This window comes from Salvelinus fontinalis, chromosome 19 (assembly GCF_029448725.1).
Source record: "Salvelinus fontinalis isolate EN_2023a chromosome 19, ASM2944872v1, whole genome shotgun sequence".
NCBI lineage: Eukaryota > Metazoa > Chordata > Actinopteri > Salmoniformes > Salmonidae > Salvelinus > Salvelinus fontinalis.
The window spans coordinates 5507745-5579833 of record NC_074683.1 but is presented as its reverse complement, the minus strand read 5'-3'; the positions used below and the strand labels follow the sequence as shown (position 1 = coordinate 5579833).

The 72089-nt window shown below is 43.5% G+C and overlaps 2 protein-coding genes across 3 annotated transcripts; both read right to left on the bottom strand.

Annotated features, from left to right (window-relative positions):
- Nucleotides 1–16126: 16126 nt before the first annotated feature.
- Nucleotides 16127–41878, bottom strand: efnb2a (ephrin-B2a). Its single transcript, XM_055870500.1, has 5 exons — nucleotides 41000–41878; nucleotides 31393–31676; nucleotides 22900–22992; nucleotides 21892–21993; nucleotides 16127–20354 (listed from the first exon to the last, which is right to left on the bottom strand). The coding sequence occupies exons 1-5, from the start codon at nucleotides 41110–41112 to the stop codon at nucleotides 19948–19950; spliced, it is 999 nt and encodes a 332-aa protein (XP_055726475.1). The 5' UTR covers nucleotides 41113–41878; the 3' UTR covers nucleotides 16127–19947.
- Nucleotides 41879–45738: 3860 nt separating this feature from the next.
- arglu1a (arginine and glutamate rich 1a) lies at nucleotides 45739–52907 on the bottom strand. 2 transcript variants are annotated; one of them, XM_055870498.1, is made up of 4 exons: nucleotides 52338–52907; nucleotides 50282–50546; nucleotides 47844–47927; nucleotides 45739–47272 (listed from the first exon to the last, which is right to left on the bottom strand). In XM_055870498.1, exons 1-4 carry the CDS (start codon nucleotides 52667–52669, stop codon nucleotides 47108–47110), a joined length of 846 nt encoding a protein of 281 aa, XP_055726473.1. In that variant the 5' UTR covers nucleotides 52670–52907; the 3' UTR covers nucleotides 45739–47107. The 2 variants fall into 2 exon arrangements, with proteins under 2 accessions (XP_055726473.1, XP_055726474.1); XM_055870499.1 differs by having other exon boundaries at nucleotides 50282–50507.
- Nucleotides 52908–72089: the final 19182 nt, after the last annotated feature.

The following is a 72089-nucleotide window of genomic DNA, read 5'->3' as shown; positions in this document are numbered from 1 at the left end:
GAGCCAGATATATTGGGTAAGTGTCTGTGAAAATGTCACTATGAAAGATGATGTTACTTATTAGACCACACTCACAGTCATGATGTGAAGAACTGCTGCTGAGTGGAGTAAATCTAGGTATAGTTAAAGACATCTAAACACAAACCGAAACCTAAGCTAAATGGTAGCATTTTCCATCTTATTGACCATTCAGATAGAAATGTATTGTTTAGATTAGAACAAATATGATTCCTTGACATGGAGAGCAATTGTGCCAGTTCTGTATTTCACATTTATATCTGCAATGTTCTGAACATGTCAGCCTTCTGATCACACCCCAGATTTAAACACAACAATATTCTAGACCAGGGGTGTCAACTCATTCTATGGAGGGCCGCAGACACTCTGCCCTTCGTGGAATGAGTTTGCAGAGCTTGCTCTTTTAGAAGGGTGTGGTAGCTTGGTGAGACGACAACAATAGAGCCATGTGGGCGGGCCAAATGGGAGAGCTCCTTGAGCTGATTGACAGGTGGGAACCCCCAATGAGTGGCTGGTATGTCATTAAACCTAATCAGTCAGTCAGTCTGTCTGCATGTTTGTCTGCCACCTTGCACGCATGACATACTCATCATCCGCCCACACACACACGACACACGCACGCATGCACAAACAACCACGCACACACACAAACATGAACACACCAATCACTTCACTACATTATGTGGGCTTCCCGGCATATCGCCGGAGCATGAGTGTGTGTTTGTTAGGCATGACGATATGAGTGAGTGGCAGGTGTGCTCCGGTGGTGAGTAGAATGGAGAGAGAGACAGAGAGAGCACAGGATCAGCGCAGTAACTCAACCAGGCAAGCCCATATACTGACACTGTTAAACACAGACACCAAGCCACACAGACCCATATCAATGGGTCCCAGTGCCACTGTGTACAGACACTGATCTCACAGCCTCCCTTAACGTGTCCCCATAATGTTGTCTTACCATTCCGCCAGAGTCAACGAGGAGGTTGAAATTGACATGGACAGGGAGGGGACCTAACATTGGGTTGAACTGGAAACGGGTCCCATGATTTATGTAAAGCTATAAGAACAAGGATGGATGGTACGATATATATTCACCCCCCAAAAAAATCTTTGGATCTACTTAATCACATTTTGGAAGTAGTTCCACGTAATGGAAACAGATTATTTTTACATTAAATTATTAATACAGCTCTATTTTATTTAACTGTGTTGTTGAAACACTATTGAATTGAGAAATATTAATTACAAATGATTACGTCGGATTGAAAAAATTAATTCAGGTAATCATGTTTTAACTCAATTAGAACAAGTACCCCCAAATTAACCAAATGTGTCAGTTCTAGCTCTTTGAGTTGAATTCCTCCTAACTACTAAATGAGAAAAGCACTTCTTTACATTCAAAAGTTTGATTTCCAATTAACAATGGTATAGTGACAATTTCAGTTAGGAGCTTTGTGCAGCCATCTGCTTATTCCTCATCCATGCACATCTCTGTTAGTTCTTAAACCAGCGTTGTTGAAGGCCTACTTGACACAGACCAGTTAAACTACAACAACATTCTCAGTGTCAGTTACATAAACATTTTACTTTTTACATGTGGTTGTTTATCTATCTTAGTTGAATGCACTGACTGAAGTTGCTCTCGATAAAAGTGTCAACTAAATGACCAAAGTTGAAATGTAAATGTACAAATGTACGGTTGCAAAACATGCTGGGTATTATTCTAATGAGCTCTGCTCCCTTCCAAAAAATACAAACTGTTTGACCAAACAAAATTCAGACAGTTCCTTTCTTAATCTGGTGTACATTAGGGTTGAATTGTGGCAGTCAGGTTAACGAGATTTAATGCTCAAAACCACTCCCCTTTTCCGGGATAAATAACTGCGAGAAACCAGTCAATCATAATAAATGATTTATGAACAGCATGGCGTGAATTGGAAATGTTAAATTATATGCAATGTCTAAATCTGGCTTCTCTACGGCCTTCTCTCTGCTCTTTGCATGACCAATCATCAACGCTCAGGGTGTGGACATACAGCCCATCTCATTATGGAGCACAGTTCACAATGCATTTAGACCTATCATCTCATTATGGTAACTTTTTTTTGTGACAGGTAGACCTGCATTTGCTGCAGCATAGCCTATGCATGTTTAATTTACACATCTCCATCTGGCTTCTGCGGGTCACCTTATTTTTTTATTGTAAATTGTCATGGAATATTCCAATCAAGTGAGAGAGACTTTGTCATTTCTTCAAACAATCATCTTTATTTAACATTGATTAATTATTGCAATAATGAAACTGTTGACCCCACACTCTTGAGTGTTGGACCGAGAGCTTCCCTGATAATGGAAAAACAGAGATCTTCTATAGGAGACCTGAAAATGCTTAGTCGTTGCTGGTCCCACCCCTCCCATGCAGATCGGGGGTCATCATAAGCCATCTTGGGTTCATCTCATGATTATCTGCACCTCGTGCCATTTTGAACCCACCCCGGCTTAGTCTCCCAGATGCCAGGATGATGAGGAGAAATTAGGGTTTGTTTTATTCCTCCAGGCTCTCTCTATCTTGGGTCACACATCTTATCAATGGAATGCCAGTTGTAGGTCTAATCACCAAGTCATAAATCACTTGTCAGCTCAAGCTATCTCTAGTAAAACCAGTGTCCTTTGCCATACGTCCAGACTAACTGCAGGAGGCTCGAGTGGAAACTATAAAAACACAGCGTTAGTAGAACAGAAATGTCTTACTGTTGTTCAGTACAGTATATAATTGTTAAATATCAAACAAATCATGGAAATATGTCATTTTTCTCTCCAAAAATACATATATATATATATATATTGTAACGAACGTCGTCGGGAGAAGGAGAAGACGACCAAGGTGCAGCGTGGTAAGTATTCATAATACGTTATTTTAATAAATATGAACACTCTAACAAAACAACAACACGACAAACGAACAGTTCTGTAAGGAGACGAAAAACACTACACAGAAAATAACCACCCACAAACACAGGTGGAAACAGGCTACCTAAGTATGATTCTCAATCAGAGACAACGATAGACAGCTGCCTCTGATTGAGAACCACACACGGCCAAACACAAAGAAATAGACAACATAGAACACCAGCCATAGAATGCCCACCCAAACTCACACCCTGACCAACCAAAATAGAGACATAAAAAGGATCTCTACGGTCAGGGCGTGACATATATACGTATATACGTATATACATTGCATTTGGAAAGTATTAACACCCGTTGACTTTTTCCACATTTTGTTACATTATAGCATTATTCTAAAATTGATTACATTTATATGTTTTTCTCATCAATCTACACAGAACACCCCACAATGACAAAGCTAAAACAGGTTTTTAGACGTTTTTGCGAATGTATTAAAAACTTAAAAACTGAAAAGATAGACTAGAATAGCTTGCTGGAGGAACTGATGAGATGGTCCTAACCAATTGTGCTATTGGGTGTGTGTTTTTGTGTTGTTTGTAACTTATTTTGTACAAAATGTTTCTGCCACCGTCTGGTATGACTGAAAAGAGCATCTGTATATCAGGACAGCGATTACTCACCTCGTACTGGACGAAGATTTTCTCTTTAACGAGTTCGACGCAAAGGATTTACTTCAGACACCTGACAAGGCCCAAATCCCTGTCATTCGCATGAAGAAGAGACAGAGATATCGGAGACGTAGGCAGGGGTGCCATGTAAGGATCCGACGGCGAGTGAGTACTGTAACATGTTATGTTTCACCAAGTCGTGGCTGAACGCCAACATGAATAATATACAGTTGAATGGGTTTTCGGTCCATCGGCAAGATAGAACAGCTGTCTCCAGTAAGACAAGGGTTGGAGGTCTGTGTCCATTTGTAAATAACAGCTGGTGCACAAAATCTAATATTAAGAAAGACTCAAGGTTTTGCTCGCCTGAGGTAGTGTATCTCATGATAAGCTGTAGACCACACTATTTACCAAGAGAGTTTTCATCCATATTTTTCGTAGCTGTCTTTTTACCACCACAAACCGATGCTGTCACTAAGACGGCACTCAACGAGCTGTATAAGGCAATAAGCAAACAAGAAGAGGATAAAAAGCTCTAGACCACCTTTACTCCACACACAGAGATGCGTACAAAGGGTCGTCCGCGAAATGGGACATATCTGGGCTTAGTTGTGTTCCGCGAATAAATACACCTTTTCCCCATTCATTGAGGAGACTCTCTCCATGCAGACACACTGTATTTTTGGTTGTGGCATTTTGTGGCTTGTTTGTTTTGGCACCTCTCAACAATCCTCATTATCACCATCTATGCAAGCAACAACTCACTTACACTACTGATTACTGACAACGCACACCATTGTTAATTGTCTATAGTTTACTTTAGTTAATACATATATTTTTGTTATTCCGTTATCTCCACAATGTCTCCCTCTTTGTTATGGGCTATGAGCCATTTCGTGACACAAGCAAAAACTAAAGCAGGATGTACCAGTGGTCAGACTGTTTTGCTTGCACCGACTGGAATATGTTCCGGGATTATTCCGATGGCATTGAGGAGTACACCACATCAGTCACTGGCTTCAACAATAAGTGCATCGATGACGTCATCCCCACAGTGACCATACGTACATACCCCAACCAGAAGCCATGGATTACAGGCAACATCCTCACTGAGCTAAAGGGTAGAGCTGCCACTTTCAAGGAGCGGGACTCTAACCTGGACGCTTATAAGAAATCCCGCTATGCCCTCTGACGAACCATCAAACAAGCAAAGGGTCAATACAGGACCAAGATTTAATCATACCACACGGCTCAGACGCTCGTCAGATGTGCCAGGGCTTGCAAACTATTATGGACTACAAAGGGAAGCACAGCCACGAGCTGCCTAGTGACACGAGCGTACCAGAAGAGCTAAATAACTTCTATGCTCGCTTCGAGGCAAGCAACACTGAAGCACGCATGAGAGCATCAGCTGTTCCGGACGACCGTGTGACCACACTCTACGTAGCCAATGTGAGTAAGATCATTAAACAGGTGAACATTCACAAGGCCGCAGTGCCAGACGGATTACCAGGATGTATACTCCGAGCATGCGCTGACCAACTGGAACGTGTCTTCACTGGCCCCTCAGGGGAGCGTGCTCTATCCCATCCTTTACTCCCTGTTCAACCATGACCGCATGGCCAAGCACGACTCCAACACCATCATTAAGTTTGCAGACAACACAACAGTGTTGCCTGATCACCAACAACGAGGAGACAGCCTATGGGGAGGATGCCAGAGACCTGGCAGTGTGGTGCCAGGATTACAACCTCTCTCTCAACATAATAAAGACAAAGCAGATGATTGTGGACTACAGGAAAAGGAGGACCGAGCATGCCACCATTCTCATCGACGGGGCTGTAGTGGAGCAAGTTGAGAGCTTCAAGTTCCTTGGTGTCCACATCGCCAACAAACTATACTGGTCCAAACATACCAAGACAGTCGTGGAGATGGCACACCAACACATATTCTCCCACAGGAGACTGAAAAGATTTGTTATGTGTCCTCAGATCCTCAAAAAGTTATATAGCTGCACCATCAAGAGCATCTTGACTGGTTGCATCACCACCTGGTATGGCAACTGCTCGGCCTGCGATCGCAAGGCACTACAGAGAGTAGTGCGTACAGCCCAGTACATCACTGGGGCCAAGCTTCCTGCCATCCAGGACCTCTATACCAGACGGTGTCAGAGGAAGGCCCTAAAAATTGCCGGACTCCAGCCACCTTAGTCATAGACTGTTCTCTCTGCTACCGCACGGCAAGCCGTACTGGAGCGCCAAGTCCAGGTCCAAAAAGATTCTTAAGGGCTTGAAAGTAAGCATTTCACTGTAAGGTCTACTCCTGTTGTATTCGGCACATGTGACAAATACAATTTGATTTGATTTAGACTTTTTTTTATACCAATAAACTTTTCAAAGAGGGATGCAAGCTCTTGTTTGCTGAATGTTAAATACAGAAGCCAATAGAATTCACAGGTAGTTTGAAAAAAGAGTGAACGCATGGCGGTAGACTATAGTAGTTATTTCTTCAGACCCATAACCATTCAATCTTCGTGAAAAGTAGTGAAACTTGTCTGCATCTAATTATAGTCTTATATTAAGCAAGCATATCATTAGAATGATGAAGATAAGGACAACAAAACATATTTCATTTAACTGTTGAAAGAAAGGAAGGAATGAAGCAACAATAAAAAGAGAAAGAGGAGGTAGGCTTTAACATTATGGGAAATATTTTAAAATGTACTGTATATATGAGTCAGCCTACTAATTATATAAATAGGCCTATTATTTTTTTAATACTAAAATCAAATTCGCTAGCTTATGCTTGTAACTTTATAGGCCGCATGTGATGCACCAAAATGTGTCAGGCTCTGATCTTTTTCACCTGTCCTTGTGCTTGTCTCTACCCCCTTCAGGTGTCGCCCATCTTCCCCATTATCCCCTGGGTACTTGTGTTTTCTGTCTGTCTGTGTGAGTTTTGTTCGTTCAAACCTACCAGTGGTTTCCCTTGCTCCTGTCTTTGCTATTGTCCCTGTTTTCTAGTTTCCTGGTTTTGACCTTTCCTGCCTGCCCTGAGCCTGCCCGCCTGTCATCCTGTACCTTTGCATTTACTCTAGATTACCAACCTCAGCCTGACCTGACCCTGAGCCCGCCCGCTGTTCTGGTGCCTTACACCCTCTCTGGAATATTGATCCCTGCCTGCCTTGACCTGTCGTTTCCCTGCCCCTGTTTAAAGAATAAACGTTTGTTACTTCAACACTGTCTGCACCTATGTCATAACTTAAAACGTGATAGAATTGCATGTTCTCTCCCAACTATATCATGGTTTGAACGAGGTGCGTAATTCCAGTCCACGTACATTTTAATTTTAGTCATTTAGCAGACGCTCTTATCCAGAGCGACTTACAGTAGAGTGCATACATTTTATTACATTTTACATACTGAGACAAGGATATCCCTACCGGCCAAACCCTCCCTCCCTAACGACCCTATGCCAATTGTGCGTCGCCCCACGGACCTCCCGGTTGCGGCCGGCTGCGACAGAGCCTGGGCGCGAACCCAGCCCAGCCTGGGCGCGAACCCAGAGACTCTGGTGGCACAGCTAGCACTGCGATGCAGTGCCCTAGACCACTGCGCCACCCGGGAGACCGGTAATACAGTATAATACAATACAGCACAGTCCACACTCAAAAATATTAGCCTACTGGAGCTTGTTTCATATATTTACCCAAGAGAGCATATAGCTGGCTACATCTATGTGCTTTTATGTTTTTATGACATGTGTAATGTGGAGTAGCACAATCATTCGGGCTTGCTTGGGCTCATAAAATGTCTTTAATGTAAGGCTCACTAAACATATTTAATGTATGGCTCATCAGCCTCAGGTAGCATCAGGCTTGAATTTTTTATCAAAGCTCTGATCAAATCCAGACAGGCCTATTTATATGCTTTTGAATTACACTTCCGATTTTGGCGCGAAATACTGGTTTACACACGAGAAAAGTGTTTTTTTCTGTGTGTTTTTCACCACAAATCAGAGAAGATTTAGCCTGCGCCATTGCAGGACAAATATAATGTAATTCATGCACTAGGAAAGAAAACGAGATTTTGACTGTACTAACCATCCCCCATCTCTCTTTGTCACCTCGCACTTGTCCTCTCTTTTCTCTCTCGTGCTCCATCATTCCAACATCTTCACTTCCTGCCCTCACCCCTTTCTCTGTCATCATCTTCATCCTCATTATTTTCTCTCCCACACCCTTTACCCCTCTCTCCCTTTTCTTAGCCTCTTCGCTTCATTCTTGCCCGGCCCCACTAGCCTCTTCTTCCTCAAACAGATCGCTCTTCCTCCCGTTCTTTCTGTTTCTCTCTCATACACAGGACGCGCATATACATTCCTCTCACACATCTCTCTCTCTCTCTCATTTACTCTCTCTCTCACTCACACACACTTATCATCATCACCAGCCCTTCACTCTGATCAACACAGACCACCAATATGGAGAATTGTGGGTAAAAAGGCTAAAGAGGGGTGTCTATTGTTTTGGCGCCTGTTTCCCCTCCCATTGTCACAATGGTCCAACCTGTCATTAAAGCGTCCTCATCGCGGCGGCAGAAGAGCTAATTCACCCATTAATATTTATATATGCAAAACCCCTCGCCAGCCATTAAAACAATGCCCAATGAAACTGAATCACCTTGGTCATTTGTTGCTGTTCCCAAAACCCCAAGACGGATGTGAATCTCGACCTCGATTTAGTCACGCACCGCTTGGCGTTAGGAAATAACATTAACATCCCCAACTTATAACGTTGATGAAATAGACCCTCGTCTTTACAATGGAGAAGAGGTGAGAAGGTGAAGAAGGATGTGTGTGTGTGTGTGCAGGTGGAAGGTCTCTACTTCCATTGGTATGAGTATGTGTATTTGCACACGTGTGTGCGTGTGTGCGTGCCCATGTATGTACCTCAGTGTGTGGCTCTGCATCTGAACCTGCATGAGTAATGAAGCAAATCCTAATGAGGAAGAATGAAGGTGTTGTGGGGGCCGTCTACCATAGGTAGAAGGGAAAACAAGGATGGAGGAAGGATTCACTGATCTTGAGAAAGCCTGTTGGCTCCTTGGGGGTCTATTAAGGCGGACTGGCTGGGCTCTAATGATGTCAGACTGATGTCCATGACAAAGGTAGAGAAGGAGTATAATAATAAGGTATCGCCATGGTGATGAGGTGAGTGACAGCTCCACTCCCAGCGCTGACAGCATGAGATGACCGGGCCTATAAGTTAACAAGTGTTTGATAAGGTATAATTGACACCTGCCTGGGACTGAAGCATCCTCGGCACTTAAGGCACTTAATGTTGTCAGTTAGGGCCAATTTGGAGGAGGACAAGGGTGTTGAGGTTATCCTAGACTAGATCTTTAAAGCTGCAATATGTGACTTTTCAGGCAAGCTGACCAAATTCACATAGAAATGTGCATTATAGATCTGTCATTCTCATTGACAGCAAGTTTAAGAAGTGGCAGATCTGTTCTATGTGCACTATTTCTATGCTTCCCGTTCTTAAGCTTTTACTTTCGGTTTTGTACACCTGCTTCAAACAGCTGAAAATATAATATTTTTGGTTATTGAAAATATATTTCACAGCGGTTTAGATGGTACAATGATTACCTACACTATGCATTGCTTGTTTTGTCACATAAAATTTAATTGGGAAAACTATTTCAAACGAAAACTATTTTAGCAACCAGGAAATGGCAGAGCAATATCTGCATATTGCACCTTTAACCAAAGGTCTAGAAGTGTAAAAGCACCTGCTTTAGTTTACTTCCCTCTCAAGCACAGAGGGGGTATCATATACACACACACACACACACACACACACACACACACACACACACACACACACACACACACACACACACACACACACACACACACACACACACACACACACACACACACACACACACACACACACACACACACAAATACACACACATAAAGGTGAAGCAGAGGTGTCATAGATGTGTAATGAAAGGGAATCTGTTCCGTAACTCTCTCCTCACTCAGAAGAGATGAGAGCTCTGTTAGTGGTTAGTATTAGCAGCTAATGTTAGCGTTAGCGACACAGAGAGACTTCCACTGATTAAAGCCACCGTGTCGCTAGCAGAAGGCTTTGCCGCTCGCTAATGGGAGCCAGAACAGGGGACACTTCACGTTGACTGTACAATAATGTTAGTATCAGAAGGATATTCACTTGATCCTAGCCAATTACTGGAGACTCTCGGTGTGCAAGCCTGAAAAGGAATTCCATGATGTCAAACAGTTGTGAGACTGACTGAAGTCATATGATTAACAGCTGAGAGATACGAGAGGAGAAAATGTGACTTTAACATGAAACGTGTTTCCATATAACAGAGAAAATAGGAAGCAAAATAACAAAGTTTAAAAATGACAGAAAGGAAAAAGAAAGGGCAAATGAGAGAAAGAAATGAGTGGGAGGAATGTGGGATGAGAGTAGTGAGGAACAAGAACACCAGGAAAGTATTTTCTCCTATTACTTCTTTCTGTAACATCCACTAAACACATCTACTAAACACATCCACTAAACACATCTACCAAACACATCCACTAAACACATCTACTAAACACATCTACTAAACACATTCACTAAACACATCTACTAAGCACATCCATTAAACACATCTACTAAACACATCTACTAAACACATCTACTAAACACATTCACTAAACACATCTACTAAGCACATCCATTAAACACATCTACTAAACACATCTACTAAACACATCTACTAAACACATCCACTAAACACATCCACTAAACACATCCACTAAACACATCCACTAAACACATCTACTAAACACATCTACTAAACACATCCACTAAACACATCTACTAAACACATCCACTAAACATATCTACTAAACACATGAACTAAACACATCCACTAAACACATCCCCTAAACACATCCACTAAACACATCCACCAAACACATCTACTAAACACATCCACTAAACACATCTACTAAACACATGAACTAAACACATCTACTAAACACATCTACTAAACACATCCACTAAACACATGAACTAAACACATCCACTAAACACATCCCCTAAACACATCCACTACACACATCCCCTAAACACATCCCCTAAACACATCCACCAAACACATCTACTAAACACATCCACTAAACACATCTACTAAACACATCTACTAAACACATCCACTAAACACATGAACTAAACACATCCACTAAACACATCCCCTAAACACATCCACTACACACATCCCCTAAACACATCCACTAAACACATCCACCAAACACATCTACTAAACACATCCACTAAACACATCTACTAAACACATCTACTAAACACATCCACTAAACAAATCCACTAAACATATCTACTAAACACATCTACTAAACACATCCACTAAACACATCCCCTAAACACATCCACTAAACACATCCACCAAACACATCTACTAAACACATCCCCTAAACACATCTACTAAACACACCCACTAAACAAATCCACTAAACATATCTACTAAACACATCTACTAAACACATCCACTAAACACATCCACTAAACACATCCCCTAAACACATCCATTAAACACATCTACTAGACACATTTACTAAACACATCCACTAAACATATCTACTAAACACATCCACTAAACACATCCTCTAAACACATCCACTAAACACATCCACTACACACATCCCCTAAACACATCTACTAAACACATCCACTACACACATCCCCTAAACACATCTACTAAACACATCTACTAAACACATGAACTAAACACATCTACTAAACACATCTACTAAACACATCCACTAAACACATCTACTAAACACATCCCCTAAACACATCCACTAAACACATCTACTAAACACATCCACTAAACACATCTACTAAACACATCCCCTAAACACATCCACTAAACACATCTACTAAACACATCCATTAAACACATCTACTAAACACATCTACTAAACACATCCACTAAACACATCTACTAAACACATCCACTAAACACATCCACTAAACACATCTACTAAACACATCTACTAAACACATCCACTAAACACATCTACTAAACACATCCATTAAACACATCTACTAAACACATCCACTATACACATCCACTAAACACATCTACTAAACACATCCATTAAACACATCTACTAAACACATCCACTAAACACATCTACTAAACACATCCACTAAACACATCTACTAAACACATCCACTAAACACATCTACTAAACACATCTACTAAACACATCTACTAAACACATCTACTAAACACATCTACTAAACACATCCACTAAACACATCTACTAAACACATCCACTAAACACATCCACTAAACACATCCACTAAACACATCCACTAAACACATCCACTAAACACATCTACTAAACACATCCACTAAACACATCCACTAAACACATCCACTAAACACATCTACTAAACACATCCACTAAACACATCCACTAAACACATCCACTAAACACATCCACTAAACACATCTACTAAACACATCTACTAAACACATCCACTAAACATATCTACTAAACACATCCACTAAACACATCTACTAAATACATCTACTAAACACATCCAATAAACACATCTACTAAACACATCCACTAAACACATCCACTAAACACATCTACTAAACACATCCACTAAACACATCCACTAAACACATCTACTAAACACATCCACTAAACACATCTACTAAACACATCCACTAAACACATCTACTAAACACATCTACTAAACACATCCACTAAACACATCCATTAAAAACATCTACTAAACACATCCACTAAACACATCTACTAAACACATCTACTAAACACATCCACTAAACATATCTACTAAACACATCCACTAAACACATCTACTAAACACATCTACTAAACACATCTACTAAACACATCCACTAAACACATCTACTAAACACATCTACTAAACACATCTACTAAACACATCTACTAAACACATCCACTAAACACATCCACTAAACACATCTACTAAACACATCCATTAAACACATCTACTAAACACATCCACTAAACACATCTACTAAACACATCTACTAAACACATCTACGAAACACATCCACTAAACACATCCACTAAACATATCCACTAAACACATCCACTAAACACATCTACTAAACACATCTACTAAACACACCCACTAAACACATCCACTAAACACATCCACTAAATACATCCACTAAACACATCTACTAAACACATCCACTAAACACATCTACTAAACACATCTACTAAACACATCCACTAAACACATCTACTAAACACATCCACTAAACATATCTACTAAACACATCCACTAAACACATCCACTAAATACATCCACTAAACACATCTACTAAACACATCCACTAAACACATCTACTAAACACATCTACTAAACACATCCACTAAACACATCTACTAAACACATCCACTAAACATATCTACTAAACACATCCACTAAACACATCCACTAAACACATCTACTAAACACATCCACTAAACACATCCACTAAACACATCTACTAAACACATCTACTAAACACATCTACTAAGCACATCCACTAAACACATCTACTAAACACATCTACTAAACACATCTACTAAACACATCCACTAAACACATCTACTAAACACATCCACTAAACACATCCACTAAACACATCTACTAAACACATCTACTAAACACATCTACTAAGCACATCCACTAAACACATCTACTAAACACATCTACTAAACACATCTACTAAACACATCCATTAAACACATCTACTAAACATATCTACTAAACACATCTACTAAACACATGAACTAAACACATCCACTAAACACATCTACTAAACACATCCACTAAACACATCCACTAAACACATCTACTAAACACATCCACTAAACACATCCACTAAACACATCTACTAAACACATCTACTAAACACATCCACTAAACACATCCACTAAATACATCCACTAAACACATCCACTAAACACATCCACTAAACACATCTACTAAACACATCTACTAAGCACATCCATTAAACACATCCACTAAACACATCTACTAAACACATCCACTAAAAACTGATCCATCAGTACTTTGACACAACGAAGGGCTGGGCCGTACATGTATACAATCAGCAGACAAACTGGCTGAGGCACATTTAGGTGAAAAGGAGGGAATGGCCAGCGGTGTTCGTAAACAAAGACACAGGGTTAGTTTCAGGGCTGAGAAGGTGTTGTCTACAGCAAAACAACTAGCTCATTGTCATGGCAACAGCACAGGGTCACCACCACCCAGGGCTTAGCGAAAAAGTCCCCACAGTGAATCATACAGAGAGCTGTACTGTGCATAAAACTGAAACGTGTGTGTACAGATCTGGGTATCGGTAGAAATATGACACACCATTTACACCAATCCACACCAATCCAATTCAAGGAGAAGTTAAGGAGAGCACACTTCAGGGAGAGAATCAGAATTGGGCCGCATTGTTTCTATGTTCGTCCTGTGCTACAGTACAGAAATAATGAACACTGACGCGTGAAGTGTCTGAGGTGTCTCCTGGGCTGGGAATACTGTATTAGGAAATGGATGCTACGCTACAGACTGGAATATGTTCCGGGATTCATCCAATGGCATTGATATTTTCAAGCTCTCCCTGACTGAGTCTGTAATACCTACATGTTTCAAGCAGACCACCAATGTCCCTGTGCCCAAGAAAGCAAAGGTAACCTGCCTAAATGACTGCCAACCCGTAGCACTCACGCCGGTAGCCATGAAGTGCTTTGAAAGGCTGGTCATGGCTCACATCAACACCATCGTCCCGGAACTCTTGACCCACTCCAATTTGCATACCGCCCCAACAGATCCACAGATGATGCAATCTCAATCACATTCCACACTCTATGCATAGTCATTTTACCCCTACCTACATGTACAAATTACCTTGACTAACCTGTACCCCCACACATTGACTCGGTACCAGTACCCCTGTATATATCCTCATTATTGTTATTTTATTGTGACATTTTTGTTAATTAAAAAAATAGATATATTCAGTAAATATTTTCCTAACTCTTTCTTGAACTGCATTGTTGGTTAAGGGTTTGGAAGTAAGCATTTCACGGTAAGGTCTACACCTGTATTCGGCGTATGTGACAAATAAAATTTGATTTGATCTTCACATGGTAATAGGGTTAAGTTACAGACACACACAGAGCTTCAACCTCTTCCCCTATGATGAAACAGAAACCTTCCTTGAGTTAAAACCATATTGAAGCATCGCAATGCCTCGTCGCCCCTCCCCTCTGTGGTCCTCAGCTTGAAAGAGAAGAGATGTAAAGGAAAGTTTAAATGAAAAACATCTTAAAGTTTTGCAATCAGAGCGTGCCGCGCAGAGAAGATGAGGACGGACCACCGTGACAGAGGGACGAGGGACGATTGAAGGCTTGATTTGTTTTCTCGCTTTGTTTGTTTTTTTCCCCCAAGTCATCCTCCTCTGTTACAGTTTTTGAATCAACATTTAAGGGCAACCCCACACAAGCATAAGAACATTTGAATGAAATAGTGTAAAGTAAGAGTTTGCCAGATAGCATGGCTATTGCACAGTTATATAGACCTAGACTAGTGAATGGATTGTGATATGTTGCACATAACACAGTAATCCAGGATGTGCTGTTATTAACCTTGACCAGTTGCTGATTTATGGAGATTTTGACCTCGACACAGGAATCTATTTGGTGTTCGTGTCCTAGGCAGTAGCAATGGTGACGTATGTAGCTAGATGGAGGACAGTGGCTGGGTTTGGAATACTCCAGCCCCTAGTTTAAACTTGGCCCAGGCAGGGCAGTGGCTGGTCTGGTCTGCGCTAGGCTGTTGAGCTGTTGGGCCTATTCCAAAGAGCCAGTGTCCCCCGCTGAGAGCCGAGAGGCCCCCTTAATCACAGCCCCGCTATGACATCATCACCCCTAGCTAACACACAATGGACCACCCTGTACAGGGAGCAGAGCAGTGGACCACACCTATGTGTGTGTGTGTGTGTGTGTGTGTGTGTGTGTGTGTGTGTGTGTGTGTGTGTGTGTGTGTGTGTGTGTGTGTGTGTGTGTGTGTGTGTGTGTGTGTGTGTGTGTGTGTGTGTGTGTGTGTGTGTGTGTGTGTGTGTGCATGCGTCTACTGACATGTACAGGGGTACTACTGCATTCTAACATTACAGTATATAGAAATATTGGCCTGGACATAAACATACTCAGACAATGAAAATAAATGTGCACACACAACATAGAGAAACACATCACTTTTTTCCTAGCAACTACACACGAATATGAAACTGTCTCAATGCTTATATTAACATTGACAGGCCATATTGTAACCACAAGTCTTGCATAGTGTGATGTCCTGTAGAGATCCACATGTTCATAAACTCCATCTATTTCAGACATAAATACAGACAGACGGCATGTCCATAGGAAAAACATTTTATTGAAAAACATTTTCAGTTCGTAACAGACTGGTGGAATGTGTGTCATTTTTCCTCACTTTCATTTCTTTCGTTTTTTGAATGTTTAACCATTTCAAAGGTCTGGCCATCTCAAACTGCAAGGGGAGGGGCTACAGATACAGCCACCTGGAAACCTATCAAAACAGACTAAAGAAACCAGGGAGACAAATGAACAACGCAATCATAATACTGTGTTACTTAAAAACTGGACAGAAATCAAATCAAAAACAGAAGAAAAAAAACGAATTCAATAAATATTTATGGTACACACTTATGGCACGAATATGCAGCAGTCGGTTTGGCAACTTTTTCTCAATTTTTTTTAAAACCAAATTTCCATGGAAACAGTGCAAAAGGGGAGGGAGTGGGAGGACACGGGGCTTTCCAACGAGCGCTAGCTAAAATACATAGCAAAAAATTGAAATTTTATACAAAACATCTTACTTTAAGAGTTTATAAAAAAAAATGTTTTATTGGGTTCTTGTCAATATTTACACAAGCTATTTACCAAAAAAAGTAGTATGCTCTGTTTTACTGAAGTGTATTCTGTTTTTTCATTTTTTTTTTCATTTACTTTCCTAAAAAGGTGAATAAGGCTATCGTAACAACCCAGGATCCATATACAATACAAACATTAATGTATTTACAGTTTCTTACCTACAGAAGAACGGTGCAAAATTACTGAGTCAGGTGACCAAGGGCTGACCAATACGAGCAAGGCATTTTACAGTAGCCTGAAGTACTTTTCCTAGCCAGGTTACTAACATTCTCTCAACATTGCCGCGATATTTCATCCATATAGCAAGACAGAAAATCTACCCTAGTAATGTTAGGAGGATATCAGTTGTACGTTAGCTAGGATAAGAACATCAGATTCAAAGAAACTAATAAGATTGTCATATTCTGCCGCAGTCAGACAGCAACTAAACAGCAATTTGTTTGTGGTTCCTAGTGTTTTTCGCTATTTCTTAAATAACTGTCCAGGTGCATTTCATTTTGAAAATGTTTCTTTTTTCACAGTTTACCTTGGAACTACGGCACAGTCCAAAAAAAATGAAAATAAAGGTTTAAAATAATACTACAAATGAAAACCTAACAGCAGGCTCGTGTGACGTACTTTGCTAGTTTTGTTTTTGTTTCGTTTGTTGTTACATCTCTCAGTGATTTAAGAACACTTTCCATAGGTGTAGGTTTCTCTCAATTCTTAAAAAAATAAAGAAAAATTGCATATTGCAGATTTTGTAGCCTCTTAGAGGCACAAACCTTGTATCATACAAGGCTTGGCTTTTTCGGTGAAATTTGATGTTCTTAATGAACTAATGAGATGTTGGTAGTGAGCAGATACATGTTTGGGGCGTGGTTTAAGTCACAATCTAGATCTCGTTTTCTTTAGTCAGTGTTTTCACGTATGTGAATAAACAGGCAAATAGCTGTCTCACTGGACTTGCTCAAGAAGAGGTACACACACACACTCACTCTCACGCACAGAGAAAACACTACCACGTGGTAGTGAGGGGGAAGGGGGCACAGGGTAATCGTGGGAATCTTCCCATGGTCCTTTGGGAGATGCTACAGTGGAGTGTGGGATATACTGCTGGTCTGCCTCGTGCACCCGGTTATGCTATTTTGGGTCCAACAACCTCCTCTCCCCTTCGGGACATGCGTCCAGGCTGCCCTCCCTGTCCCCTTCCCAGGCCCTAGCCCTGAATATCTGGAAAAAAGGCAGCCATTTGGGTGGGAGTTGAGGAAAAGGTGGGACATTATGGGTGAAATAGATATCAAATCATCAAAACCCTAGCTTGCATAATGTGCACTTTTATACCATAATATATTAACGTTAACTTCTCATTACCGCCTTTCTGACAACACCTGTGCTCTGTGTCTATCATAAATAAATTCTGATTTTTTTTCAGATGTTTTTTTGCCTTCCTTTTTTGTTTTCAAATGTCCTCCTTTAAAATGTACACCTATTTTGTTACAAAAAATTATAATAATCGAAATCTCACAATAAGGAAATGCTAAAGATGATGCTTGAAAAACAGTGACAATGCGCTTTGATGTCCCTGTGCTTTTTAAAAGTTGAGTATGAGAGCACCAGTCCACCTGTTTCGGGCCATTTGGGGGCCTCCGGGGCCCTTGCTGCCTCTGGGAGCAGACAATACAGTACCTAGAGCTGTTTTAGCCAGCGGCTGGGTTAAACTCAACTAGACCTGGGAACTCTCTTATCTTTACCTTTCTTCAATGTCTCGGAAACTGCAGCAGCAAGGCAGGTAGGGATATCTGATTGCCTGTACTTCCAGTTTAATTAACACCTCTTAATATTGTAAAGTCCTATCTGCGGAAAATTCAAGCCAGCCCTCGCTACTGTTATCCCTTTACTGAAGGGATACAGTCTCTCTCTCTCACTTTCTCTCACTCTCTCTAACTCACTCACTCACACTACCACTGCCACCGCCACTCTCTCCCTCTCTGTGACTGACTGCCTGGGTGGAAGGATATCAGGGGGGTTAAAAGTGCTGCTCTATTGTTCGCTTAGCTCCCACACCCTTCCCAGAAGCCACCTGGCTAGCCCTGACCCCACAGAGGGGGTATAATGAGCACCCTATACCCTGACGGGGTGGAGCCCGCATAAAACCCCTCATCTTCTTCTCCCTCTTTAAGTCCTGCTCTCTGCTCTCCCAGTCCTGGGTTGCAGGGTGTGTGTGTGTGTGTGTGTGTGTGTGTGTGTGTGTGTGTGTGTGTGTGTGTGTGTGTGTGTGTGTGTGTGTGTGTGTGTGTGTGTGTGTGTGTGTGTGTGTGTGTGTGTGTGTGTGTGCATCACATACACCATCACGACATGAGCTGCGACAATACCACATCACAAAAAAATATATATCTGCAAGTTCAACAATACCAGCAATGAAAACCAGAAATGAACCAACAATATGACACTACGGAAAGGAATCATGTTCTTTTACAAACTTTTTTTTCAAGTAACAACTTTAATGAATCTTGACGCTAGAAAATAAAAGGTGTCTTCGGACAATGAGGGAAAAGTGGGCTGTAACTAGTACGAGGACCTGAACAGTTCACAATGAGTGAGAGTGGGTGAGTGTGTGGGTGGGTGGGTGGTAGGGTGAGTGGGTGGGTGATGTCCATGTGTTCGTCAGGAAAGTCCCAGAGTGGATATTTCCAAATCCCTCTTGTTTTTTTCCCTCTTCCGTCATTTAATCCACAAAGTGTCTCTGGCCAATGAGGAGAGGGACTGACTGACATTACTGACATGAGTTCATGGTTGGGCCCTTCCTTCCTTTTCCTCTTCTAATCTCTCTGCCATCCCTCTCTTTCTCCCTCCTTTGTCTCTTCCCCAGCAATAGTCTCTCTCAGGGAGAATACCAGGGTAGGATATCGACTCCTCCTCCATCTCCTCTTTTTCTCTCCATCTGTCCATCCTATTTCAAAACAAACGCGTCGGTGCATCTTTCTGTCTCTCCGTACATCCGTCCGTCCACACACAAACACACGCGCTCGGATCCCCCAGCGTCAGTCGTAGTGCGCAAAGAAACAGAGAGCTACTGTTAGAGGAGAGGAGCGGAGAGGAGGGATCCCCAAAAAGCCCCAGAGAGCAGCAGCAGCTTTACTCTGTGAGTTCTCCAACGAATCCCAACAACGAAGAATAATAACAGGAATAGTAAAGTTCAACAAGAAAAACAACAGAGATGTGGGGAAGGAAGGAGAGATAGTGTTCTGGGGGGCGTTCACGGAGGAGCGGTGCCTGGGGGGAGGGGGGGGTGGAGCTGAGCTCAGACCTTGTAGTAGATGTTGGCAGGGCTCTGGGGGGGCATCTCCTGAACAATGTACACCGGGTGACCGTAGTCCCCGCTGACTTTCTCGTAGTGTGGGCAGAAGACGCTGTCTGCAGTCCTGAGCGGGATGATGATGTCACTGGGCTCCGAGCCGTTGTTGTTGCCGCTGCCGCCCCGTTTGGGCGTGGCCAGTGTGCTGAGGGACAGCGTGGTGGCGTGCTGTGGCGAGTGCTTGCGGTGCCGCCGCCGATACTTGAGCAGCAGCACGACCAGCATGATGATGATGATGATGAAGATAACGCTGCCCGAAGCGATGCCGGCAAACAGGGCCACTTCAGAGCCAATGACACTGGAGGATTTCCCGCCCGTCCCTTGGTCGCCCTCACCCTCCCTGTACGACGGACCTGAGAGGAGAAAAAGGAGAAAAGAGAAACAGAGTGAGTGAAAATCTTTCTAAAACAGTGTCAGGTCATACAGATTGAGAGTGGCATGGAGGGAGGGAGAATGGAGAAAGCGAGAGTGGGGTCGTAGAAGGATTAGGGGTCTCCTTCCAGTTTTATCCTTCCATTATCTCTCTCTCTCCCCCCCTCCCTCCCTCTCTCCCTCTCTCCCTCCATCTTCATTATGTCAGAGTGAAGGTGAAAGGCAGGCGGACGGAGCACAATGACCAGAGAGTAAGGGCTCCTTTCACACAGCTCTCCCCTTAAGGTCACATTCGATCTCTGGTCTATTCAAATACAGCTGGTGGTCAATACGGCCTTGGAGCTACGGCACAGCACAGTCCCACATAGCACAAAATGGCTGAAGTGGGTTTTCAATGCAGTAGCATGTCAATGAAAAACATGTCAAAATGAATGTAGAGACATTCCTTTTCTACTTACGACTAAGTCCACAAGGAAGTTGATAGTGTTATACGATGAAGCAACATTCACTGTAAAACCCAAGCAAGCTGTGTCATCTCTATTAATAACAACGACTATTGTATACATCCAGGACTCAAGGGCAGGTCGGTTCCCTTCCCCTCCTAGGATAGGGGCCTGGGAAGCAGGATTACTGTGTCTCCCTGTCTGCCTCCATTCCCCTGAGGGCTAGTGCTGGAGCTATGGTGGATGGCAGTGGGCCCAACGCAGGTACCCTTCCGTTGTTTTACAAGGGGATTATGCTGCCTCAGACACTTTGCTCAAACCACTGACGCCCATATGCTCCTGTTCCGAGCCGAGGAGGAGGGATGAGGTGAAAAAGGAGGGGAGAAGATGCTGAGGTCTGCAGATTGGGGTGCCAACGCGGATTTAGTGGCGAGCTGGCAGATTTGTGCGCCGGTTGTCAGAGGGATTTGAGTGTGAACACAGAAAGGTGGGGCTAAAGGAGCCGCGCCCTCGGTAACAGGGCAGCGAGCGTCTCTACGCCTCCACCGCAGCAGCGTTTATATAGGTCAGCTTGTTTTCACTCCTCGACTGATTTTTTCCCTCAAAATAAAGTTAATTGCGGAAATTGCGGGTCTGGTTTTCTTTGGAGATTTTAACTGCTATTTAATAGGAGAGATAAGAGCGGTCGGTGTGTGCCTGTGTGTGTGTGAGGAGAACAAGTGTGAGTCTGTGCTCCGAGGCCGGTAATATGTTTGATGGCGATTGCATCATTTTCCTGAAAATGTCACTTTGCGGACAGGAAGTGGGGCGGGGATGGAGATACTGTAAGTTTGGGAGCCCAGCAGAGATGCCTATCAGTTTTATAGGCAACTTTCAATTACCAGGAGAAGAATTGCTGACCTTTACTTCCTACGCTTACCCACACACTCACACACACTCTCACACACTCTCACACACTCTCACACACTCTCACACACATGTCCACAGACACTCTCCACCTGCTTTTACTGAAACGGTCTTAGAAAGGTAGACCTGAATGCCTGATGATTTCGTAAGTCTTTCTTAGCACGCTTACCTTTCTTCTCCAGCACATCGTTTGGTTTGTATGACTCCTTGTCGGGGTGCTTGGGAGGGTATCTGGTGGGGTAGTCTTTGGGTGAGATAGGGTCAGAGGGATCTGGAAGACATAGATAAGGAACACAACTATCAGACACAATGGACATGGATGATTCCCTTTCACTGTGTGTGTGTGTGTGTGTGTGTGTGTGTGTGTGTGTGTGTGTGTGTGTGTGTGTGTGTGTGTGTGTGTGTGTGTGTGTGTGTGTGTGTGTGTGTGTGTGTGTGTGTGTGTGTGTGTGTGTGTGTGTGTGTGTGTGTGTGTGTGTGTGTGTGTGTGTGTGTGCACAGCACTGCTCTTAATGAAACGCAGCACTCCTGATTAATTCCCTGACCTTCAGCAGTTTTCAGTGAGCTGCTGCTGTTGTGGATGGCAACCTCAGGAAATTACCCCATTGGGTGGCGAGGCAACTGATTTATGAATAATCATGGTCATTAACTACCGGCAGGTGCCGGGCGGCGGGTGTCGCCACAGAGGACAGATGTGGTGTGTGTGTGTGCGTGTGTATGTCAACTGGGGACATTTGGTCAACTGGGGACATTTTGCTCGTCCCCAAAAGGTCAAATGCTATTTCTAGGGTTAAGGATAGGTTTTGGGCGTAAGGATAGAGTTAAGGTTGGGAGAAAATATGATGTGTGTGTGTGTGTGTGTGTGCGTGTGCGTGTGCGTGCGTGTGCGTGTGTGTGTATCCATCTCCTGATCCATCACAATTCAGCTCCATTAAACCTGGAGGCCCACCACCTCTCTCTCTTTCTCTTTGTCTGTCCTAAGTGTCATGGAGGCTATTGGGCTGAATAATGAAATACCTCATAATGCCTCAGATAACCTCACTGTGTGTTATGCAAATACAGTCCAATACAATTTTCACACATTCTATCAGACTGTATGGTTATCTGTTTATAACTGTACGCCACCAGCACTCACATACACTTACAAATGTCGTTTGAATGAAGGAGTGGCACTCACTTTGTCCCACTTTCATGATTATCTTCATGGACTTCATCTTGCACACCCCTCCTTCCTGGTTCTCCAGGCCCTCCATTGTGCCATTTGATGTTGCTGTGAGAGAGAGAGAGGGGGGGGGTTAGCATTAGCCACTGTGCTAACATCATCGCAAACAGCAAAATAACAGTACAGTGATATGTACATTAAGTCTGTCTTGGGCTGAACAGCCATATTTGAAAGACATCAGGGAAACGTTGAAAGCCCCTAACAAGCGAGTGATTTCTTTTTAATAAAGTCACAATCCATCCCCTCGCCACCCCAGTCACTCCAAACTGCTGCCAGAATATTCCACGTAGCCCACGCCTCCAAAGTCAATTAGCTTGAGTAATTGTGTTTGTAATATCTCTAACTGAGCTGACTGGCCCAGTGGAACAGCCAGTTACGGAGACAGAGAGAGACGGAGACAATCGAACAGGAACAATAGGTGCTGAGGCGCAGGAAACTCTACAGTGGCTTACAGGACATTAACACGTACGACACTCTGGAGAATGCTACAGAGGTATTAGAAGAACCAACTACTGCAAATACAACTCTCAGACACTCTCCTCTAACCTAAACCTGCTGAAGGGTATAGAAAAAAAGAAAAAAGACAGGAGGAAATAAATGAATAATAAAAGAGAGGGAAATAAACAATCGCAGGAAAGTCAAATGGGCTTTTTTTCCCCGTTGAAGGCGAGATGAAAAGGCAGTGAAAACAACTGAGGGAATGGATGGAGGTGCTAAATATTTCAGTAACCCTTAAATATAAAAGAGCTTAAAGGGTTTGAGAAGCTGTTTAAACAGCGGCAAGAGCAGCAGAAGTGGTGCACTAAACACTGTGTTTTGGGGAGCGCTGAGCAGCGGTGAGCAGATGTCGGAGAGCGGATATGAGGGAGGCGAAAAACGTCCCACATGTGATAGAGGAACAAAATGGGCCCCTAAACAGATGCTGGGAGGACTTTTAAAGACAGAAAGCAGATTAGAAAATAACATTAAAACGCTGTATACAGATGTAGCCTGCACACCCATGGGCAGAATCAGTAGACTGTGACTAGCTACACTATAAGCAGTGAGTGCTGCTCTGTGGATATAGCCATGTCATGGACCTCCATACTGATTTCACACTGGACCTCCCTGCCTGGGCATATTCTCTCCCAAACCCTCCCTGCTTCAGCCTATTCTCTCCCAGTCCCTCCATCCTGGTGCTATTCTCTCCCAGTCCCTCTGCTGCCCCTAGAGGCAGCGGGTAGCGCTGCATCTGGCATGGGGGGTTGGGAGAGGGGGCTTGTGGTCTATCAGGTCAGTAACACAGAGGCTAACGAGCAGCCAGGGCTTAGCGGGTTGGCCTCCCGCCAGCGTGCAGTGGCCCGCATTCAATGTTCCCCCCTCCCGCTCCTCTCTCTCTAAACTCCCTCCCTCTGTCCAATGTGCTCTCTCTCTCTCTCACACACTCTCTATCACTCTCTATCACTCTCTCTCTCTCACTCTCTCACTCTCTCTCTCTCTCACTCACTCACTCACTCATTCACTCACTCACTCACTACACCCCTCCCCTCCCCTCCGCAAGAAGACAGGCGCCTCACAGCCTGCTCACTCCCTCCTACCCCCCCCCCCCCCCCATCTCGCCCGCCTTGCCCCTCACCCCCTGTCCCCATCTCTCCCACCCACACCTCCTTGCGCCAAAGCCTTTTCATCAACCGGAAGGGAATTTAAAAGCAGGTGCTCCTGTGCTATCCCTGCGAAACCAGCGTTGAAAAAAATTTGGCTCTGTACTGCCCACTGCTTTCTCTAGCTGTTATTTTTTACATTCCTCAACTTCAATCACTTTTATACGTACATTTTGGACTGGGATGGAAATGGACCGACACAAAGAGACTGTTTACAAGGACTGTGATTTGCTTTCTATCTCTCCCTCGCTCGCTCTTTCTCCCTCTCTCCCTCTCCCAAGCCAACCTATGGATTTTTGTGGTGGGACGACAAGCACATTATGTGCAAAGCTTCTTAAAACCTTTTGTGTTCTTGTGTGTGTGTGTGTGGGGGGGGGGGGGGGGGCACACACAAACACAATGGTGTAATATGCGTTACATAGCTCTGTTTGTGTTATCCTGTATTTTACTCATTATGAGATGATTATAATATTGCTGATAATGACAATGTGTGTGTTTGCGTGTACGTGTGTGTGTGTGGGTGAGTGAGTGTGCGTGCGTGCATGGGTGTGTGTGGGTGAGTGAGTGTGCATGCATGCATGGGTGTGTGCATGTTTGTGGATAGCAGGACAGGGTGCAGGCCTGAGGTCTCAGGATGAACTGCAACAGCAGGCATATCTAGGTCTTCTGTCCCTCAAATACCTCCAAGGTGCCCTCTCTCTCTCCTCTCTCCTCAGCCACTCTTACAAAACCCCTTTGCACCACAAACACACACCCAAACAGTCTACCCCCTATAAAAATATGACAACATAGGCTGCTAAAAGTAGTGGCCCATAGGCACAGCTCTAGGATCAGCTCATCCTCCCCAACTCCATACCTTAACCATTAATACAAAAACACACAAAAGTGATCAGTCTCTGGGTGAATATTCATTCCTACTGAGCAAAAAGAACACAACCTACCCCCTAGTTGGCTTCCTCGGCAGTATGGCAGGGGCTTGAGGCTAGCAGCAATGAACTGGTTAAGAACAGAATGGGATTTTTGACTGGCCTGCCTGGCTACCTGACTGCCTCGTTACTCAGCACTGGGCTGTTTGGCAGGAAAAGCTAGCTGCTAGCTGTAATCCCTGTGCTAAAGGAACGTCAGGGAGGATAGACTTCGCTCATACATGCCCCTCACAAATGGATTTTCTTCCACCACCAGCGCCTAACAGAGCGCAGATAAGACTTAGCTAGGCAGTGAGAGAGAGAGAGAGAGAGAGAGAGAGAGAGAGAGAGAGAGAGAGAGAGAGAGAGAGAGAGAGAGAGAGAGAGAGAGAGAGAGAGAGAGAGAGAGAGAGAGAGAGAGAGAGAGAGAGAGAGAGAGAGAGAGAGAGAGAGAGAGAGAGAAAGATTATTCCATCATGCCCAAAGATGAGAGAGTGGTTCGGCTGCTGCTCGACCTAGCCCAGAGAAAGAAAAGAGAGTGAGAGATGGAGAGGACGAGAGAGGGAGGGAGCGGAGAGAGATGTGACGTGTCACTTTTCCTTCAGGCCACATTCACTCAAATGTCCTTGCGGATTTAGGAGTCCATTTTGTCATGCTAACTCTTTTAGCTCTCACTCAGGTGGCATGTTTGCTGAGGCTAGTTCCTTTCAGAGTACTTCCAAAGCATTCTGTGTTAAACCACAAATTCACCGCGTGCGCACACACACAAACAAACCACCGAGGGAGATGACTGATCAAGAGAAATCCCACACTGGAAATGGCTAATCACCTCAGCGAATAGAAGTGACAGCTCTCACACACCCACGACCAATTTAGACGACATACAAACACATACTCTCAAACAGCAATACACACACCAACACAAACTCACAACATACAGCAGTAAGTGTGACCAAACGTTCATTGCTTTGAAGGCTTTTTTAGTGTGTGTGAAACACTAACCAACAGAAATAGCACTGCCATAAATATCCCAAACTCTCCTAATTCTCATCTCTCAACCACACACTACAACAAACTCCCTTTGTCTCGATAGCACCGATACTTCAAAGGCTATTGTTAATCATTCAGCCCCTTAACTCCATTTATTTGTTTTTATCAAATCAGGAGACTGAAAAAAGAATCTGCCTCTTTAATGAGCGCTATTCAATTGTGTGTTTCAATCAAGACCGAGGATACAGACTTTCAGCACTTAACTCAATTTCCCCGCCCGGCTAATACAGCTCCTAGTAACAAACCCCCTCTGTGCGTGTGAGTGAGCATAATTAACACACCACTCTGAGCCAATGAGGAGCCATCAAAACACAGAAATAGAGTGAGAGAGAGAGATAGAGCGGTAAAGAGAGAGAGGTAGAGTGAGAGAGAGGGATTCAGCTATGGTATAAATGACGCTCTCTCTACTTGCTGTGGAGCATGAAGCCATCGTCATGGCGCTGGGGTTGTGGGATAGTTAGCGCTAGTCAGTGTTGTGTACCTTAATCTCCTGCGACAGAGGGGGGGGGCAACCTCTCATTCAGGCCCACCGTGAACCCCCAGGACAGGCCAGGGAAAGGCAGGGTCAGCCCAAATATATACCAACCCCCCTCCCAAAACCCCCCCATCACATCTCACCCCCCCCCCCCCCCCCCCTCCCGCTCCTCTGATGTCTTAATATGGTCATGTAATAATATAGTCATTAATCAGACATTCATCCAGAGAGACTTCAATATTATTCACATTTCATCAATACGTGTGGCCCATTGTGGCAACCAATCCCCCCAAACCATCATGTGTCTGTGTACACATACTGTCCTACGGTTGAGAGGTTGGAGCGAAGTTGCGACAGTAGGAAATCCCCTCAGTGCATGCGTATAATAGAGACTGAGAATAGTTCTTTTTAATCTATTTTCTATTTTGACTGACAAATAGGTGATTAAAATCTTAATGGAATTCCCCCATGCAGCTCCATAAATTCAGTCAAATATTCTGTCTCTCTCTGTCTCAACCCGACCCCCCCCCCCCCCCCCCCCCCCATCCCTCCTCCCCTCCCTATTTAGCTCATGTAATCATCTCCCTCACTAAGTTCCCCGGCTGCGGGCCACGCTGCCTACCACAATCACATCAAACTCATCTGCCTCCAACAGGAGCAGCATTGTAGCCCAGCTCTTAGAGAGTATGCTGCTCTAAAAGGCATACACACACACACACACACACACACACACACACACACACACACACACACACACACACACACACACACACACACACACACACACACACACACACACACACACACACACACACACACACATAAAAACAGTGCATTCTCCGGAAGGAAAAACACAACCCACACAAACACACACGCACACAGAGTAAAGCAAATACGTACATAGTGTAACAATGTAGCTTTCAAAATACAGAAATCTGGCCCGTATGATGCATTTTGAACACTTGATTGCTGACTGGAGTCCCAAAATGCAAAACATTTTGGGACTATATTAACAATGAACTAATGAAACAAATACCAAAAAATCGTTTTTGGGAGGAGTTTTCCTTTAAGGTTTATGATAGAGTTAAAAAAAATCTCCCAGTGGGCAGTATTAAAATTGTATGCATGCAAAAGGCATCTCTGGAGACCTGGACAAACATCTAATACTGCATTTGATGTGGTGTGACCATGCTGAGAATGCACAACTACACTGACAACCAACTAAGTGCACACTAATAATTCCATATTAAACTGATTGTGGCAATAGGCCGAGTATGACATTAGTCATGTAAACACCTTATTCTGCTTATCATAATCGAAGTAAAGTAAGCATACGTCGATTAAAACATCTAGTTTTATGAGCCATCCTTTGAATTACTAGGACACGTAAACAGCTTAATTGCCATTCAAGTGGTGTATTTGATTTGATCTGCGCATGTGTCAGCACCGGTAGCCTCCCTCTTATGCGCGAGTGAAGGGAGTTTTGGAAAAACTGAAAATATGCATCTTAGAAAAGTGTTTTCATGTACAAACACACAAATGTCCGAACTCAGAATCAAATGGGCTTCACAAAAATACCACGGCCGCTGTAGTAGAACGTTTATTTTTGATTGGCCATTTTCTGTGTCTATTTAAGTGCAATCAGGCGGCCTGATTTCAGATGTGTCCATGCAAACAGGACTAATAGGGACGTCGTTCCTCTTGCAAAGCATGTAAACGTTTTAAACAAACGATTATATAAATCTGACTATCCACAATAATAGTATTATGGTCCGCATGGATCCGTACTCAAAAAGAGTGGGTCACGTTTAGTTTATGAGAGGCGGGTTGTGATGTGTTTAAATCCAAAACATTATTTGAGACACAAATCGAAGAGCTAATGTCACAGTTGTTTGAATAGAGCCTGAAGGGACGTTCCCCTTGAGTCTGTGTCTGAGCTAAACACAGCTAGGCAGAGCTAATCCATTCGGTTGATTCAGAGATCCCATTGATGTGGGCCAAACTGATTAAAAGCAGAAATCAGGATTAAACACTCTTTAATTAATTACTTATTGAGTGCCGCTCACCACCAAAAACCCAATGAAAATCCCAAGTGAACTTTTCCAAGGCGGAATTGGTCACAGCTCGATGCATTTTTACTGCACAACTTATGCCTCACACACAAAATACACAAACACACAGACACGGTCACATTTTTCCGAGGCGGAATTGGTCACAGCTCGATGCATTTTTACTGAAGAACATATGCACATACACACACACAAAATACAAACACACAGTCACACATAGTTATAAAAAATGTTTTGTCTAAAATAGCCTTTGTCTATTTAAGATCTCACACCAAATAGACAAAGGCAAAATTCGCAGCAGAAGTCATTCACATAACCACATTTAGCAAACACAAACCTACTCTCCTTCTTCCCTCCTACACACACTCACATTCATCCCTCCATTCCTCCTTGTTCTTCTCTGGCCCCGGTGCTAGGGCTTGTGATGCGGAGGCTGTGTTATCTACCTACTGTATGCATATACATGCTGCAGTGCAGTTCTGCCTTGCCTTCGTGCTTTTCCAGTTGCAAGCCTCTAGCTAGCTACCATGCTACTGAACAAGAGGCAATTAACAGCTATGTGAACCCATGCTCGGCTGGAGAAATGGCCCCTTTCTCTCTCCCGGCTATACATTAGCATCTGGGTAAAAAAAAGAATAGGAGAGGTGGGAGGGATGGGGCATGGGGGGGCACCATGAATCTGCAAGTGCAGCAAAATTGGATTTTCTTCCTTTTCTTAAAAGAAAGTTTGAATAGAACTTCTCTCTCATCTCTCTCACACACACACACACACACACACACACACACACACACACACACTATCTCTTTCCCTCCCTCTCCCTCCCTCTAATCTAATCGGCTTGCAAGCCTGATTGAGTGTGCTGGTGTTTGAGAGGAGAAATGGTGTGAGTGTGTCAATTTGAACTCTGAACTGAGAGAGTTTCTGTGCGATAGAGAGGGATAGACTGACAGAGAAATGGATAGATAGAGAGGGCTTTGTTGACATAGCTGCGTACTGTGTGTGTGTGTGTGTGTGTGTGTGTGTGTGTGTGTGTGTGTGTGTGTGTGTGTGTGTGTGTGTGTGTGTGTGTGTGTGTGTGTGTGTGTGTGTGTGTGTGTGTGTGTGTGTGTGTGTGTGTGTGTGTGTGTGTGTACGCTCTATGTAACCAAGTATGTGTTTGTGTTTACCTTTTTCTACACAGCCCTAGCTGTGGAAGCCAAATAGAGAGATGTGCTGGGCTCATCCCAGGGTGTGATCATAAGCAGCATTGGAGACGCAGAATGAATAAACAGCAGCATAGCCTCATTAATAATGAACGTTGTGTTGAGGCAGGCGGCTGTACTGTACTGTGTAGTGGCTGCTGTAGAGGTGGGGGGGTGTGGTCTCTCTCTGCGTCACCCTCTCTCTGCCCTGCAGGTAGCTACTGAGGGAGTTTGATCAACCCTTTGTAGTCCCCCCATCAACCCCACCACCACACACAGACCTGTTTATACAGCTGTGTGTGTGTGTGTGTGTGTGTGTGTGTGTGTGTGTGTGTGTGTGTGTGTGTGTGTGTGTGTGTGTGTGTGTGTGTGTGTGTGTGCGTGCGTGCGTGCGTGCGTGCGTGCGTGCGTGTCAGCTCATCGGGTCCTTTACAGTTCATCTTAACGTAACACAGTGTCAGAGGTGAGACGTTCAAAGCCTAGCCTGCTGTTAGAGAACACAACCCATGTGTCTGTGACCCTGGCATAACATATTGAACTGTGACTGTTTACCTAACACTTTGCACGTGTAGGTGTCTGACGGGTAGTTCAACACAAACTATATTTACTAGTCTCCACTACAGGCTACTGACATGGCTAGCTTGCATAAAAACGTGTTCCATCTGCAAACTTAGAGGACTCTATTTACTAAGCTGACTGGGAAACAGTTTCTATTCGTTCAATGTATAAAAGCCCTCCTTTCCTTCTCTTCCATCCTCTCCTCCTCTCCAGTCAGTCAGAAAGAGGGCCCTCCCCTGGTTTGACAGCTCACAGATGGCAGTGGCAGAGCCACCCAGATGGTGCTGTTCTCTCCACCCCCCCACCCCCCCGTCAGCACACCACAGATGGTTCAGTCCAACACCCATCTTTTAAAACCTGGGGGTTGTCACAGCATCACAAAGTATGAAGACACCCTAGTAGCAAGGCACCCTAGCCATGATCACACACGAACTGGAAACCAAAAATCAGTCATCTTTGCCTAGCAACAGCAATACCTAAGTGTGATTGGCGATCAAACAGCAATGAGTGCTCACGATGAAATCAGAAAAGGAAATGTGCTTGTATGTGTGTTACTATGAGGCACTTACAGATGATGTAGTAGTCTTTCCCTCTGAAGAACTCCAGGCCCCACAGGTTGGGGCTGAACTCCTGAAACTTGAGTGTGAACTTGACATCCTGGTCAGGCTTGTCACAGTTGAGCAGCGGTGTGTCAGCCTTGGTGATGGTGCAGCTCTCCAGCTGCTCCCTGGGAACCATGTGGATCTTGTAATACTCCACCCCATCACGCACCCCTCCGTCCACCCGCGGGCACACTATGTCCAACTTATCTCCGATCTGAGGATATAACACCAGGCCCTGCCCTGGCACGAATCTGGAGAGAAAGAGATGGGAGAGGGAAGGAGAGGGGGGGGGGGGGAGACATGGGGGAGAGGTAAAAACCAGTTCGATACGGTCAACAATTGACCTCTCGTTCTAATTCATTAGGTATTCAGTATTTGTGCACATTAATGAATGTTCCTTTCCCAAAAGAAGGCAAAGTCAGTTGAATTATTGATGAGTTAATTACTAATTAGCTTCATCAATCCAAGCGACGATGAAAGATAATGACAGTGTATAGCAGTTGTTTCGGGCAGAAGTGACCCCAATATTTCAGGACAAAGTCAAAGAAGTGTTTAACACTAATCTGGCCGTGATGGAGGGAACGAGTAATTACACCGATAAAGGACGAGAAGACAAAGAGATAAAACTCTTACACACTATCAGGGAGATGTTGGCGATATCGAACGTCCCCGTGCACAAATTAGGAAGATCTTGCTCATAATAAAACAAGACAACTTTTCACACAGACATTCACACCACGCACACTATGCCTAGAGGCCTGTTTCCTACTTTTACTGCTGGAGTTTCATTCCCCTACATTCTGAGGTAAATTCCCCCTAAATGCAAAACATGAAAGTTTAGGAGCTTAGTGGAGAGCCCCCTCCAGCATTCCCTGCCTGGACTTCCTCTTCTCTCCTCTCCGTACACAGTCGGAGGCGCTACCTCAATTCATGGTGTTAACTAATCTGCCCCGTGCTTGAATGAGAAAGGAAATGTTTTCCAATGTTATCCTTGAAGTACAACAGGTTCTATCCAAAATACTGGAGGGAGGGGGGGGCATGAGAGTGGCAGAGCAAAGATTAAAATACAGTTAAATACAGTTGAATCTGAATAGCTATAAGGACATGTACAGAATAGGCTTAAATGCTGAGGACCCCTTGTTTTTTTATCTGAGTACTACTGTATTTGAAATCTTATCCATTGGCTTGGGTCTATCTGACACAATGTTGTGTTAACCTCTGGAGGGGGGTCACAATACTTTGACCCTACTGTTGGGTCTATATGGGGTCTATATGGGGAGCTAGAGAGGGACACACACAGTCCTCAGGGGTCGCTTTTGCTTTCATTTCTCACTCCCGCCCTCCCAATCTCTCTCCCTCCCTTCTCAGCTCCTTGGGTTGTGTGTTGGATTGTGCTGGCAGAGGGCTCATTATCTTCAGTCACCTCTGACCCCTCAGAGAGCGCATGAGGAGTTGAGACTAGGCCATCAAGGGTGATTATAAAGCCTAAAATACAGCACTTCTCTCCTAATGGAGGGGAACACACACATACACACACATACACACACATAATTTCCCTGACTACAAAAGCATGAGCAAACTTGAGGAACTTGTACGCAGGGGAATGGCGGCAGCCATTGTACTCAGACTATATTCCAATTAACAGACAGTTATAAGTAATACTAACAGTGCAAACTGCAGAGCAATGCTACAGACAATCACTATTTACAGGCTAACTATACCCACTCTTTCTGAAACAAACACACAATCACATACTGATCTAGGATATTAATTTGAGCCAGTTTGATACAGCAGGAAAATTTTCCTGCAGCAACACGAAATGTGAATTATTATGTGGATTATAATAAATAACATTTCTGTAGGAAAATCAAGTGGAAGTGGAAATTTCAAACTATAGAATACTTTTTGAACCTCAATATACAACAAGTTGTACATTTCCTGCGTTGCAGGAAGTTATCCTGCAACATGGTGATCAAATTAAGATCCTACATCTGTAATATCTATTTTTCTCTGTCTCTCACACACACAAACACCCCATGTGCACAGTTGCATGCGCACACGGCCAGTGTGCTTATCTAGGGCGAAAGAGTGTTGTGTGTCCCCTGGGGCGCTACTCAGCAGCGGTACAGTACAGCATGTCCACTGAGAGCCCAGAGAGAGACGGAGCTGATGGGAGACTAAATGTATGGATGTAGTATCATCATACTACTACAGAGGAGGGGAGGGGTCAAGACAGAGAGAAAGAGAGAATGAGATAGGGAGAGAGCGAAGGAGAAAGGCCTACAGTGGCTTCAAGGATGAGGAATGGAAAATGGAGATATGATTGTAGAGCTGAGAGATATATAGAACAATTATTGTGTGTGTGTGTGTGCATGTGTGAGAGAGAGAGAGAGAGAGAGAAAGAGAGAGAGAGAGAGAGAGAGAGAGAGAGAGAGAGAGAGAGAGAGAGAGAGAGAGAGAGAGAGAGAGAGAGAGAGAGAGAGAGTTGACGGGCCAGGGAAGTAAGTGTTGAGACGTTTATCTCCATGGCTGATCTAGCATGGCTAAAGCCTGTGGCTGGTGCGGAGGGCGTCATGAGCGTAATGAAAACACTACTGCACAAAGAGCTAGACATCAGATCACTATCTCTCTCTCCCTCTACTTCCATATCTATCTCCTTGCTCAGTTTGTCCCTTGTTTGGATAGTCAGGATCGAGGAAACAGTCACTGCCCACCACTGCTTTGTGCTTTTGTGCGTATGACTGTATGACTGTGTGTTTGCGTATGAAGGTGAGACTTCTCCTCCCGCCCTCTGTCCACTCCCTTCACACACAAGGAAACTTGCACATTCAAACACACACACATACAAACGCACACACACATTCACACACACAATGACGTAGTCTGTTTAAAGATTTCATTCGAACCTCTACTGACAATACTATCGGAGTCAGCATCATACAGCATTCTCATGGAACCACTTAACTTCCCTTTAATACTAGTGGTATGACTGCATGAAAGCTATCTCACAGGGAGTTGTACCTTCAGGAGATTAATATAAACACCTCCACACTCACTCACACAGAGAAAGACAAATACACACCCACACAAATGTCTTCGGTCAAACACCTGACCAAACACACACACACACACACAGTAGGCTACTCGACCTCATCCTTTTTCTTCTCAGAATTTTCATTCAAAATGGAGATCTGCCTTCTCCAGGTGCAGAAGGACACAGAGAGAGAAAGAACTGTCTTACTCTGAGACAGTTACATTTCAAAAGTGGGGGGGATATCGAGAAAATTAGAAAAGAAAAACTGAGAAATTGTCTGCATATACACTCGTTCTTTTGTATCCCTCCATCACTCCCTCCCTGGGGTGTCCTGTGCGGAGGTATCTGTTTGTAACACACACCCGTCCCCCTGTCCCTCCCACTGGCAGCCATTAGAACAAAACACCAGGTAGGCAAGGTCACCTAGACAGGTGAGGAGACAGAACCAGACATTACAGCTCCGCCTGGCCTGCACCTCAACACAGTCATGACAGCTACCGCTCAACAGCTGCATCGCTCACACCCCGGGTACAGACCAACGGGAGAGAGAGCGAGTGGATGGAGGGCGAATAGTGTGATGGAGAGAAGGGGAAAAAACGGAGGGAGGGGGTAAACAAGTAAAAGCCTGTCCTAGCTTCTCGTGTTAGTAAATGGCTTTAAGGCACACTTGCCCCTTCACCCCTCCTCCTCTCCCTCCCCTCATCCCTCCTCCCCTTCCCCCATTTGTCCCTGTGAGTGACTGAGGTTCTGTGGGTCATAAATATTTCCAGGGCTGTGCTTCATGTGGAAGGGCCAAGCAGAGTGCTGTACGAGGGCCACTATACGGTGTTTATCACTTGGCTGTACTGCTGTTAACAAGCCCACCATGGGCCTCCACACATACATTATGACCTGCTATAATCACAGAGGCTGGGCCATAGAGAAAGGTATGGGGATGGAGAGGTGAGGGGGACAGGAGAGTGTGTGAGTGTGCATACGTGACGGTTTGTGTGCATGGACACAAAGAAGAAACTTAAGTCCAACCCTGTGGGCATGGAGTATGTGTTTGTGCATGCATACGTGTGAGTGTGCAAACGTGCATATGTGCGTGTACGTCTGCGGGCCTACCCGTGACATACAGGGTCCGGAGAATATGCACAACAGCGCCCACCTCAGGAAAAACAGAAGAAAGTGATCACAACCCCTCCTATACCCCTCTAATCTATTACGTTTGTTCTTGAATTACATACGACCCTGTCTAAATCTACTGGTGTTGGGCTCGCCACAGCCTGGAGAAAAGTCACAATGTGGGTAAAAGCAAAAGTAAGAGTGTTGCCTCAGTTCGGGCAAGCGACTCTCCTATAAACCTACTGTCACTCCATTTGGTGCCGAGGTGAGAATAGCCACAGGTGCCTGCTCTTACTACAGCTCTTTCTCTCTCTCTCACTCTCTCCAAGGATACGTGACAAAAAAAAACAAGAGCCGGAGCACAGGTGGGTGAGACACGAAAGGGGTCTTGACAGTAAATCAACGAGCTGACATCTGTTTTCCTCATATATCTTATCCCCCCTTCTCTCTCTTTCAACTTTGGTGTCTTTTTTAGGGGGTGCCGTGGGAGGATGGGGGTGAGGTTTCGGGCCGGGGAGAGTGGTGTTTCTTCTTCCTGGGGTTATGACCGTCCCATCTGCTGCCAGTAAAAACCTGTAAGATCTATCCTTCACTTCTGTCTTTCTCTCTCTCTAAAATCCTACATTTCTGCTCTCTCTCTATCTTTCTACGTATCTTTCTTAAATCCCGGACTAGCTATTTGTGTGGCCTGCCAAGAAAACAAATACCGCCATAATGACAGCCAAGACATAATCCTGTCCCAATAGCCTCTGCTCCTCAATCCCAGAGTTCTAAGAAAGCCCTGAAAAGAGGGAGGATAACAAAGGAGAGGAATATAGAACAACGGAAGACAATAGTGGGAAGGAGGGAGGGATACAGCAGTGTTTGACTTTTAATCATCGGCCCACTATGGATATGAATTCGTCTAGGGGGACAATGAGACAAGACAAGGGATAGAAGGAGTTAATCCACCCACGCTGTAACCTCTTCGCCCTTTGTCGGCCGAGGGGACAGTGGTCTTTATCCATCCTTAGTAGACTGCCACCCTATCCCCCCCCCTCCCTCTATGTCTCTCTGCCTTCGGCCCTAACTTTCATCCACTAATCCAGGCCTATGGGGCCATCCTCAGCCCACCCATAATTACCCCACAGCCCCTACAATTGTATATGAAGAAATAAGGCAACCACCTGCAATAGGACCTTGAGTTTGCTCAACACAATGTTCACATAAACCTTTTGTTAAGCACCCTCCGATCCTATCGCAGCTGGGCGCCGTTACAATTGTGTGTTGAACCAATGTATTTTTTTTTTACAGTGTAGGGGCCCACGCTTCTCTCCTTCTCGCTTTACCTCTCTTTCTCTCAATCTCTTTCCCTCCCTCCGACTTTCATGAATGCGACCTTAATCATCAACTTTTCCTCTGGGCGTTGTCATGGGAGACCTGTCTATTGAACCCTACCTCTCAGTACAATGTGTTAACACAGGATGATTTCACTCCCCCCCCCCCCCCACAATCCCTCTCTTTCTCGACTCCCCTTTTCCTTCTCTTTCCATTTTCTCTCTGCAATCCCAGCCCGAACCCGACCCACCCTTCCCCGATAGACAGAGAGCTAAATTAAAACAAGGGGATTTTTTGTGTATTTTCTTTCCTTTGAGAGAGATAGAGGGGGGAATTGACAAAATCAGTGGGGACTCCCTGGGTAGATCGTGATGGGGTAAAATGGTAGAGGGCGAGATGGGGTGGGGAAGAAGGAAGGCAGCATTACAACGTTCAGCCTGCCCTCGTCACTCATTCATGATGGATATACATCTCTATGCCCCCTTCCCCTCCCTCCCCCATCCCTCCCCCCTTTCTCCCCCATTCACAAAAGAACTGTGCCTGCTTGCCTGCTACAAAGGCCCGGGGTTCTATGTAATCTCTTAATGAACTGCACTGGAGAAGAGGGACCGTTCCCTCACATAAACCGTGTAAAGCAGGCCTCCCTTTTGTTTCTCGCACCCAACTACAAAATGGATTACTAGAGGAAGGAGGCAGGGGGGTGGCCGTGGCATGAGGGAGTAGGGGCGCTAGTCTTTCTGGGGAGGCTCAGGCATCAGTAGTAAAGTAGTAAAGCGTAAACAACAATGAGGTTTAAATCGACACACTGAGGGCCCTATGGTGTGAGGAGAGAGAAAGAGAGAGCGAGAGAGAGAGAGAGAGAGAGATTGTCAGACTGAGGGAAAATGAGAGAGAGAGAGAGAGAGAGAGAGAGAGAGAGAGAGAGAGAGAGAGAGAGAGAGAGAGAGAGAGAGAGAGAGAGAGAGAGAGAGAGAGAGAGAGAGAGAGAGAGAGAGAGAGAGAGAATAGCATAGCTCCGGCCTTCTCCACTCTCTCAGCCTACACACAAAGCCATTGGACTGGCCTAAAGGCAAGGCAGAGCAAAGCATTTTAACATCCCCCCCCTCCCTGAATACTGAAGAAGAAAACTACTCAAACTACTAGGGAGAGAGGCTCTGTTCAACTTATTGGACTTGAAAATCAAAGATTCTTTATTTAGAAAGGCATATTCTTGAATAAATGTAAATATAAATAAATGTTTTAATGACAATAAAGTAAAATGTTTTATGGAACCGGTATCTTTCATGACAATCTTATAGCACATTTAAGAATTTCAATAGAGAGATAATGAGATTAGGCATTCAAAATACATTTAGAGGCTGTATTTCAAGGCCCACTCGACAGTTTGATCCCATATGACTAGGTAGGCCTATTCCAATGATGTAAAATGTATTTAACTTTGTAATTCTGCCAGCAGCATATAGCAAAGTTGAATTAGGCTACTCATGGTCAAAGGGTTAGTATATGACCAGAGAATAACGTCCCCTGACCTGATCATTAGCTTTGAACTCATCACCCAGACAGAACGTAAAGAATGTGCAAACACGCTCATTCCAACGCTAGAACACACGCTAATTCAGTGGAATGCCCGCTGTCTTTGTGGGCCTAGTAAAGGCCTATACTTGCTTCGAGGGTAGACACTTTCTGGGGCTATTTTCAAAAAGAAGAGTGACATGCCACATTAAATGACACATAGCAATTTGAAAGGCATACTTTTGCTGCTATAAATGTGGCATGTGTTCCATTTAGAACGTTCCCTTTACAGAAAAGAAAAGATAGGCTATTTCTACAAGCACATAGGCCTATATATGCATGTATTGTGGAGGTCTAGGCCTGCTAAAAACATAAAATAGATTAGAATAGGCTTTGACATACGTATAGGCTAGGCATATGCCAACCATTTATTAATTAGGCTATTGTATTATCATTATTTGAAGATTTTAACAATTAATAATGTATTTTATTGATGATATTTTTACCCTCAATAGACAACAATGTGCCATAGCGGAAGGTTAAAAGTTGGCCTAAATAAATTCACACTATGCCTCGAGTGGTGTGTGACCAATTTTGACTTTGCGACTGGCCTATCTAGCAAAAAACGCTTTTACCTCTGCCTCCAGGACAAGATTCATCCCAATAAACATGAACCTGCAAACGCTTAATGCAAAGCAGGTGTCATTGCGACTTGGTGTAGCCTATTCGCATCAATCGTCTCGCATCCACGCTACAGACCAACTCAACTCCAAACCGTGATCTAAGAGTATAACCACTGCGAGTGCGTCTCATACCTCTGTGCAACCTTGTATCTCCATCTCACACACTCGAGGCTGGTGTAATGATTTCAAAACATGTACAGTAAATATTGTATAACATCGAGAGAGAGAGAGAAAATAAATATATACGTATTTGGTAGTGATTTATAAGCGATTCAATGACAACGACTTCTGCCAATCCTTCTTCATGATCATCATCATTCCTACCGAGTGCAAACGGTTGTTGCCGCCATCATTCCACGGCCAGAAAAGCCTACATGCAAAAACCAGACACCAATCTATGCATGCGGAACAACTCTTCATTAGGATCCATGCTCAAGGTAAAAGCCGAAATCCTCTAATAAATTCCGACGATAAACAGTACAGCAATAAGGCCAACAACGCCATCAGAACTCACAGAGGTGAATCCACAATCTGATAAAGGAGAGTGCGCGCATTCATAAAAAGGTGATTATCAATCATTAAGAAATAGTAACAATGGACACCTGTTAGACTTTCTATCGTAACGTTCCCGATACCACTTGTTTCATATTTACTTATCTATGCCTGTTTAGGAGGGATAGTTAGGCTATATTTGCAAGATCCTTGTTGAATTGAAGCCAAAAGTTAAATTATTAAGCGAGTTCGAGTTTCGCCGTGACGAAATGGGCACAAAGAGGAGAGCCCACCCATTGGGGTTTGACCCCCTGAAATTCCTCGTCTGAGGTTGCAATGTTTAATGCATAATTCAACTCTGGGGGCTATTTTCTGTCCGGTTAAATTCCATTTTCATGGGGCTGACTAGAGTTAGTGATGGTTGCAAATGAGACCACAAGTTAAAAGGGGATATAGGCCTTCTGCCCTTAACGTTTTCAGTTCAATAGTAGTGACTCATATTTCATCCCATATTATGCCATTTTTACTGTAAGTAGATACTTAAACCAAGTATTAATTTGGACTGGGCCCCTACTGTAAATTCTGAAGTTGGTTAGGCCGACCAAACTAAAAAATGTGGCCCATTGAACAGCTACATCGACTAAAACTAATGTCAACAAATATGATCCAACTTTCTGTGAATAATTTACAATTACATATAGGCCTTATGTGAATATTTATTTTGATATAGGCTAATAACATTCGGTTAAAAAGCCAAGGATGTATTTAATTGGTTATCCAAAGTGAATGTATAATGTAATGTATTCCATTTAGTGCGGAAAATTAAAGCAATGAAGATAAAAAATGAAAAGGCTTTATCATACGCCTCTTTATCATATGCCTCCATTTGAATTCAAATTATAAAAAATTTACGATTTTCCATAATTTGGTGAAGTAGGCCTGACTATTATAGACCAAGAAGAAGTGGGGCGTAATATTAATTCCAAAGTCAGTTTGGCTCAACATGCTATAAACACATCTTGTTGAAAAGCATGCGTTCTCCTTGGTGTGCACAATTTACCACTATGCCATCTACAGAAGACACACGAAAACTAAGAATCTTCTAAATACCTAGCATTCATCATCTCACTATCAACATCGCGCCTATACGTGTACGTTACCACCATCGCCCCGTGCGCGTCCGTCAGCGCAAACCGGCATCTCAACGCAAAATCACCCCATTAAAATGGATATCAATGAGCTGTTCTATCACTTTATACGTTAAGAGTATTAGACCTATCATGTCAGGTAGCCTATTTCTATAGAAACCTCTGTAATGTAATAACGCCACAAGTCATATTTACAAAAGTCACGGACAGCGCTAAATAGTGTATTTTTGGACATATTTTCCCCTTGTTCAATGAGTGTGGACGACGCGTGTTTCACTTACTTGGTATTTGTTGTGTTCCAATATATGGACTCCAGAATTATCGCCCGGGACAAGTTCACCTTGCACGCAATAAACAAAACTCCAAAATAATATCTCCACATCGAGTCCCCCATTATTGCTGTCTTCGGGGAGGGTCACAATCCGTTCCGAAATGATATGTCCAAAAAAGAGACGTGAAACGCACAAGAGAATGACCGAGGCAATTAGACTCTATATCCCGATCAAATAAGCTAAAAAGTGACGAAGAAGCAAATGCGTACGCCGATCAAATATAGAGCATCTCCAAGAAAGGACCTGGTGCCGAGTTAGTCCCTTTATAAGAGCTCCTCGGGAATACAAAACCAGAGGCGCACGGCAGTCTTTCATACAGAGAGTCGAGCAGAGAGCGCGTTGATATTCTCCCTCAGTGAGCAGACCTTAGCACCGGGTACATTCCTTATAACAGAAAGGCGACCCGTGTCGCCGCCGATGTCCACTTCCACAAGCGCAGACGCAAATAGCCTATTAAATCCCCAGTTTGTCGGGTTCTAGGTAAACCAGCCAAGGTACCAATCCAAAGTGCGTGAGCTTCTCTCGAATAGCAGCAGACAAGAGAGAGAACGGCTCGAGATATAGTATTCCCCTTTGAGCTGGTGGTGTGCAAACTGGCTGCAAATGAACTGTGGATGAGAGTAGAAAAATTAAGAAAAAACGATGATATCGAATGAACAAAAATAAAAATGAAAGAAACCAAATCAACTCAAATGAAAGTTATCATACTATGGGTCCCTTTCGGTTGCAAAATAATTGCTGTGTGTTGAATCCTGCAGATCCGAATGAAATGCTTGGCGAAAACGTAGGGATGCTTGAATGCAGCGCCGAGCCTGGATTGCAAGTAACTGCAAGTGATCTCGACTCGGAATATTTGGCAGAGCTTGTTTTACAGTGACTCCGCCCACGTTTATGTTCATTGGGCAGCTCTCCGAAAGTCAATAGGAATACTCCTGTCAATCAAACGAAGCAGCTTGGCAACTGGTTCAACTGCAAAACAGCAGTATTAGCTAATGGAATAGAATTGGAGAAAGCAGTCGAATCACGTTATATTGTATCAATAGGACTAGTGCATTGACCAAGACGGATATTTTTATCTAAAAAACGGTCTTTAAAATAAAGTGCAATAGGCTATGCATGACACTTACTCAGTGCGCTGAAAACATCACTTTAGGCAACATGATGTATGGGCCTAGCCTTTATCATACTATAGGTCAGGTTGTATAATAACCAAGGGATATGAGCATTTGATCATTATCTGCAATAGCCAACCTCTCACATTGGAACACTTGATGAAAATCCTACATTATTATAAAAATACCCCCCCCCCCAAAAAAAAAGTCGCCACAACATGCACGACTTTTTTCTACATGTGGTTGTTTTGTTAACTCAATATAGGTAAAATACAAATATTCCAAATGTGAAAATGTATCATTGTGTACATCAGATTGTATCTAAAATGTCCCATATTAGGACCCACATTGAGCGCCTCACACAACATGGCACTGAGTCCAAGTTTTTCCAAAAGGCAACAGCGCACACTAGCGGATGCGCGATTGAAGAAGGGTGAGTCTTAAGTTTTGAACCATCGAATATTTATTTTATTATGTTTTTATGCAAATGTTGGATTAACATTTACCAATAAGTTATTTGAAGAGTGATTCTAAATCTGTATTATCGATAATTATGTAATTTATCATCAACAAATCTAGCTATTATAAAACACAAATCTTTGTCTTATGGTTTCAGTGTTTGATTTATTTCCGACTACAACTCTTTATTTTATTATAATTATTTGAATTAGTCTATCATAATAACTATTATTATGTTATTACAAGCTTATCACCACCAGTCTACAACAATGTGATTTCTATATAATAGGCCTATAGAACAAATGTATTTTTTTTACGAGATTCACCAACTGTAACCTAAAATTAACTTTTGTAGACTAACCCGGTCAATTGAGACAGCTCAAGGTAGCCTGTAATTTAGTTTAATGGACGCTGATTTGATGAGTCATTGCAACCCACACACCTTTCCAAACTAAATTAGGCCTACGTGTATCAGTCCAAACGTGTGAAGTTGACACTTTGGAACAGCTTAATTTAATCAGTGGTGTATTTAAGGCTACAATTGCTTATTGCACTGTTTGTTTAGCTGATAATCAACGGGGAAAAGTCACACGAGATAGATAATTGGGGGTCAGAGTGGAATGCGGCGGCCGGGTTCCGATTCTCTTGACTGGAATCAACACACCACGGACTGTGACAACCTTACCAGTCAGGGTAGACCGCTAGAATGCCCGCCGTCGAGTTGATGTTTATTGGCGAAGATTAAGAGCATTAGATAGGCTACATTCAAATGAAAGATGAATGAACGGTTAAGGAGGAATAACAAAAGATCGAGGTACACATGTTAATGTTAGAAAGAAACGGATGCCTGCATAAAGTGCTAATGTAACACTGAAATAAGTTCCTTGTTTCTTAATTTTTTTGGGCCTAATGTTACTTGTAAAGTGATCAAATAAAAAGTGCAGCCTATATAGACGCTTAGCCATTTTACCTTCCCTGAATACACCGTAGGAAGAGTGTCCTGAAATAGTGTCATGAGTCCAGATAATATCCTGCCTTCGGGAGAAGAGAGGAAGCGGTGAGTTCCTCTGTCTTAAAAATACCCCCTTACCTTGCTAAAATAAGCCGTGAACGATCGGTAATGACTGCTCTGCTCTTTTCAGTCAGCAAAGGGATCGGGAAATAAACACAACCTCTCTTCAACACATTGGCTAAGCCTCTGAATACTGTCTTACAATTTTATAGCACATTCAGCTTCAAGGAAAAACTATTAATTTGTAAGAGGAATTTGAGAGTTTTGTGAAGCATATAATCATTGAATATGTCCATTGTGAAATAGGCCTCAGGTGAATGGCCTTAATATATAGGCCTAATACTAATTATACATTTATGCCTCCTTACAATATCAAAACGTTTTAAATGAAACACCAGACAGCCCAATAAAGTATTTCAATAATTATATTATGATTATTATCAGGTACAGTTTAGCTAGAATAAGTCTCTAATCAGGAGCGTAAAGGCCTTTGAAAAAGTTCAAACTTTCCATCTGTAATTAGTCTTGAATTGCAGTACTAGGCTATGAAAAGTCTGTAAAAACAATAGGCCTAAAGCATTGCGTTGTTAAAAGAGCACTAACATTAATAGAAATAAGTGTGTGAAATTGTAAAATCTCTATCTCTTATATAAAAACTATATATAGCTGATTAAATTGAATTTCATATGAGGCTATCACTGAGTGTCTGTAAATTGCTGGAAAACATTTTTGGCAAAAATAGTTGTGCAGAAAATAGACAAGCAATTAAAAAGTGTCTGTGTTGCTTTTATCTTTACATAGCCTACTTATTAAACAAACAAAAAACGAATAGACGATGTAGCTAAACTTTCCATATTTTGTCATTTGAAAGGCCCTCTAACCAGCGGGACTGAGTTCTCATGGGCCGTACCTTTGTTCATTCAGTTGCTCCTTAGTGTTACCAACTTAAAACGGAGAACATCTCAGGTCCATGGGGGTCCTGAGCCTTTATCATGATCAAACGGAGTCCTGCTGATTCCCCTATGCACCATGTCGCTGAAAGTACACTTGCCAGTGAAAAGTGACTTATAGCCTACTCTATTTTCCAAAGTTTTCCGGACCTAATGCTTCGTTTCAGAGCTGATGGGCTCTTTCAGTTGTGTTACAATGGTGTCATATTTGTCTTGGCACTTAGTTTCTGTGTGCGTGTGCGAGAGAGAAGATCACTGTCACTTTTTACCCTGGATGGCTATATAGTCGAGGTTCGAGGTGGTTACTCACGCATGGACGGTCGCTCTCACGTCCAAGGTTTGTCATGTCAAATATGTCAGTTGAATCTTGGGGCACGCGGTCCTATGATGCACCTGGAAGTTCAGTGAATCGGAGACGCGCGTCAGGTTCCGTCTTCCAAAGAAGTCGCTGAGTAAATACAAGCACTTTGTTGACTTGACATTGATAAATAGTACCCACAGAGAACGTAGGAGTCCCTGACAGATAATTGATTTTGCTCTTATATTGTGTAATAACTTGCTGGCAACTTCAAGATGTTGTCAATACTTTCATGACTTTATGCATTTTGACCGGACAGCCTTGCCATTGAAAGGGACTAGATTCAAGTATCCAAGCCACGCGCAAATTACGCATGCACTCAAAGGTGAGGAACAATACTTACCATGGGACCGCAGAAGAATTGAGACGTCGCTGAGACATTCAATTAAAATCAGCCAATCATGAACCTCAATTTACATCACTACAGAGACCAACTAATTGTCCAAATACAAACGAATTTATTTAAAAAATGCAGTGCAAATTGCAAATCTCCTCTCCAAAATATCTGAGCCATTAATTCTAATTAACAATATGTTATTATTTGACAAGTAAATATAACAACTCTAAAAGGGGTTACAAACTGTAATCCAGCTCAAAGGTAAACTCCCCTGGAATGTGTGTGGAGAGATCCAGTAAGGAAATCCTAATCCATGATCAAAAAGTGATACATCGGCTTTATCTTCTGCACCTTCATCTTTTGACCAATCATATATTTTGCTAATAATTGGGCTGCCTATGTCAATGCAACATTTTACATTCGGAAATAGCCATTGACTAAAAACCACAATCTGAGACAGTTGTACGCATTCAATGGTTTTATTGGTGTATTGTTCAGTTCCCATTAACACAATCAGGAAATTACCACAAGACAAGTTTCACTTACTCAAGAAGCCCCTTAAACCTACCAGAGATCAGCCAGTCAGACATACTGACACACACACACACACACACACACACACACACACACACACACACGTTCAAACATGCACATACACCTGGTCAGATCTCAACATGTAGCTAGTGAATCTTACCTGGACTTGGACATCCTTTACGAACCAATAGTCATTTTAAGGGGACCCTTTAAGGGCGAGGTTAATATACTACACCAAAACTAAGGAACAGAAGTGCACTGCTTCCAGCGTCTACTTGACTTGAGAGCACAATTCACTCGGCGATTGAACAGTAAGAGTTCAGTAAAATGATGCAAGATTATAAATCCCTGTCGCTTGTCTTTCGTTGTTGTGTGGATTCATTTCTATTTTACAGGAGTAGGACACCAAATCACAGCGATTCTAATATTACATCATACAGGAAATGTCTGCCCCCCCCCCCCCCACTCCCCTTCCCCCTCCTGACCATGGATGAGACGCATCATATCCTGTTCCAATCCTGCAACGCGCCCCGGAGCCGCTCTATGGGCAGTTTGGGAATTGGCCTGGGTTCACCTGTGCAGCAGAGCGTCTGATCACATGCTTGGTTTTTCTATTTGCCGCTAAACTATCGAGGAGCAAAACATTGTAGAAACTTGGTAAAAACGTGAGGATCAATCATCAGAGCAGATGTGAGGTGAAGGGAGGTGGAAGACAATCCTGTCAGCTAAAGTGGAGGTGACTGTGTGCTTTACTGCATATGTTACCCCTGCCTTGTCAGCTTTCTACGTTAGATACACACGGCACAGGAAAACCCAGGCCAACTCCCAAACCACCCACAAAGTTTTAATGAGCCTTAACTGGACACACACACACAAATTATGAGTTTCTGTCCTAGCTTGCTTACTGTTCAAAGTAAGACCTAAGTACGGGCAGAACCAAGTAGTGACAGCTTTCTACACGACAGTTCAGATCCTTAAAAATGGAAATAAACCCCCCCAAAAAGAACAAACAATAGTCACTGGGGGGGTGAGAGGCCGAGGAGAGGGAGGGGGGGGTCAGGGGGCGAGACAGGTGTTAGACGGTGTACGGGCATTCCTCCCTCTAAGGCTTGGTTGGGAAAGGTCTGTAAAGCAAGGAGGTGCGTGACAGGAGAGGAGCCATGCCTCTTCCAGCGCCGTGGGCTGCCCTTCGTTCAGCTTTCCACACTTAAAAACACACAGCGAGCGTTCCAGAGAGGAGGAGAAGGAGAGCACTGGGGGGGATGGAGGAGTGCAAGAGAGGAGGGATGAGAGGCTCATTCGGTGGCCTTGAGGGAGAAGGAGAGCTTGGGCCGGGACTTTCCCTTGCCCAGGATCATTTTCTGCTCCTCCTTCTGCTGCCGCTGGCGATCCTGATCCAGCTTCATCCTCTCCTCGTGAATCTTTCTCTGCTCCTCTACGATACGTAACTGCTCCTCGGCCTGGTGGGGAGACACACACACAGAGAACAACGGGTCAGTTCAGGATAGAGAGATCCTGCAGTGCCAAAATGCCACAAACTGTTTGCTGTTACTTTTGATAAACTGTTTGATATTAGCCTTGAGATATTAATATAATCTGTTTGTTTTGCTTTATGCCTTGTTTACTACAATCTTGGCGTGTCCATGTCGTGTCCGAATCAAATAAATAAATCTTACAAACGAGTTAAGTGCCAGACAGAATATAAACAGGCAAGGGAAAAACAATTATTGTTAACGGCTACTGATAACCATCAATGTACAACCTATGCCAGCATGCAATACTACGTTGTACTTGAGTTGAGTTTCTCATAGTTTCCCTGGAAATCTGTCAATAACCTCAATTTCATAACAAAAATGCCAATACCACTTTCGCATGAAATCTACGATGACCGCGTATTTCAATATCAACACAACCACATTTCATCATGGAATTGCTACGTTTGCATTTTGGGGTTTGGGAAAGTTGCTAAATATATTTCTCTCTTTGTAGGAAACAGAGAGGAGAAGCAGAGGCGAGTAGAAGAGGGCGTACCAGCTTGGCCTGAGCATCGGCAATCTTGCGGTTATTCTCCTCCAAGATTTTCTCCAGCTCCTCCCGTTTGGATGTTTCTTCCTCCTAAAGGGGTGACACGATGCCATGTTAGCGCGCACACAGGCTACGGCCGCACAACATCCCTGCACAGACACACACTCCCACATCATTGACCTCTCAACATACACACACACACATTGGCACACTCACTTGTCTTCATCCTACCACAAAAGGAGTCTGCTCAGGCTCTCCCTCGCACATAACCACTCTTTCCCATTCTTTCTCGCAATCAACCGGAATGCTTTTAGAACACAGGAGAACAAAATTTGTCAAAAGGGAAAAATAACCCCCCTTTTTTCTCTCCCGCTATTCGTGACAATACCCTCCCACATAGGAATCACTCAATCACACCTTTAGCCTTCACTTGATCATTAAGACATTAAAAAGGGAAACCCACTCGGCACACTCATAATAGACAGAAACAGATATAAAAAGACAAACATTCTAAAAAATCTATTTGCCTCTTTCTTATCATCATCATCATCAATAATAATAAAGAGAAAAAGGATACAAAAAAGGAGTGAATAGTTTTGGCTCACCAATGTACGTATACCTACGCATTTTCCTTGCCTGTGTATCTACACAACTGGTGAAAGCATTCGTCATTAAACGGTTGAATATTTACTGTCTCGTCCAGACTGTGTCCCCTGCAGAGAGACAGAAGCGCTCCTGGGGAGGGGAGGGGGGCTGCCATACGCCAAACGCGCCCGGCCCGCCTGTGGCCTTCCTCTTTAAAACTGATCTCTGTACTGCTAGCCTGCCGCCTGCAGCCCAGCTCGCAGTGACTCTTTAAAGCCGCTCTCGCTCTCAGCTCACATCGAGATAACATAATGCAGCAGCAGAGTACAGTGGTGTACAGTACAGTGGAGCAGTACTGTGCGGAGGAGTAGGGCTGAACACAGTACAGTACGTGAGTGAGCTGGGAGCTGTCTGCAGGCCAGTTCAGGTCAAAAGGTGTTAAAGAAGGTGGTGTTAACACAAGTTGTGTCCAAAATCAAAATCATGAACAAAAATCAAAAAAACACCCCTAAGGAGAAGCAAGTCATGAGGACGTCACAAAGAGTACATTTGTTGTTTTTCTTTAAAAACAAGTTAGTTTCAACACAAAAAGGAATATTAAATAAAGAAAGAGGGTTAACAGACAGGGATAGACCAGAGATTGTTGACCTTGCAAACAGGAAACTGGAAATGGAGGTCCGTCATTGTTATGTATTCCAGAGCGGATGCCTTCTAATGGGAGCTTTTCAAAACAAGGATTATTAAGAGCGGGGAGGATAATATCAACTTTATAGGACACAATAAACTAAACTGTGTATGTAATTGTAGCCTATTAAAACAAAATACACTCAAAACAGAAAGCGGCCTTCCTAGTGTCAAAGTAACTATTACCCTCCCTCCCCAAAAAAGTACGTCTAGGATGTGTGGGGGGGATCCGAATAGGAGAGATGGGGGAGGGAGAGCTCAGCGAGGCGCACTGGGGCCACATTTCTCACCCGATTAGTACCGAGCCACTGGCCGATTCCTGTTTGAGTCAGGGTCGCTGGGCATTGGCTGCTCCTCTCATTCACATAACATTATGACTGTACAAACCATGGCCCTCATTAATGAAGCCTGGAGAGAGAAGAAGGCCCAGCGTCTAGTCTACTCAGCAAAGTGAAGGGCCTCAAGAAGACTACAGTCCACACTAGCCGCTAGAACAAGAAATTGAAAAAAGCTAATTGGGCTAAAGGGGGCTGATTTGTCACTAATAAGCCAAAGCTTCTCATCCCTATTTGTTTGTGGTTGGGCAAACCTGTGCTCGCTGCCTACCTGGGGCAATAAAAATGTGCACTAAATATTGGACACAAACAGAGAAAGTGACTGATAATGGAATGTCAATTTGAAGAGAGCTCTTTATTAGAGATGTAAAAGGGAGACATTTACAATAATGAAAATAAAAGTTATGAATAATTCTGAATAGGGATGTATGAATGGGGAAGGAGGGAGATTTATGAGATTGAATAAAGGGATGAAGTCTGTAAATTCTCATGTCTGCCATGGCAAAAGTTTCACCTGAATCCCCCAGTCTTACTTTGACTGTCAACTGCCAAATATCATCTATTTCTCTTTCAATCTACTACCTAAGTGGTAACCTGAGCTCTTGCTCTTTTATCACTCAATCTACAACTTCTGAAGCTCACAGAACTCTATCACCATCCCACCTATCCTGTACTGACCCTCAGCCATGGCAGCACTGCGATACTCTCACACCCTCCATGTAGAAGTGAAACTTGTGCCATGGCCATGTCGGGGGAAGGGGGGACCCCACTTTCCAGAGGAGTGGTGAGGTGTGGGGGGGGGGGGGGGAGACGACTGCGTTCCCAACGACCGAGCGTTACCTCTCTGGCCTTCTGGGCCTGCAGCTCGGCATGCCTCTGTCTCTCCAGCTCCTCCAACAGCTGGCGTTCCATGATGCGCTTGGCCTCCTCCACACGCCGCAGCACCTCCCGCTCTATCTCGTCCCTACGTTTCTCCAGCTCCTCCTCCACCCGCTTGGCCACCAGCTCCTCCACGCGACGCGCCGTCTCCTCCTCGATCAGCTTCTCCTCTATCTCTACCTGACGGCTGCACGGCATGGGTGGGGAGAGAAAGAGGGGAGGGTTGCTGACATGGTAGCAAAAGTGACATGACACGATCAATGCATATTCAGTTAACGTTGAATCAATGTACCCTAAAAGCCAGATTTCTACAGAAACAACCTCTGGGAATTGTGCATTTGTAAGCTTATCAGGGTTATAAAACTACTTATGCAAAAAAATATATATATAGATAAAAAATGTTTAACTTCGTGTTTCATTGATTTGCGATTGAATTGCAGCACATAGCACTATGGAATATGTACTAAACGTGCGTGGGGAAACAGATTTACCCCATTGACTAGACAGACACCCTGGACAACAGGAGATAAGAGAGTACTGTTGTGACTAGACACGATGCCCCCCTGCCCCCTTTCGTGGGAGGAAGTGAGCCTGTCCAGAGCAGCAGAAGACTGGGGGTGGGTCAGTCCAAAAGGCACACTCAAGGGAAGTTGGTTTGTGCACATGAACACAAGGCACGCATTTAAACCATTTCAGCTGCCCTATCAAAAGGACGTGATCGTTGTCACATTGTTTCAGGCACAACTGAAAACACTGTCCCTCTTTCCGATTTAATTTGGTTTAGTCAAACATAACCAGGAAACCTAAAACCCGGGTCCTTGCTTATCAGGTATCCATGTCTTTATTGGACATTGTGTGGCTGGTTAAGTAGCCCTGTGGTTAGCCAGTAAAAGGCCACAAAGCAGACTAGATGACTACTGTGTTGTAAGTATCAGGTGTCAATCAGCCACTGGCCAAAAGGTGAACAACAGCTGCTTCCCCCAGTCTTTATTTCTCTGGCAGACCAATATCACCTGCCTACAAACAGACAAGATGTGGGCATTATGTGAGGTGCTCGCTATAGCAGAAAATATGTACACACACACTGACACCTACTACAAAAGTAGTTTCCCCCCAAATTGCACTATAAATTGTGTGACACCTGGATAATGCAGCAAGACAAGTGAATGCATTTTGTTGAGAAGCAAATATAAGAGATGAAGGTGTCTGATTGTTCATCATTACATTTCCTGACTGAACTGTAGCTTATAATAAGTCACTCACTCAGAATGCTACTTTTAACTGACAGTCAATCTTAGTGTTGCAGGGGCCAGATGAAAGTCCTGTGGTTGGACTTCAGTGGTTGAGAGCCAGAGGGGCATACCAACACATTTTCATTTGACAGGTGAGCAACTTACAGTAGTTGACGCCCCTCACTCCCCTTTCAACTGTTTCATTTAACCAGTGATTAGGCCTGAATTATAATTATGACATTAAAATGTATTAACTCAATTTGGAAATAAATGTCACATTAGCCACAGCTTGGAGGCAGGATTAATATTGACAACCTTTTTGAGGACACGTAAGTTAGCCAGAGAAATCACTGTGTCACATCATCCTTAGATCGTTGATAGTGTCACTAAATCGTTGAATTGTGATGCATGAAACATGACATACAATGTGGCCACTCAGATTGCCACTTACGCACAAATATACAAATGTATAGTTACTAGATGCATGATTAAAGGATTTGAAATGTATACATCCCATTATTAGATTAAAGAAACAAGTGAATTGCAGCCAAGTGCCTTAGTTAGCTGGTTGGCTAATGGTGCAGGTAATAACGTTAGTGTTGTAGGCTTGCATAGCTGATTTGGGCCTCCTCTCCCAAGACACGTAGCTTACGTTAGCTAGCTTGCTAACTAACGCCTATGCCTGAGTGTATGGACGGATCTATTAGCATTGTAGCTAACTAGCGAATTTACCAAGCTAGTTAGCATGTCTTTCATATTGGATAGAATATTCAGTTACGACTCACATCTTCCTCTGTCTTTCCATCTCAACCTTCTTCTCCTCCTCCTCTTTTCTCTGTTTTTCGTCCAAGGCGCTTCTCTTGCTCAACGTCCTGCCGAATATGTCGATTCTCTCCGGCGGTGTGACCGCTCTCTCCCTTTCCCTGCGGGTCGAGACTGTGGCTGACCGGGAACGAGAACGCGACTCTCTGCGCCGGTTCCTCTTCGCTTCACGGGACTTGGATCGCTTCTTGGACCTCTCCTTGTCCCTTGAACGCGACCGGCTCCGTTTTTTGCTGTGCTTGCTGCTTTTGGAGTGTTTGGAACGGGACGAACTGCGACTCCTCGAGCGACCCATGGCTAACGTTACCTCCTCAAGTCGAACGTTCCCAGTTAGCTAGCTCTATCGTTGGAAATAACACAGTAAATAGCACAGTGATACTCTTACACCTCACTACCTGCAATATTTGCTCAAACTGTATTGCTAAAACATTCGTATGTCTCAAAATGTTTCATTCGAACGTGGTTATTATTCTGCCCTGATAACCTGCGGCGCAAAAGCAAGATGGCGACTAGCTCCTTTTTCCCATAATGCAATGCATTCGGCCTTTTCCGACTATCTTCGGAATCTGCCTCGCCTGTGCTGAGTTGAGCTCGGCTGTGATATATGCAGCATGATGTAAATTATATTTTGTTAAGAAATAATCAACCAAATCAAACTCGTTTGATAACATCAAGGAGGTGAATTGACAGGAGTGTGGTCAGACCAATCATGTATATAAACCCTGGATGGATGATGCTATGTATTGGCCATTGAAAGGTCTTTCTTTTTTACAGTCTATGCTTTGAAGCCACCAGACGGCCATATTGGCACTCCCCAGTAGGCTCAATCCTCCATAGGAATGAATGACATTCTATAGTTTTTCAATAGAAGGGTTGGTTGTTTAGCAACAAAACCAATGCGCGATCTATGGGGCAAAATAAACTGGTTTGGCTTAGATTTTTCAACATGTAAACTATATTTTGTCTCCAATGTTTATTGAAAACATAAATGTGCACAATGAGCACTTGTTGTCTCTCAAATATCATTACAGTTGTTGGTTAGTCAGCTAGCGAATTTGAGTCCTATTAGCATAGACATGACATCAGTCAAAACACCTCAAAACAAGACATATCAAAAATAAGATAAATATAGCTGAAACGAGCCGAGTGGTGCAGCGGTCTAAGGCACTGCATCTAAGTGCTCGAGGCGCCACTACAGTACCTGGTTCGATTCCAGGCTGTATCGCAACCGGCTGTGTTTGGGAGTCCCATAGGGCAGCACACAATTGGCCCAGGGTAGGCTGTCATTGTAAATAAGGATTTGTTCTTAACCGACATGCCTAGTTAAATAAAGGTTAAATACATTTTTTATTAAATAAAAAACTACGATTCCCAACATGGCAGCTTCTTGTCATTGCCGCTTGCTATCTGGCCATCCCGAATCACAACAGCACATGAACTTCTGCCCCACTGAAGTGTGCGCATCGTTTTTGTGATGTTGTAATAGACTGGTTAGCTGACATTTTTTTGTTGTTGTAGTGGGGACAGTAACATTAGTAATATCAATTTTTTAAATAATTGTTTTCATTTTTATGTTTAGCTCACATAATATAATTTAAATGTATGCATGGAGGTGTCTGTAATATAATACATGTGGCAAAAACGAATGTAGACATTAATAAATGGCTTTCTATAGCTTCCAAAATATTTGTTACGCTGGTGGAGGAATGCCAAGATGGAGGCACAGTGGCATAAACACGGTGTCCCGTAAATAGCAACCTAGTGTATATACAAATCTTTGGGTCAGACCTAACCAAATCATCATCACACTGAATTTGCCAGTGAACGCCTGATCGAGGTCACCTGATCTGACATTCCCCCAAATCAATTTAGAAATGTTCCACTTGATCTGTAACAAGGGCTGCGTTCAATACAAAAAAAAACATAACGCAACGTTCAATTAAACTGAAGCGGTGCTGTTCTGAACGACCAGTTGAAAAACAGGGAGAGGTTGGGTTTTGGGTTCAAAATGCAGCGCTGCGGATTAAATATGTCACTCATTGCTTCATACCGCACCCGCACCAGTACCTAAAAGGGCGCGTTCCTCTGCCCAGGCGTTGCTGACACATGCCAAATCTTACAACGCCTAGATAGGTATTTTAAGTATCAGTTAACCACATCATATGTTATAGCAATCTGTCAGTGGATGACGTGGCACGCAACCATTGGTTGATGCATGCAACATCTGAGCAGTGAAACGCGACCAAAGTCTGTTCGAAAAGGTTGAAGAACGTTTTGAGGAAACATGTTGTCTTTCAGTACAAGCCGTTACAAAACGTAGCAAACGTTTAACCGAACTGAATGCACAGACAACATGGCAGATTCAAACAAGAAGGATGACGGTAAGACATTTCATAGGCTCCCTTTTTCGGGTTCATATACAGTCAATTAACTCTGTAGACCAGACCCAGCTGCTATCACATTGGTGCCTTATGGGAGAGCCACTCCTTAAAGCTGCACTTGATAAAATTTGAATACCTCGCCTAATTTCAGTTTCCGTGACAAAATAACCAAGCAAGTAGGATGTAGAAAATCATTGTACCATCTAAACCGCTGTGAAATAGATTTTCCATAATCAAAAATATTGTATTTTCAGCTGTTTGAAGCTGGTGTACAAAACCGAAATTAAAAGACAAAAAAACAAAACGTAAGAACAGAAAGCATAGTGATAGCGCACATAGAACAGATCTACCGCTTCTTAGACTTGCTTTCAATGAGAATAACAGATCTATAACACACATTTCTATGTGAATGTGGTCAGGTCGCCCAAAAAGTGACATATTTCAGCTTTTTTTATCTATGCTAAACAGCCTTTATGGGATATCTTAAATTTTTCACCATCTTTAATGTTGATGCAAGCAGAATGTTTTGGGGTGCAAGGTGGCGGAATCGCGTTATCTGAGGGCAGCCCTGGTTGTGGCTATAGATATGGCAATGGGGCCAATTTTAGCATTTTAACTAACCTTAACCCAGTAAGAAAAATTACATTGAAAAAATGTGCATTTCAGGTGCTGAAAGGTTAGAAGACGTATTTTCCGGACTTCGAAAATAAGTCATTTACAGATGTTGAAAATATGTGTTTTTCAGTCATTGATTCTATGGACAAATTCCAACTGCACATACATTCTCAATGAAGTAAACATCATATCACAATAATAGAGGAAAGAGGAGCCAACTGAAGACTGCAACAGAATATTTTTTATTGCTCCCATCTGTCACATGCAATTATGTTAGCTTTTTCAAAAGCTTTAAAACTTGGCAGCGATTATGTTCCAGGTAGTCCAACATCATATTACAGTACGGCTGTTTATGACAGTAGAGCACAGTAGAGTACAGTACAGTATGATACAGTAGAGTTTAATTCAGTAGAGTACAGTACAGTAGAATGCATTAGAGTAAGGTAGGGTACAATACAGTACACTATACTTTACTTTTCTTTACTGTACTCTGCTGTGCTCTACTGTATTGAACTCTACTGTCCAAACTTGTGAAACATACAGTGCATTTGGAAAGTATTCAGACCCCTTGACTTTTCCCCCGTTTTGTTAAGATACAGCCTTATTCTAAAACTGATACATTTTTTCCCCCTCATCAGTCTACACACACTAACCCATAATAGCAATGAACATTTATGCAAATTTATAAAAAACAAAAACCTGAAATATTACATTTACATAAGTATTCAGACCCTTTACTCAGTACTTTGTTGAAGTACCTTTGGCAGCGATTACAGATTCGAGTCTTCTTGGGTATGATGCTACAAGCTTGGCACACCTGTATTTGTCTCCTGTGAAGTTCGTTTGGGTTCGAGTCCGCCTCTGGCTGGACTACTCAAGGACATTCAGAGACTTGTCCCGAAACCATTCCTGCGTTGTCTTGGCTGTGTGATTAGGGTCGTTGTCCTGTTGGAAGGTGAACCTTCACTCCAGTCTGAGGATCTGAGCGCTCTGGAGAAGGTTTTCATTAAGGATCTCTCTGTACTTTGCTTTGTTCATCTTTCCCTCGATCCTGACTAGTCTCCCAGTCCCTACCACTGAAAAACATCCCCACAATATGATGCTGCCACCACCATGCTTCACTGTAGGGATGGTGCCAGGTTTCCTCCAGATGTGACGATTGGCATTCTGGCCAAAGAGTTCAATCTTGGCTTCATCAGACCAGAGAATCTTGTTTCTCATGGTCTGAGAGTCCTTTAGGTGCCTTTTGGCAAACTCCAAGTAGGCTGTCATGTGCCTTTTATTGAGGAGTGGCTTCCGTCTGGCCACTCTACCATAAAGGCCTGATTGGTGGAGTGCTGCAGAGATGGTTGTCCTTCTGGAAGGTTCTCCAATCTCAACAGAGGAACTCTGGAGCTCTGTCAGAGCGAGAATTGGGTTCTTGGTCACCTTCCTGACCAAGGCCCTTCTCACCCAATTGCTCAGTTTGGCCAGGTGGCCAACTCTAGGAAGAGTCTTGGGGGTTCCAAACTTTTTTCATTTAAGAATGATGGAGGCCACTGTGTTCTTGGAGATCTTCAATGCTGCAGAAATGTTTTGGTACCCTTCTCCCAGATCTGTTCCTCAACACAATCCTGTCTCGGAGCTCTACAGATAATTATTTCGACCTCATGGCTTGGTTTTTGCGCTGACATGCACTGTCAACTGTTGGACCTTATATAGACAGGTGTGTGCCTTTCCAAATCACGTCCAATCAATTGAATTTACCACCGGTGAACTCCAATCAAGTTGTAGAAACATCACAAGGATGATCAATGGAAACAGGATGCACGTGAGCTCAATTTCGAGTCTCGTAGCAAAGGGTCTGAAAACTTATGTAAATAAGGTATTTCTGTTTTTATTTGTTTATAAATTTGCAAACATTTCTAAAAACATGTTTATTCGCTTTGTCATTATGCGTATTGTGTGTAGATGTATTTAATCAATTTTAGAGTAAGGCTGTAACATAACAAAATGTGGAAAAAAGTAAAGGGGTCTGAATACTTTCTGAATGCACTGTAGATTTCTATGATTGGTCTGGACCAAATCTATGTTTGCTTCAGATTTGGTCCGGATAGGACCAAGAATCAACATCCTTGGACGTTAAAATCAAGGTTGGTCCGGACTGCACACAAAAAAAGACCAAGAAAAGACGGACGTTCCAGACAGGACCTCAAAAAAATCCTAATTCTCCTAACCTGCTACGTTAATTATTCTAACCGGCTGCATAAGTTCTCCTAACCTGCTACCTAAAGTCACTTCTGTCCAGCTGTACTCCATCTAGTCATAACCGTGAGTAGATGTAGCCTATCTTGAAATCCTTGAAAGAACATGAATATAAAATCAGGTGTACGGAATAGCAAGCCTACCATCAATGATGGGAGGTAGCAGGCCTAAGTGAACATACTTCATCATAATTTCTGCATTGTGTATCTAGTTCCAAGTATTTTGGTATACTTTGCCGATTCCTCTCTGATAGGCCTTCCCACTCATACTGTACAACTAAACCAGGCAAATTCCATATCTGCACCATAAAGTCAGTGCCACTGCTGATATTCATTTTCCCCTTCAAATCAAGGACTGATATAGACCTGGGACACCAGCCTTCCTCCCCTCAACCGCCTTTGGACACCAGGTGGGTGCAATTAATTGTAGAACAGAAAACCAGCAGTGACAGAACCTCCAGGCTTGGATTTGAATACCTGTCCCCTGCCATAAACAATATACAATGAGAATATATGTTTAGTGAATTGTTGCACATCATATGGGAAGTTATTTGGAACAGGTGGATAGAGCAAAAAGTAACTATGCCACAGCACTTCTACATTAACTAGTTTAATTACGTTACAAAAACATGTTGTCTTAGTTTTCAAAATAGCTAACTGATCTAAATTTACCTATAGCAGTTTATAGTTTTACCCTTTTTAGAGCACTCAGTGTCTACCTGTGTCTCTGTATTTATCTGTGTTAATCTCTGAATGTTATTTTCAGCTGAGATACGTCCCAGCAAACATGTCCAAATGCTGGATAAAATGTTGGCCCCATGTAGGCTGCCCACATTCGCTTCACATTGGTCCAGTGTGACCTAGCGTGGGCAACCCATATCTGGTGAGGGCAGCCCTCACTTTGCCTGAAATAAGCCCATCTTTTCCCAGCAATCATTCCAACATGGGCACCATGTGGGCCCAATGCGAGTAAAAACATTGGACCCATGTAGGCTGCCCACATTGGCCGATACACCTTTACTCATCGGCTCTACATTGGCCCGAAGGCAGGGGACCCCAACGGCAGCCCTCACTTTGCCTGAAATAAGCCCATCCTTTTTAGTGACAGTTCGTTTGCGAACGAACAGCTCTTTTCGAGCTCTTTTTGGTGAACGTTGGGAACTGAATCGCATCGATGGCTCCCTGATTTGCATACTGCTACGACTGCTTTTTTTTGCTTCAAACAACGATTATCTGCATATAGATGGGTTGATTGTTTAGCAACAAAACCGACGCGTGTGCAACTATGGGGCAAAACAGACGGGGTTGGCTTAAATTGTTGACAACATGTAAAGTATATTTAATCTCCAATGTTTATTGAAACATAAATATATTTGCACAATGAGCACTTGTACCTCAGATCCATTGTTACAGTTGTTGGTTAGCTAGATAGCGAATCTTTTGCCATATTACCATTGACATGAAGTCAGTGAAAACCACTCAAAACATTGTTGGTAGCTATCTGGCCATCCAGAACTCACGGACTTCTGCCCAATTGAAGCGTCCACATTGTTTTCCTGACATCGTCAGCTAACTCATCCATAAGTTAGAAAACCATTCTCCGAAGATGGTGAATCATCACTGCAGAAACAATAATTAGTGGGGGACGTCATTCTGGTGCACGCTCCTTTTTGCAGTGTGTAAATTTGGATGGGTAAAAATGTGTTTTGAACATGCATATGAAGATCTGACATAATGGCAGCCTACTGTTTTGGCTTTACAGTACTAGAGATTTGCAATTATCATGGTTCTAGGTCGATTTTGAAGCATTTTGAATGAATAGCCGTTTGGGAGCCAAATGATCTGGCTCAACGAAAAGACACAGAATGCTGATAACTGACTGTTTGAATTGGCTGGATGTTACATTGTATCAGAACGACAACAGTGGTCCACCACCCAAAGGACATCGAGTCCACTACACACAACTGTGGGAAGCACTGGAGTCAACATGGGCCAGCATTCCTGTGGAAAGCTTTCGTAAACCTTGTAGAGCCCATGCAGCAACGAATTGAGGTTGTTCTGAGGGGAGTGCAACTCAATATTAGGAAGGTGTTCTTAATATTTTGTACAGTCAGTGTGTGTGTATATATATATATATATATATATATATGACAGCAACAAGCAACTTTGATACATACGGGAAACTGTTGAGCGTGAAAAACCCAGCAGCGTTGCAGTTCTTGACACAAACCAGCGCGCCTGGCACCTACTACCATACCCCATTCAAAGGCACTTAAATATTTTGTCTTGCCCATTTTCCCTCTGAGTGGCACACATACTCAATCCATGTCTCAATTCTCTCAAGGCTTGAAAATCTTCCTGTAACCTGTCTCCTCCGCTTCATTTACACTGATTGAAGTCAATTTTCGCCTAAAATGACATACCCAAATCTAACTGCCACTGCCTGTAGCTCAGGACCTGAAGCAAGGATATGCATATTCTTGATACTATTTGAAAGGAAACACTTTGAAGTTTATGGAAATGTGAAATTAATGTAGGAGAATATAACACGTTTTTTGTATTTTCTTTGTACCATAATCTTTGAAATGCAAGAGAAAGGCCATAATGTATTATTCCAGCCCAGGCACAATTTAGATTTTGGCCACTAGACCCCAATCTGGGACCCCAATCTGTAGAGATCCTTAAGAGGTTTTTAATTATCAACAGGGGATCATAGCTTCACCTGGTTAGTCTATGTCATAGAAAATGCAGGTATTCATAATGTTCTGTATAATCAGTATATACAGTACCAGTCAAAAGTTTGGTCACACCTACTCATTCAAGGGTTTTGTCTTTATTTTTACCTTTTTCTACATTGTAAAATAATAATGAAGACATCAAAATTATGAAACAACACATATGGAATCATGTAGTAACAAATAAAAGACTGAAACAAATCAAAATATGTTTTATATTTGAGATTCTTCAAAGTAGCCACCCTTTGCCTTGATGACAGCTTTGCACACTCTTGGCATTCTTTCAACCAGCTTCATGAGGTGGTCACCTGGAAAGAATTTCAATTAACAGTTGTGCCTTGTTGTTACGTTTGTCGTCGGAAGGAGACCAAGGTGCAGCGTGGTAGGCGTACATTTTCCTTTAACTTAAAATGTTTCACAAAAAAACTCAAACGTAAAGCTAGGAGTGCAAACACATGCAACACAAAAAGACAAGATCCCACAACAGAAAGTGGGGAAAAAGTGCTGCCTAAGTATGATCCCAAATGAGAGACAACGATAGACAGCTGCCTCTGATTGGGAACCATACTCGGCCAAAAACAAAGAAATAGACAACATAGAATGCCCACCCCAAATCACACCCTGACCTAACCAAATAGAGAAATACAACATCTCTCTAAGGTCAGGGAGTGGCAGGTTCCCCCCCCCACAGAGACAGGAAAACAACCACCCACAATCCCCAACACAAAACAAGCCACCTATATATGATTCTCAATCAGGGACAACGATTGACAGCTGTCTCTGATTGAGAACCATATTAGGCTGGACACAGAAACAGACAAACTAGACACACAACATAGAATTCCCACCCAGCTCACGTCCTGACCAACACTAAACAAGCAAAACACATAAGAACTATGGTCAGGACGTGACACCTATAAAGTTCTGTCTGAAAGAAAGATTATTCCGAGATAATTGGCTTTAAAGTACCGAAACCTCATTGGTTTGAATGGTATCAGCGATTTTGACCTTGCATTCTTTTTTAACTTAACAACATGAATTGGGGAATTTAAATCCACGGCCCCAAATATTAAAATGAGCCCCGCCTCTACATTATGAAGCAGCTGGGCTTGGTTTGGGCTGACATGTTGGGCTGGTGTCCAATAGTCTGTGTTGGGCTGGTGTAGGTTAGCCTGTGTTGGGCTGATGTGGGCTAGCTCGTATCTGGCTTGTGTAGGCTTGGTGTGGGCTTTCTTGGAGTGGGCTTGCCCATGTCGGGCTAGTGTGGGCTTGCTTGGTGTAGGCTTGCTTGGCATGTACTAGACCCTGCCCACCTTGCCCACCAAATACCCACATTGGGCGATTGGGGTCATGTTTGCTGGGGTTATCAGGTAGAGTTTTTCTTATCTCAGGTCATTCTACAGGGACAGATAGCGGCATAGGCCGGTCTATGGCAGAATTAATTGGGCAAAATTACTTGACAATGATACAATCACAACTGTGAGATTACCATCCTACTCAGGCAAAATGAGGCCATTGTGATAACTCCTGAATCTTTGGAGTGCTGCTCTAAAAATAAACTGCCATTAATATATTTAACACTCATAACTCAGTGGCCCAGTGAGTCAATGGAAAGGTCAGTACCTGTGCTAAGAATGAAAGTGCTCTAAAGAGAGAGATTTTACTTGTCAGTTTGTCTGCCATTTTGAATCCAAAGAAATTCTAATTGAAGAGGGGCACGACTTTTATCATTGAGTCATGTCTTTCTGAACATAGTTGTCATGATGACATCCATAATTCTGTTTTGTAGCCTAAATGCATTGATGCAGTTTCCCTTCATGTTTCCTATGATATGACAGTCACATTTGTACTTCCTGTACCATGTAAAAAGAGACCTATCCTCATCCTTAGCGTGTGTTAGTGCATTCTGCGGGGAGGTTGTAGTTGTACTATCCCACTCTCTCTCTCTCTCTCTCTCTCTCTCTCTCTCTCTCTCTCTCTCTCTCTCTCTCTCTCTCTCTCTCTCTCTCTCTCTCTCTCTCTCTCTCTCTCTCTCTCTCTCTCTCTCTCTCTCTCTCTCTCTCTCTCTCTCTCTCTCTCTCTCTCTCTCTCTCTCTCTCTCTCTCTCTCTCTCTCTCTCTCTCTCTCTCTCTCTCTCTCTCTCTCTCTCTCTCTCTCTCACACACCCTCCTGCTCCCTCCTTAGCTAGCGAATCAATTTCCTCCGACTATGGTGTTTTTTTTAATGATTCATGATTTCAGCTCCTTGAGATGAGTTGAATCAGCTTTAGAGAGCCAGGATATCTTATTTTTGCTTGTTACAGTTTGACATCAAGGAGAGATGCTTAAAACTCTTTTGATGAATAATAGAAAGTGTTACATTAAAGTCCCAAAAAACATTACTTATATGATCTCATGGGGGGGGGGAGGGGGATCGGAGAAATGGTAGCGCTGAAATGAGAGTTTGGAGAGTTTGTGATTTCTTTACTAGAGGCTGGGTGAGAAGTGGTGGAAGAAGTGAGGTGGGCAATAACATGAGACGTGAATAGCAATTATCGGATTGTCTCATACCTTCCAATGATAACTTCACCGTGCTAATAACTCAGAGATAGATAGAAAGACAGACAGACTACCACACGCAGCACTCAAGTTAATCAAAGTCTAGTCCTCTTTCACGTGTGTGATCAAAGTTGGCCCCTCTCTTTTCACCGGTCACTTTTCAGATCCCCCGCCCCTGCCTTAGGTGCTCTTCAGGGGCAGAAATGCTTAACAAACACAGGATCTCTTTTAAAAGGGCCAGCACATTGTCATATTGTCATGTTGATGTCTCAAGGCTCCTGGCATAAAGCCCCATTGAAGGGGAGAAAGACCTGAAAGCAAGCTTTTCCCTGTGAATGAGGGTGTTTCTTTCCCCTGGGATAAATGTATGAGGGTAAGGAGGGGAGGGTAAGGGAATAGAGATAGGGGTTGGGGGTGAGGGGTGAGGGAAGGGGGATGGCAGAGATTTAGGGGGTCAGTGAAGTGGTCAGTCCCAGTCAGTGAGTCCCTGAGGTGTCCCTGGGGTTGGGCTCTGTGAGGGCCCATTTCCTCATCTCAGTGATGGGGAGCTGAGGGCCACACATCAGATACCAGGATGAAATATGGGAGCACACACACCCCTCCCCCTCCCCAAACTTCATTAGCGGTTGTCATCGATAGGTAATGCTGAGGAGTAGGTGCTGAGAGACATGCTATCTCTTCCAGCATTCAATGATTCAAAACCCTGGCCCTCTATAACATGTCTATTAACCACGGGCTCCATGTATCTCATATTTAACTCAAAGGTCTGTATCTGCGAGGGTCACTAAAGGGTTTGGCCTCGTGTCTGTCCACATGTGACAACTGTGTCCCTTCTCTTCCCAAAAGAGACGTGATTATGTGTCACATAATGAGGAGCCTCAGAGGAACTCTGTGACAAAGAATTATGGGCGGTGAAGGTTGTCACCACTATATATGAGATATGGTCACAGCAGTAGGATCAGCTTTCCCAGGGCTGGGTGGACAGAGAGAGAGAGACAGGTGAATCTGACAGACAGGCTGAGGATAGGGGTGAGAGGTCAGGGGTCAGGTTTGAAGTACTGGACATGAAAGCTGATCTGGTTAAGCTCTTGTTTCCATCTCAATTTGAAAAGGACGGTGATGTCCCTCTGCTCTAACTAGGAACATCCTGGAGGTCCCCATAGAAAATAACAGAACAAAAGTTAAAGAAGGTTATCAGTTGAAATTAAAATCTGTCAGGTAGTGAAGAGTATTCCTTCCTGTGTTTGTTTAACTGAAGTCAGCACAATGTGGAGAGGATTGATGGGTGCATGTATTGTGTTGTATGTCAGTACGCCACACCGACTCTCATTGCCTTACTTTTATGTGGAAAAAGAAGAAAAAAAACATAGCCTGTGACTTAAAAGACTCTCCTGTCCTCCTCTGTGTCTTTGGCAGTTCCTTTGGTCTAAGTAGAATGAGATCTACCCCTTCTCCTCTTTCATCTCTCCTTCCTTTCTTCTCCCTCTCTCTCTCTCCCACAGTATGCCTTTAGAAAGTGTGTCTGTTTACCGCTATCCCGTTTTTGAGTGTGTCTCTGTGTGTGTGTGTGTGTGTGTGTGTGTGTGTGTGTGTGTGTGTGTGTGTGTGTGTGTGTGTGTGTGTGTGTGTGTGTGTGTGTGTGTGTGTGTGTGTGTGTGTGTGTGTGTGTGTGTGTGTGTGTGTGTGTGTGTGATCCACAGCATGGGAAAAGGAGGTGCTCCTACACAAACAGGAAGAAAGATACATCTATCATGAGTACAAATCCCCCCCCCCCCCCCCCCCCACCGCCACCGCCACACACACACACACACACACACACACACACACACACACACACACACACACACACACACACACACACACACACACACACACACACACACACACACACACACACACACACACACACACACACACACACCCTTTATCTTAGAACCTGCAAGCGTTCTCCACAGTAACAATGGGTATATCCTGAAGGCTTAGGTCACAGTGACGGAGTGAGTAATGGTGTGAGTGTGTGAAAACTCTGGAACTGGCGAAAGGGAAGAGGCCAAGGACAGGCCTTACTCAATACCCACCATCACTCAAAAGGCTTTTACTGCAACAAGGAAGGCTCATACTTCATTCCTTATTTGTCATACCAAAACTTCTCACTCAACACTTCACATCACAGCATTACTCAAACGTTTTAGAGCAGGAAGCACAGCTCAACGGCTCTCTGCTTATGAATACAGGCATGAAGCAGCAGTTTGGAGGTTTTTAGAGGAGCAGAAGCCGGAACGTTGCTGGTTCACATCCCAGATATGGACTTGGCTGATGTGTAGAGGTGAGATGAACGCCAAGTTATCATGATTGACCTCAGGGCAATTTACAGAAAACACAGTTGATAAGATGGTAACCCTGGAGGTTGGCAAGAAGGCACTTTACCCCCGCTTTACCCACCCCTTCCTCTCCCAAATATAAAACCGTTCCCATCAGTTCTTTTCAGGAGAAGAGTCGATTGTTGTCACACGAGAGCAGGCTGATGGGTGCATGTGTCATGTCTTAGCTCATACCCAGTGTGTATCGGAGTGACAGGGGTGTGTAGCTGGGGGGCGACTGCACCCCTTCTGCACCCCATCGGCTTCAGTGTCCTGGCTGGGCACAGCTGTGTTTCTCCCAGGGTGACAATATGGAGTGTGTGGACATGTGGGTGAGCGGTGGGGTGCTGGGAAAGATCCAGGGTGTGACAGGGAGCCTGGGTCTGTTTGTATGAGCTGATCGTGTTAGCTTTCATTAGAGCTCCACCACTAGGCTAATTTCACAGTGTGTTTGTCAGGGTTGGGCCACTCAAAGAGCTGGGTGCCGGGGGGACAAAGGAGAAGGGACCAGGGTCTCGCTAGGGCTCTTGCCAGGGGGTAGAAGCTCACACATGGCCCCACCAGGAGTCAATGCCCCCCCCCACACTCTCTTCACCTGCTGTTCTGCACCAAAGCTAACGTGATGCTGTGCTGGCAAACTTTGAATGAATAGATTTTTCTTTTCATTTCTTTTCAAAGTAATAATTTAGGGCTTGTGTTTATCATCAGCAGCTGTAGGCTCCATAGTTTATATGTGTTGTGAACTTCTAAACTAAATGATGTGTCTGTGAATAGACTTCGAAGTAAATGCATAATTTTTTCTCACACTCTTGCTTTCTCCCACTCCCTCTCGATTTGATGAGCACCAAAACACTGCAATTAGAGCTGTAAGCTCTTGAGACAGGAGTTTGAGCTGTAGTGGTTCTCTAGCCTGCATTGAGACTCCTGGAAGTGACTTATTAAGTCTGAGAAAGTCTGAGGATCAATAGAGCACAGTCTGTTGATTTCTCACAGCGCTGAGTGTAGTAAGACGAGTCTGTGCCTGTTGCTTACGTGGAAGTGGAGAGAGACCAGCCCTTCTCATTTCCTTCCCCTCACCACTGCCCGTCCGGGGGTTAGACATGATCACAAAGAGTCCCTGAGTCATGCCCCCTCCTCTAGGACATACACACAATCACACACACACACACCTAGTCTTGTGCTTTGACTGATGTCCTGAGTAAACCGAAGTGTGTGATTGATACATCATATCCATCACCTCATCTGTCTAGGGCACAGTATGGTGTCATCCCCCTCGCCCCTCATTGTGAGTGTGTGCAACAGTGTGTGTGTGTGTGTGTGCACGTTCGTGTGTGTGCGTGACAAATCTAATTGGACTTTCAAGAGGCAGTGGTAATCTAATGTATTTGACATGTAAGTCCATGGTGTTTTGTGAGCCCATATGTGCACATGAGAGTGAAAGTAAGTGAAGTGATTGCGCACAGCGCACGGGGGAGTGTGCACGTGTCAGACACAATCTAGATGTCAAGTGCCTTAAACGAGACTCTTTCTCTGTGTTCCTCTCCTCATCCATCTCCCTGACTTAGGCAGAAACAGTAGCCTCAGTCCCTTAGCCGAGCAGAGCTGCAGGGGGTGCTGCTAACCGTAGGTGGGCCTAGATGGTATGTATGGAAGCCTTGTCTGGCCTGTTCCTGAGGACACCCCACAGTAGCTGAGCTGACCCCTGAATGCACCGCCAGGGCCCAAACTCGTTTGTCTTCCACAGATATCACTGTGATAACGTGAGGAGGAGAAGGGAGGAAAGGGTATTATCAACCCCATCTGGAGATAACTAGGAACAGAGGTGAGGGGTACAGAGAAAGGACAGAGAGTTTATTGGCAGACAATTTGGTACTCCCCCATCTCTCTTGGGAAAGGCGTTGGAGATGGACTGATGAGATAGCTTTTGTATTTAATGGTAGAGGAGTGAATGAGAGTGTTTGGTGAAGCAGATAAAATCCTAGTATAACTATACTGGAGTCTCAATTTGGCTATGGTTGACATGGATTTCTTCCCAACTTATCCCTCTTTCCAGCACTGGTCTGATCAGCACCCTGGTATTATGAGACCCAGAGGGCAGCTTTACAGAGGACATGAAAGAGGACACATTATTTTATCCAAACAATAGGTTTATATGGGCCTTCCTTAATCCCAATTCAATATGGAGGTTAGGAGATAGCCGCATTAGATGTGGCTTTTCTCCTCTCTGATGAAACAGTAAAAGAGTCCCCGCCTCTCAGGGGTACTACTAAACTTAGCTGACCTATGACCCGGAACTTAAACCCCGAAACCTACCGTCATAAACCGCCCCTGCTCTGGGGTTGTAAGCATTGTTAATTGGTAGGCAGAAGAAAAAGTGGTGTGGTATAAAACCAGTAGTCTGAGGAGCTCAAGACCCAAACGGGGTGACGTTGAAGGGTTTCAAATCAACTGGCTGTTTTGATTTTCGGGTTGGAACTGATCATGTATTTGATGCAAAAAATCTACCTTTGCACAAAGTTTAATAATCAAGGGATAAAGTAATCCCCCCACACACACACCCTTCAGTGTTATGCTCTGTAAAGGCGGGTTGACAGGCCCTTTGATGGCAGTGAGGGGCGTGACACTGTGTCTCTAAAACGGAGTGGACTGATTTAAAACACCTCTGACACCTCATACCAGCCCTTTTGACACTCCTAAAAATCCCCTAAGACACCCCCTGTGTGACACGTAGCACCTTAGCACTGTCACCCCTGACCCCTCACCCCTCACCTCCCACCCTCTATGGTCAAGATTACCCACCCACCTCTCATAGACACAGACACAAAAATGCTTATATAGTGTAACTAAGTCCTCATGAAAGAAGGGGGAGGTATTACTTTGGGTAATCAATTAAAAAATGAATGTTTGATTGAATATCCAGGTCCAGCATTGAAAGTGGTTCAAACATGGGCAATAGTGTTAAGGCACACCACGTGAAATTATTTGGTCAAAGAAAAGAAAAGAAAATACAATTTTGATGGGTCACATACACGTGTTCAGCAGATTTCATTGCGGGTGTAGCGAAATGCTTGTGTTTCTTTCTAGCTCCAACAGTGCAGTAATGCCTAACAATTTCATAACAATACACACAATATTCGTGTGGTTGTTGTCCTTGATAATCTTTTTGGCCTTCCTGGGACATCGGGTGTTGCAGGTGTCCTGGAGGGTAGGTAGTTTGCCCCTGGTGATAAGTTGGGCAGACCCTACCACCCTCTGGAGAGTCCTGCAGTTGTGGGCGGTGCAGTTGCCATACCAGGCAATGATACAGCCCAATAGGATGCTCTCAATTTTGCATCTGTAAAAGTTTGTGAGGGTTTTAGGTGCCAAGCCAAATTTCTTCAACCTCCTGAGTTGCAGTTGCACCTTCTTCACCACACTGTGTGGGTGGATCATTTCAGTTTGTCAGTGATATGTACGCCGAGGAACTTGAAGCTTTCCACCTTCTCCACTGCAGTCCCGTCGATGTGGATAGGGGGGTGCTCAGCTCCTTTGTTTTACAGGAGGGGGCTGAGATGGACATATTTACGGAATATGTCCGTAAACACTCTAGCCAGCTGGTCTGCGCATGCTCTGAGGACGCGGCTTGGGATGCCATCTGGGCCAGCAGGGTTAATACGCTTAAATGTCTTACTCACGTCAGCCACGGAGAAGGTGAGCCCACAGTCCTTGGTAGAGGGCCGCATCGGTGACACTGTGTTATCCTCAAAGTGGGCGAAGAAGGTGTTTAGATTGTCCGGAAGCAAGATGTTGGTGACCGCGACGTGGCTGCTTTTCCATTTGTAGTTTGTGATTGTCTGTAGTCCTTGCCACATTTGTCTCATGTCTGAGCCATTGAGTTGCGACTCTTTGTCTCTATACTTGTCACGTTCCTGACCTGTTTTCTCTTGTTTTATATGTCTTTATTGGTCAGGGCGTGAGTGTTGGGTGGGCAGTCTATGTTTTCTATTTCTATGTGGGGTTTTGTGTTCGGCCTGGTATGATTCTCAATTAGAGACAGGTGTGTATCGTTTGTCTCTGATTGAGAGTCATACTAAGGCAGCCAGGGTTTCACTGGTGTTTTGTGGGTGTTTGTTTCCTGTCTCAGTGTTTGTTCTGCACCAGATAGGACTGTCTCGGTTTTCACGGTTTGTTATTTTGTTATTTGTTAAGTGTTCATGGTTATTGTTTAATTAAACATGTTGAACACTGGCTACGCTGCATTTTGGTCCTCTCCTTTACCCCTGGAAGAAAACCTTCACAATACTGATGTTTTGCCTGTGTGTCACGTGTGCTCCCTCTCCAGCCTCTAGGTCACCAGGCTGCTTGTTATGGTGCACACCTGTCACCATCGTTACGCGCACCTGCGCATCTTCAGACTCACCTGGACTCCATCACCTCCCTGATTACCTTCCCTATAAATGTCACTCCCTTTGGTTCTTTCCCGGGGCGTTATTGTTTCTGTTACAGTTTCCTGTCTGTGCGTTGTTTGTGTATCTTGTTTTGTTTATTAACCTCTCTTGGGTAGGGGGAAAAATTTTCACGTCTGGATGAAAAGTGTGCCCAAAGTAAACTGCCTGTTACTCAGACCCAGAAGCTAAGATAGGCATATAATTGGTAGATTTGGATAGAAAAAACTCTAAAGTTTCTAAAACTGTTAAAATAATGTATGTCTGTGAGTATAACAAAACTGATATGGCAGGTGAAACCCCGAGGACAAACCATCCCCCCCCAAAAAATTCAGCCTACCACTATTTTCAATGGCTGTCACTTTTATTATAAGGCGAAGTCCTCCCAGATTGCAGTTCCTAGGGCTTCCACTAGATGTCAACAGTCTTTAGAAATAGTTTCAGGCTGGTTTTTGGAAAAATTAGCCAGAAATTGTAGTTTTTCTAGGTGGCTCCCATTTTGGCTGTAGTGTTTCCAAGCACGTGAATGAGAGCACGTTCTTTGGTATTTTTCTCCGGGAAGACAATAACGATTCTCCGCCTTAAATTTGATAGTTTATTTATGTATTAGGGTACCTAGGGTTTGATTATAAACGTTGTTTGACTTGTTTGGTAAAGTTTATTAGTAAAGTTTGGGATTCATTTTGTATGCATTTTGATGGAGGGAAACTGGGTGGATGATTGACTGAAGCGCGCTAGCTAAACTGAGTTTTTATGGATATAAAGAAGGACATTATCGAACAAAAGGACCATTTGTGATGTAACTGGGACCTTTTGGAGTGCCAACAGAAGAAGATCATCAAAGGTAAGGCATTTATTACATCGCTATTTCTGACTTTCGTGTCACACCTGCCTGGTTGAAATATGTTTTTCATGGTGTTGTATGCGGGGCGCTGTCCTCAGATAATCGCATGGTGTGCTTTCGCCGTAAAGCCTTTTTGAAATTTGACACAGCGGCTGGATTAACAAGAAGTTAACCTGTTGGGGATGGGGGCGCTGTTTAGACTATTTATGCTAATTTGGCTAATTTTTGAAACGGCTTCCCACAAAATCCTTGATCGTACAATATGCATATTATTATTATTATTGGATAGAAAACAGTCTATAGTTTCTATAGGAGTTGAAATTTTGTCTCTAAGTGGAACAGAGCCCATTCTACAGCAATTTCCCTGACATGGATTCAGATTTCAGAAATGTTGGCCACTGTTCTGAAGTCAGTTAAAAGGGCACTGATTTTGCTATGACTATACGGACACTTCTTACGTCTTCCCCTGGATGCCTTTACGTGATGACGATTCCAATGGGGTCGATTGCGCGTTCACAGGCACTACAAATGAAAAAACCCTGTAGCTAGCAAGTCTTTTCTTGCTGCGTAACGCGCGTGGAGGACACCGACCCTCTCCTGTTCCAAGCGTTAGTTTAGCCTGTTATATTTCTCCGGTCATCTTTTCACTCGTTATAGGAGTTAAAAACATCATAAGGTAGTTAATTTAAAGCGTTTTATAGCAATTTATATCCGTTTAGTGCGATTTTGGGACATTTATTTCTTTAACGCTGTGAATAGGTGGGCACGCTTTCAGTTCATCCCGAACGCAGTTGGCATTTTCACATGGCAAGAGGACAGCTTTCCACCAAAAGACGATTCCTCCCAAGAAAGGATCCTTTGCCCAAGATACTGATGGAAGAACAGCTCAAGGTAGGACATTTTTATTATGATAAATCGTGTTTCTGTCGAAACATTTTAGTGGCTTAGGACGCCATGTTTTTTGACGTAGCTTCGCTTGGCGCAAACTGTATTGAAAAGTAAGGATAAATTAAAAAATGTAATAACGCAATTGTATTAAGAATTAAATTGTCTATCAATCCCTGTCCACCCTATATTTTTTAGTCACGTTTATGAGTATTTATGTATAAGAGTAGATCACTGTCTAAGTGGCGCAAGGAAATTTTCTGACCAACTGAGCTACATTTCACATTGTCTAACCATGATTTTGGTGGCTAAATATAAACATTTTCGATCAAACTGTATATGCATGTTGTAATGTGATGTTACAGGAGTGTCATCGGAAGAATTCTGAGAAGGTTAGTGAAAAAATTTATATCTTTTGGCGATGTTGACTTTTATCGCTCACTTTGGCTAGAATCAATGCTGGGCTGCTAATTGCTATGTGCTAAGCTAATATAACGATTTATTGTGTTTTCGCTGTAAGACACTTAGAAAATCTGAAATATTGTCTGTATTCACAGGATCTGTGTCTTTCGATTCGTGTATGCTGTGTATTTTTACGAAATGTTTGATGATTAGTAAGTAGGTAAACACGTTGCTCTAAGTAGTTTTTCTATTCCATTTGTGACGGTGGGTGCAATTGTAACCTATGCCA

Coding starts and splice junctions, on each gene's coding strand:
- arglu1a (XM_055870498.1), bottom strand. CDS start 52,669: ATGGGTCGCTCGAGGAGTCGCAGTTCGTCCCGTTCCAAACACTCCAAA. Junction 50,547..52,337: donor ATGGAAAGACAGAGGAAGAT/GTGAGTCGTAAC, acceptor CTACCATGTCAG/CAACCCTCCCCTCTTTCTCT. Junction 47,928..50,281: donor AGGCCCAGAAGGCCAGAGAG/GTAACGCTCGGT, acceptor TCACCCCTTTAG/GAGGAAGAAACATCCAAACG.
- efnb2a (XM_055870500.1), bottom strand. CDS start 41,112: ATGGGGGACTCGATGTGGAGATATTATTTTGGAGTTTTGTTTATTGCG. Junction 21,994..22,899: donor AATCATGAAAGTGGGACAAA/GTGAGTGCCACT, acceptor TATGTCTTCCAG/ATCCCTCTGACCCTATCTCA. Junction 20,355..21,891: donor CGATGTGCTGGAGAAGAAAG/GTAAGCGTGCTA, acceptor TTCTCCTCTCAG/GTCCGTCGTACAGGGAGGGT.